At 39.3% G+C, this 72089-nt stretch overlaps 1 protein-coding gene across 1 annotated transcript; it reads left to right on the top strand.

Annotated features, from left to right (window-relative positions):
* The first annotated feature begins 17633 nt into the window (after window positions 1-17633).
* fbxw4 (F-box and WD repeat domain containing 4) lies at window positions 17634-69748 on the top strand. Its single transcript, XM_037123678.1, has 9 exons — window positions 17634-18018; window positions 22272-22367; window positions 23113-23298; window positions 23586-23718; window positions 23977-24062; window positions 55362-55427; window positions 63036-63176; window positions 69199-69340; window positions 69506-69748. The coding sequence occupies exons 1-9, from the start codon at window positions 17834-17836 to the stop codon at window positions 69638-69640; spliced, it is 1170 nt and encodes a 389-aa protein (XP_036979573.1). The 5' UTR covers window positions 17634-17833; the 3' UTR covers window positions 69641-69748.
* The last annotated feature ends 2341 nt before the right edge of the window (window positions 69749-72089 follow it).

The raw sequence follows: 72089 nt of genomic DNA, 5'->3' as shown, positions 1-72089 counted from the left end.
ATGACGTTGAGCATATTACAAGGAGTTTTTAACTGGTATGAAACAGACTCAGTTTAATATTGATGCCTTTATATGACCTACATAAGCAAACAAGACTATTTCTGTACAGTGAGTGTTAATGTCTGCTACCCGGACAACTTCCGAAAATTTTAACAATTTTTTATGGCAGTGTGCTGAGGATGAATTGAGGAGTCTCACAGAGGAAAGAAGCTGCTCTGTAGTTTGGTCATATGACAGCAGATATGTCTGTATTGTCAGGCAGCAGCAGAAAAACTGGGTAATAATGTAGCAATTTATGTTGCTTTTCTTACTCAAATACTGTGTATTTTGCGGTTGGCTTATTATTGTGAAGACATGACATTACTTAGGAATGTTGTTGTCAATAATTTGTAATTTTGTAATTGGTAACCTATGTATATGAAAGGTAAAATTTTACTAAAACAAAGTTTATGTTGTCTAACTAATTATAACATACCCCAGTTATTTATCTTACATAGCCATAGCAAGATACGTAACCTCTTTGCCATGCATCTTACAAACAGCTGTGTTTCTTTCTTTCATTTGCTTAAAAAAATAGCAAAAAATTAATAAATAAAAATTCTCAAAACAAATCAAACCAAAACTATCTCCATGGTGAGATATTACATAGGGGAAGTGTCTCCTAGAAGTTATGTTGATCAATACAACTAATCAATACAATTGGAAAGAAATATAATTCAAGGAAAAACTCAGTAGCCTCCACACCAAATTACTCAGTGATTTGTCGCATTTTGCCTCAAGAATCAGGAGATTTGTTGAGAAATAAACATGTCTTTTCTAGTGTTGGTGTTAACCTTGTTAATCCAGCACCTCTGAACAGAACAGAAAGGAAATGGTGTGGATTTGGTTTCTACCCACATGAAACCTGATCAGGGAAAGCTAACAGGGAGAGTATTCTTAGTCTGATCCCAGCAGGGATAACAAGGTCATTCGAAGTCATGAAGACCCCCTCCTTTTTTAGCAGATAGCAGCATGTCAGTGTCAGGGCTGTTGTAAGGATGATGCCACTGTGTTTGTTTTTAGGCTTTCTTCAGGTTCTGTAACTCTCAGTATCTCCACCATCATTCTTTCATCTCATGCCTTTTGATCTGATTGGAAGACTCAGCAGATGATATTGGCCTCTTATTGCTCCAGTTACTTACTTATTACTTTTCCTGAACTAAATAGTCAGTAAAACAAAATACCAGTTTTGTTCAGGCAACTTCAATTGTATCATTGTATGTAAGTCTGACTTGTCTATGGGTGGATTCTATGGGTGGATTTGTTTCTCTAGTTTCTAAGTGTTAGCTTGTGTTTGTTTGCCAGCAGGAGAGTAAATAGTTCCAACTCTGCTGTCTGAAAGATGGCTATAAATGCCCAATAAGAGCACATTTGTTGCAAATTGTTCTCTCACACTGTTAGACTAGATTCCAGTGCAGGGCTGGCAATTTATATTATGAATAACATAAACCTGTTCCACCAATTATTTGCAAACTTTTTGAAACCTTTTGAATCATAGAGTATAGGTCAGTGTAACAGTTTTATACTATAGTGAAATTGTTTTAGTCTAACGACGATGAAGGTTTACACAGAGCAAAGTCAACCGCTTCTCATTCCTTGGTTATTAAATACCAACGTTTTGTTACACCACCCCAGCATCTAGAACATACAGATGCACAAGGTACCCTTTAGATACTTTTGTCTGTATGAGATGAGAAAGCATTTCACGCAGTAGTTAGAGGCACCACTGTTCTTGCTGATCACTTAAAAAATGTGTTTAGGCATACTTGATGTGAGTGTTCCCAGGAGGCTGGTAGGAACATTGCTCCATGTGGTGAAGATGGCTTCATGAAGGGCATCTACAATGTGAAACTGATGTCTGATTTTGTAAACTTGCCATGACATCCTTTCCCAAATGTCCTCAAAGGGATTTAGATCAAGGGAACATGCAGGATTGTCCAAACATTTTTTCTCTTGTTTCTTCTTTTTGTATTTTGATGCTCTACTATTAAGTAATTGTAAACATTGATTAATTAATATACTAAGATATAACTAGTAGTAATCAATTCCTCCTCTGGTATAAATAATGTGATGTTCTTTGGGCAAAGTTACACTAAGGGTTGTGGTTATCCAGACCCAGTATTTCAACAATTTAACACAGGCTGGGAGAATAAGATGTGGGGGATAAAAGTCTTATTATTATAAAGGAGATTCTTTGCCTGTACTTAATTTAAAAAACTGGGTGTTTTTTTATTTTAATGTTGTTTTAGAAGAACCGAGAGTGTTTCATCAGTGTTATATGAAATTACAGTCTCAACAGGCACAGTATATGCATGCTAATCTTCATAGTGCATATGTTGTCATGGAAGTGAAACTTCATCTAACTTTTACCAAATGATGTTTGTCATGATAAAAACAATATTGTCACCCTGCACCCCTGTCCTGCTGAGAAGACAGAGCTGAAAAAAGAGCCACTTCCTTCACTTGTTAATCCTGACCTATGAACGGCTGTCTGACTTAAGCACTAAATTAAATGGTCATTGACAATACTTGACATTAATCTCCTTAACTCCTTCCACATTGGATTAACAGAGGGATCTTTCTTTTGGGACTTCCCATGTTAGCTTACAGACCCAAGATCAATGCATGATGATGATGATGATGTAACCTGATAACAATACAAACATACATAAAATGCAGTGTTGATGTTTTTAAATAAAGATCATGGCCTCCATTGGCGGTTCCACCAGTTTATGATGTTGCTTCTTAGTCCAGGATTTGTGGACCCTCTGGAAGGCCGGTAGACTTTGTGTTAATTGATTAAATTAGGGTTCTTGTCCTCTGTCTCCATTGCAGCTCCCATCACTCCAGTACCTATAAAGTCAGACCTCAGGGAAGAACAGGTTTGTGGGAAAAATCACACCTTTTGTGCCACCAATGCTGCTAAGCAAGTGTGGAGCAATTCCAGTGCAAAAAAAAGGGGGGGGGGGGGGGGGTGCTTTCATCCATTTTAGTGAGCTTCAACCATCATCCTTAACCCTGGATAAACAAACAGAGCTACCTTCTTCATTTGCTTAGGGAGCAATTTAACCGCTGTCTTGACCCCCCCTGTGGAGGCTGTATAGCAGGGGTGACCAGAGAACATGACCCTGCCTCCCTAAGCAGCCTTGAATGCCACAAGCTGACACAGAAACTGCCCTCATCAAAAAGCACTTGTATCTGTTCTAAAACATTTAGGAAAATTAGGAGTTTCCCGGGGAGCAAACAGCCAATGTTGACCCCTCATGGTGGTGGAGTCAGAGAGTAACATGAACCTCTCTTAGGACATTTGTCAGGAGTATAATTTGCCATCAGCTATGGAGATCTAGTCAAATGTTGCGCATTTGGAATAAATGTCTCTTTTTATGAAGTAATTACCTAAAAAATGATCAAAAGTTTTACAGGTTTTACATTAGGGTTTGACTTGATTTACCTTTGTATTTACCTAGACTAATGTCCTTTAGTTGACTAATGTAATGTGTTTTTATTTATAAAAACATTCAATCTAAACTAAATGAACTGTTTTTATTGGACTTTCTTAAGCTTATTTAGATTTGAGCTGAAAGAAATCTTCAAATGCTGGCGATTAGAGGGCTATCAAAGCAAAACTGGCTGTATCAAACCTAATCCAATTTCAAACAAAACACATTTGAATCTGCTAGACCAGGAATATTAATTGGATCTGAATCAAATTGTGTTTACTCATACCTAAACTCACCATAGGTTCTATCCAACACTTGGTGCAAAGCAGAACACAGCACAAGTGTCATTACAAGTTTGAGACCACCGTAGTTGTCATTTTCAAGCCCAGCACCCAAGTTATGTAAATAACTAATGTAGTTGTGCCCAAATGCACATGCCTGGGCGTGTTGGTCTTAAAATGAGGCGTGGTCAGGTGCACCAATTGTGGATTACTATCTTGGGGCAGCAGAAACCGACAGACCAACAAAAAGTTTGTCAAAAGTGCATTCTGCTTCCCTAAAGAGCCCATTAGAGGCGCTTCCACAGGAGGGTTCACAACATTCATAAGCTCTGATTTTATGATTTGAGAGACTGCTTTCAGTTATTTTAAACATTTGATCAGGATGACCCATCACACCTGATTTGAGATCTGCGCACACACAAAGGGACATAGCTCCGACTTCTCCTCCTCTTCTGTTAAATATCAGTTTATATGTTCATATGCAGTCAAACAGAGTTGTTGATGGGATCGGCGATTGTGAAATGGATGGTCCAGAGGGTCCAGCAGCCGAGGACCACATCCCTTTCCCTCAGCAAGGACAATTGCCACTGTTTAATGTGTCAGGTCCTGGCGCACCTGGCTCTTAAAGGGAATGGGAGACAACACTCAGACTGGTTTGATATGTGTTCTGCCCAAAACACAGCCATGACATATTCAGAGTCTCAATACCACATCTTTGCACTAAAATCATCCACCGTTTTACTAGCAAAATGAGACTTGGACACACCCTAAACACACTAGTGTTTCTCAACAGTACCTATACATTATTCCCTTAAAAATCAAGAACATTTGATAAATGCCCTGTTTCACTATGTATCAGAAAGTAATAAGAATTCTGGATCCATCCTTTTATCTTGATTTATGCCAGAAGTTAATGGGGTTTCTTCTGGGCAGAGACTTTTTCTTCAAGTTTCGTGGAAAGTTTTGTGTGTAATCATTGTGACAAACCAACAAATGGACATATTGAATACTTGAAGTAGAAATATCAGTTGGACTAGTTGATTTGTTTATTTGATTTATTTTCATTTGAATTTGTGGACCCTTAAATATGCATATCTGTTTTTTTTTAAATCATCATTTCACAGAGAGAAATTATTTTTTCTGTTTTTTGTTCCATTGCTTGCCTTTTTATTTGTACCTGTTACTTCACTTTAGAAATTAAGCTCTGATAAGTGACTCCTGTGCTATACTGTACTGAACTGCTAACTTGATGTAAAGACATAGTAAGATGGATGGATTCTCTGCAAAAATGACAGAATACCCATTACATCCAAGTCTCCATTCAACAGTATTAATAAAAAACACCAATCCAACCAGGGGGGATAATTGAAGTGCAAACAACTGATCAAAGTGAAGCTGCAGCTCAACATTGTTTATGTACAGGCCTTATGTGAGACCTGTTGACTTTTCCAATTGGAGTTGTAAACCTTTGTTTGTCCATGCATCTCCGAGACTGACTGTCAGTCTGATCTGGACAATTACCAGCTAAATGCGTTTGCCAGCTCAGGCAGATCCCCCTCTGTCTTTGCTGCCCTAAAAAGATCAAAAGGAAGACCCCTGCCCACCCCACCCCCACCACAGCCCCTTGAAACACCCCAACCAAAACCCCCCTATCATCTCCTCTACACCCCATATCCCTCCTCCCGACCTCTTCATTTCCTTTTAGCCATGACAGTTCAGCTGGAAAACCAACCATAAATGATTTTTTTCGACGGCCCAGTGTTTGGGACATGGCCTGTAGAGAGCACAGCTTTCATGAAGGGGGCATGTCTTTACGAAAGAAAGAAAGAAAAACGATCTGCATTTTTCAATTATGTGCGGTTGTGCTCAGCTGATCAAAGAGCTGCAAGGATGCCACTTCTTACTGAAGACGTAAGGCCCTCATGATGTGAGTGAGCCTAAATTGACACTACTGATGCTAAACGGTTAAGCACATCGCAAAATGCTGTAAGGTCAATCAACTTTTGGTATTGATTTGACAGTGACACAACTTTGGCAGTTTTTGGTGATTTAATAAGCCACAGGGCTGTGCTGGACTGGTTAACTCTTTCTTTCTGCTGCAAAGTGTAAAAATCACAATATGGGGTGAGAAAGAAAGCTGATGCTTATTTGTGCAAGTAAAGACATTTTGATCAAAGCCACAAAATCACAAAATGATACACTGAATTGTCATAAACTGTAAAATATCATATTAAGATGTGAAACGAACATTTTCAGAAACAGAACATTGAGAAATTTGTAAATGTAAAGGTCCCTATAAAGGTTAAATGCAAAAAATGCACTTTTGAACTTAAAACATTTTCAGATCTATTATCAAACTCAAAATGATGAGTTAATGTCCTGCTGAGTGCTCAGTGAACTCATAAAATGTTATGTATGTGGGTTAAAAAAATCTGGATTTTTTCTGACGAAGAAAATAACATGATGAAAATGTTCATATCTAAAACCTGTCAACATGTTTGTGTTCCGATCAATAATTAATGACTCTTCAGCTGGGTCACATATCACACCACCCCTCGGAACAGCTACCTGAAATTCTTGACTTGCCATTTCACAATCGTCGCATAGACTGCTCCACTGGCAGTATTCTGGGTTAGAGTAGTTTCCTGCATTCTACCTGTCTCAAATTTGCCTGGTTTACTGCACCATTGGATATCTCATCTCCTGAGTTTCCAGTCCTTTCTGGGTCGCCTCCAGAGTATTTGAGAGGTTTTCATCAAGTTTTGAGGATTGTCTTTGCCATCAGAAAGTCCCTTTGATTACCGAGTGCAATAGAGTTCCACAGCTCAGTGAATACCATAACTGCGGGACTCTATTGCACTCGGTAATCGACTCACAGGGCTTCCCCACAACAAGGAGGCTTCTCAGGTGGTGAGTTTTGTTTATCTTTTCCGACAAAGCCGACAATGGTATTAAATGTTTGATGCCTTGAAATATGTGCTGGGACCATGTTGTGGTCATTTCTGAGGATGCTAAAACTACGTAAGCTAGCAGTCCGCAAACTTTATCTCTCGGGGGGGGGGGGGGTCGTACTCAGTGTCAAGGTGTGTTAGAACATGGATTAAATTTACAAAGGAATATCCCTTTAAGGCTGAGTTCCATGTCGGACGATCTTCTTCATTGACTTCATCGTTTCTGTTGGCAGCATCCAAATGTACCCCAACAAGGTCAGAGCTGTCATCTAGTAGCTTACACCCAACAACTACTACAGCTGCAGTAGTTAACCGTAACTACAGCTCAGATGGTACCATGCTACATTCCCTTACCTCTTGTGGGTCCTCTTTTCAATAGTCTCTGCAAGCTGCACAGACTTTCCAGACTCTAATAAATCAAATAACAGTTTTTTTTAACAGTTTGTCACTGAAGTTGGCAATTCCAATAACTGTGTGTGTGTGTGTGTGTGTGTGTGCGTGTGCGTGTGTGTGTTCGAATCCCAGCTCTTGCAGCCACTGCAAGCAGATCACTTCGCAGTGTGAAAGATACTGAACCCAAAATTGCGCAAACCCTAAAATGAGCAGTTGGCACTTTGCAGGCTGCCTCTGTGTATCAATGTATGGGAGTGTTTGAGACAAAAGCGCTATAGAAATGCAAATCCATTTATATGTGTGACTTACTGATGTGTTTTTAAAAAACCATGGAGCTCTATGGCACAGAGGAAGAACATATATCAGACTTGACACACACACAAACACAATATTTAATACTTACTTTATTAATTAATCAATTGCTGATTTGGATCTTCATATGAGAATCTATTACAAGAAGAAAAAAATACAATATCACCACACATTTCAATTGAAGGTCGTGGACGTTGTTTATGATAAGCTATATGTATGAAAATGCTGGTTCTTAAGACTGCTATTGTAAGACACAACAGGACCATGAGAAGCTCTGTTTTCACACTCAACTTTCTTTTCTCTCACCACCACAGTCACTTTGTTGGGTCTACTTTGTTGGGTCTACTTTTACATCTACTTTGGCCTAAGCAAGAAGGGTCACCCACTGTTTTTTCCTCCTACCTCTTACTATGCACTCAGGCATCTGTACTTAACTATTTGCCATCCCAAAACTTGTTTCTTGGCCCTGGCTGTCAGTGCCACGTTCCAGATGTCTTGGATCTAGATTTTCTTCTGTCAGAAGATTCAGCCTCTCCTCATGACCCTCCTCTCCTCTCTTGTCAGGACACTATGCTTCCCTCTCCCTCTCCTTCTGCGTTTCTCTGGTATATTTCTCCTGCAGTGTGTAGCTAGCAACCTATGTTGGGTCACAAGAGACCAGGGAATGGGCCAGACAAACCTGGATATTTAGCAAAAACAACTTCCTCAGAGTCTACTTCAGTCAGAGAAAATGCTCATGGAAAATCACTTGACACGTGCAAAAAAGCTTATTGTGTTCTCCAAGACAGCAACACCAACAAACAGGTTCCCAGCCTACCAAATTGGAGCTCTCAGGGCCCCTGCTTTTATTCTCTTGGAGACCTCCTCCTATTTTCTAAAAAAAACACTCCTACTGAGACTCATCTCCTTTGATGTAATTTGTAGCCCTAGACTCTGCCGCCTCCCTCTGATCACGGCAACAACCCCGACAGCTCTTTCTGATCAGGGCCATAGGCCCAACAGCCTTTTCTAATGAGGGCAGTGGGCCCAGCAGCCTTTGTCTAACTAGGGCAGCTGATAGAAGATAGAGCAATGGGGCCCATGGAGAGAAGGAATGGAAAACAAATACATGATTAACAATACCTTCTCCTGCAGGGTCAGGGCAATATACAGAAGAGATATGGCAATAGAAGAGCAATGGAGCATTTATGGGTAACATTGCCTCTCCCCTTTCACCCAGTTAACATGAAGCATAAATGGTTTTCTTCACAAAGAGTATATGCCTCAATAAAAGTTTTTGCAAAATCCCATTCTAACTTAAAACAACCAAACAATCAAATCAAATGTATGCTGGCCTTGTAGGGATCAGGGAACTTGAAATTGTCCAGGACTTGATCAGTTGAGGTTACTTAAGCACCTTGCCAGGTTTATGTAGCTACATTATTCAGAGCGATGCAAATAGTAAAACACACTTCCTATCTGCTGCTAAATGCATATTGCCAGGCAGCAAGACGCTAGGCAATGAGCATCAAGACAATAACTTTCATGTTCAGGTTTAACAGCAAACATATATCTATCTATCTATCTATCTATCTATCTATCTATCTATCTATCTATCTATCTATCTATCTATCTATCTATATATATATCTATATATATATATATATCTATATATATATATATATATATATATATATATATATATATATATATATATGTTTGCTGTTACTCATTAATAAGGAAGTCCATTTTCTTGACGACCTTCTCCATTTGCCAAATGGTTTAACCTGAGACTGCCTGTGGAATTTTCATCTCTTCCAGTGACACAACATGTTTGACGAACTATTTTTATAATTTAGAATGCAAACATAAATTGTTGTTTGCTAAATTTGTACATACGATTTTTAAATTTACAAAGTTATATGTAACTATTTACATTTAATTGCAGGCAATGCCTCAGTCTCATGTCTTCCTCAGCTCCTTCCAGCTCAATGAAGAGCTGCACTGCCTCCACATTCAGCAGTCTCCTCATTGTTTTGACACACAAAAAAAACGACTACACTACACACTAAACACACTAACTAAACACTCCAAACACACTAACTGTCAAAAATCTTTCGATTCTCGAAGCTCACTAGCATTAAACCTGTCTCTATCACTGTCATGCTTTCTCGCCGTCCCTCCCACAACATCCTCCTCTTCCTAAGTGAACAAATCACATGCTTTGCCATATAAATTTGTGATTGGTTTATGTGGTGCCTTTTTCCACCAATAGAAAAGGGGGTGTTAAGTGTTCTTTTCCTTGCAAACTCTTCCTGCTTGTGGACACTTTTGTGAGAATGGCCAGTTTTTACTGATTCTTCCTGCACCAAACGTGATGACAACATTAGCGAAAAAGTATAGCATAAATCATTTATCGTAAGTCCGGTTTAACTTGGCCTATCAACACATTTTAAAGACTGGTATATAGTTTGGAGGCTGCACATTCACACAAGTTGAAACAAAGACTCGCTGAGCCTGTGCTTTGCTGATTCGTCATCTTGAATCTGTCATGTGATTTGGATGCATCGGCGTGTCTGTCGACCACAGAGGGTTAAAGCTTGAATGTAGTTCTCGACGAAAACTCCACCTGCTGAAATCGCTCCCTCCCCTGTTACCCTTATATTGTCTGGTTTCTTGTGTAACCTGCCTCTTTCTGTGGTGTCTCTGACTCCTGTAGGGCAGTAACGTGTTCCCCTTTTGGCCCCCTTCTTCCCCCCGATTGGTCATGGGCCGGGGAATGGGACCCCTAAAATGTTGCTGTTTGCATCAGTCGACCCATAAGCATTTCATGCAGGGTTAGATGTGTGGTTCTGTTAGCTTGTGATCTCATAGACATTAGTGCATTACTGCAGCATAGGGCATCCACCCAGTTTCTATTGTTCCAACTGTCTGTTACTATCTTTATTAGTTTAGATTTCAAGGTGCCATTGGCTCGCTGAACTTCTCCTAGTGACTGGGGATGAAAGACATACCCAAACATCTGCTTAATGCCTTATGTTTTTAATCATTGCCTGTATGATCTGTGACACAAAATGTCCCCCTTTGTCTGACATCAAGATCTCTCTGTACAGAAACTTTGCCACTGATTTAAAATTTTGGTGCTGTGTTGGTATTGGGGCTGGAGCATCCATCTACTAAACCTTCACTACATTACCAGAATATATATCATTTTCCTCACCCATGTCTCTGCTCCCATATCTACATAATTCATGAGATGTCTTAATGGGTCAACTGGTGGTTGAATGTGTGTTAGTGGGGCTGAAAAAACTTTTTCTGATGTTCCCTGCTCCTTGGTTGGTGGCACACTCTGGCCAACCCCAGCCACTGTTTCTCCATAAGCACCCGGCCAACACCATCCCAGCCTCTCAAGGGCTTCTGCTTCCAGAGGTCTCTGCTTTCGCTGCCAGCCTCCTACTTAGCTTCCAAAGGGCTCCCGTCCATGAAACATATCCTGGTATCAGAATATGTTTCATGTATCCTGGTCTCAGCCCAAATTGTGTCAAATGCAAATCTGCAGAAGCTTCTCTCATATATGAAACATGGGGGATCAAGGTAGAAGCGTTCCACCAATATTATTTGCGAATTCTTCCAAACACTTTGAAGCCAAGGCGAAAGACAAATGATGGCCAGAAGCCAAATAATTGGCAGTAGCCCATCAGCCCGGAACAGGAAGACATAGAAAGATCACATGAGAAACATGGAAGTGTCATGCTTGCAAAAAATGGGACAGTCATCGAATCAACATCAAAGATCGATGAAAACAACATTGAGATCCTAACTGCTGCGCTCAGAGGAATTACTATCACCTCTGTCAACAAACCACCTCCCACACCTTTCCTGATGCCAGAAATACCATCATCCAGGAAACCAAGGATAGTGATAGAAAGACTTCAGCAGCCACAGTTCAAAATGGATACGCCAAAAACAACGCTAATGGAGATGCAGTGGAAGCATGGGCCGAAACCAACAAGCTCTACCTGATCCATGATGCCAAACAACCAAAGTCCTTTAATAGTGGGCGATGGAAAGCCGGCTACAGCAATGATATTGTGTTGTCAGCCATCTCTAGATTGAGCAAGAAGCTGGTACTGGAGCCACTGCCAAAAACCACCGCCCCATTGGCCTTACAGTCAATGCTGCTGTTGCCCCAGCCACAGTTCCTTTCCAGAGAATAGTTAAATTTGGGGAAGCGAATTGGCCTGGCTTCCGAGAAGATTTTGAACGGAAGATCGCCCACCTCCTAGTGGACCCCAAAAACTATTAAATATTCACCAAGCTGGTGCACAAGGCATCCCGTAAGAACATCCCAAGGGGCTGCTGCACTCAATATATCCCCGGCCTTGATGCTCCAAGCAGCGAACTCTATGAGCAATACCAACAGCTCTATGAATCTGACCCCTTTGCTGAAAGCACCATCAAAGTAGGTGAGAGACTTATGACCTCCCTATCAGAATGCTGCCAGCGGAAATGGCAAACTCTACTGGAGACAACTGATATGGCAAAAAACTGCAAAAAGGCATGGAGCAAACAGAAAAAAGCCACTCAATCACTGGCTGCTTGAAGCCCACCAACATAAACAACCTGCACCTCCTCACTGGCATTGCCCCTGCTGATGTGAGATAGGGAGTCACCAGCCAAATAGAGATGACCAAGGCCACCAGTGATGAATGCCACCTCCTCTTTTGATGTGTACCTCCGGCCCAACGGCTGAAGTCCAGTAGAAGCTTTCTCAGCCATGTCCAGCCCCTAATAACATCACGGGAAGAAACCAGACTCCAACTATGAACAAAAAGGCTTGAGGACGACCCCCCTCCTATTGACTTGGGTATCCCTCCCTCTGAAGCCCTCCCTCCGGGCTCAGAAGCAACAAGACGCTCAACCGCCTGAGAACAGGAACAGGGCGATCAAAAGCTGCCATGGCCAGATGGGGCTATGAAACTGGCCAAACAACCTGTGAATGTGGAGAGGAGGATCATACAATGCAGCACTGCCTTGTCTGCTCCCTACTACCCAACCAGTGCAGCTCTAAGGATCTCACAGTGCTCAATAAAAACGCAAAGGTCTATGTAAAGAAATGGGAAACTGTCATATAACCAACCAGCTTCAAAGACACGAAAAGAAGAAGAAGAAGAAGATGAAACATCATTTTGCTTTTGAAATATGAGCCCTTTATACCGTTTTGAATTAAGCAATGACATGCACAGAAGGAGGTTGAAGTCCTCCTCCCATGCTGTTCTAAGCTTATCTGTGGAGATACGCCTAAGGTCCAACATCATGCTATAAAGGACCATAATTAGCTTTTATAAAAGTGGATTTAAGGAAAGGAATGTATCTCAGTGGTCAGGTCTGTTGGTATGGAAGGGCCAGACAGCTGAGAGAGAACAAAATGCCTTGCTTGATGATACCTGAAAAAGTTTGATTTAGGAAGTCAAATCTTTAAAGCATATAGTTCCCTTCCTGTGCCATTCTTTAAAGACAGAGTCCTGAGTGGATGGTATGTAAAGGCGGTTTAAAGCAATGGGGCTTAGGAGAGAGAATCTGTGGAATCCAAAATATTTTCTAAATTGGGCCAATATTCTGAGAGAATGTTTAACCACCAGATTTTTGATGGATTTGAGTGTGGGGAGTGGGCGTGAGGATCAAAGAAATGCAAGTGCTGACATATTATCGTCAGACTGTAGCTCCAATGCTATCTGTCAGGACTGTCAGGTTGGCCATAGCAGAAAGACCAGAACTTGTTGTTCTCTATTTTAAAAGGCAAATTGGTAAGGTCCAGAGCTTGTGTCTCATTATAGATAGGAAAGAGTTTGCTTTTGTTGAGATTTTATAATCTGAAATTTTACCAAACTGACTGAGCAGCAACAGAGCAGGGGGCAATGAGGCGGTTGCTAAGAAATGAAAAGCAAAAGGCCATCACCATAAAGTGAGACCCTGTGCTCAGTGTCAACCATCTTGATGCCAGATATATCCTTGCCAGTGCAGAGTGCTGTGGCAAGCGTCTCGATGGTCATATTGAAAAGCATGGGACTGAGGGGACATTGCTGGCGGGTTCTGCAATGTAAGCTGAGAGGTGTTGACCATTGTGTATTAGTACAAATTAAAGTTGTGGGGTGTGAATAGACTGGTCAAACAATACACTCAGGGACATCTTAAGAGGCAGAGTAGATAATGTCAAACAGTCGTCTTATGTTGAAATAGGATTGTCTGAAGAAGCCAGTTTGATCATTGGATGTGATTGTAGGATGGACATTCTCCAATCTGTGGGCCAGGACCTTTGCTAAAATGTTGGCATCCGTGTTTAAGAGGGAAATAGGCCTGTAGGAGGTGCATTCGGTCGGTTCTTTACCTTTTTTGGCAATAATGATGACACAGGCTTCAGTGAATGATGGAGGAAGGGAACCCTGCCTGTGAGATTCAGAGACAACTGAATATAACAACGGGGGGAGCAGCAGAGAAAATCTCTTTTAAAATTCTGCCGGGAAGTGGTTGGAGCCCAGACATTTCCCTGACTCATTGGGAAAATGGCTGAAGCAATTTCTGCCTGGGATAGAGGTTCCTCTAATCTCATCCTTAGATCTAATGAAATAATGAGAATATTGAGGCAACTTAGACAGTAAGAGATTGCCAAGGTGTATAGCTGGATGTAGAAGTCCCTGACAATTCATTAATTTGTAAGCTTTAAGGGCATCCCAAACAGTTAGACAGGAAATGTCTGGAGACATATTAGTTGTGAATTTGACAAAATTAGCATCCAACAAAACAAAGTTGAATTGAATTGCCATTGCATGTCCATTTGGGAGTCCAGAAAGGGACATGGTCAAGACAATGGGGACGGGGTCAGAAATTATAATACTTGAGAATAAATTGGTTATCGATAAAAAAAAGTGTGATGGACGTGTGAAAAAAAAGAGTATTCCTTGTAGGATGGATGCAAAGAGTGCCACACATCATGGACACCATAGTCAGAAAGAGAAGCTTGAATTCAACAGGCCGACTTGCTTGCAGTTACTGGAAGATCTGTCCCAAACTGGGTCTAGACAACAGTTTAAATAACTCTCAAGTATGAGAGAATATGTCTTAAGATCTGTAAGGACCATAACATTTACGAATACTACTACACTTATATCATTTACCCCATATCGACCAAACCTGTTGGATATCATATTATGCAGCTCAAAGGAAATATGATGAGGATTGAATCACCTCTGGCTTTGGCTTGAAATGAGGACTGAAACCCCTGACCCTACCATCATGACAGCAGATAGTTATTATCTGGGCTACAAATATGGGTTTCTTGTAGAAAGGCTATTTCTGTTTTCAGTTGTTTTAGATGCAAGAAGACCTTTCTTCTTTTAACAGGGGTGGTTTAGACCCTTGACATTCCAACTAAATAATCCCAGGTGTTTATTCATACTGCTTGACAGAGAAGATTAAGATGTGAGCACAGTGACCTGAGTGATACACTTAGAGAATGGGTGTGTGACTAGTGCCAAAACCAAATATGAGCTTTGAAACATGATCCCAGATAACATATAATTTATACAAATTCAGGTCCTTAATAATGTGAAGTTAAAGTTGTCGCTTTAAATTATTATGGAGGTGACAGTTAGGAAACTTATCACCCTGGCATTTAAGGGCTTGCAATAAATTAAATTAAATGCTATATTAATAACACTCTCAAAAAGACCAGGCAATACATGAAAACAGAACCAAAAGATAAAGATAAAAGGAAAAAAATCAGTATTACACTCAATAGTTTGTGCAAAGTGTCAAAACAACATGAGAATTGCTTGTAAACATTTATAAAACAATGGGAGCAGCACGAAAATTCTCACAAACAAACTTTGAACATGTTCACCTATGTAACCAAACCACACCGTGTCGGTGACCTTGCAGAAAGGCAGGAAGTGACGCCGAGATTGAAAATTGGCCAAAGGTATTTCAATTGCTGCTCAGCTGCATATATCAATGCAATGGTATGCCGCTGTTAATCTGCTGGTATTCTACCCACACATGGCGGTATGTGCAGCTTGAGACATACCGTTCAGCTCACAGCTTATAGTATATTTTGAATCCTTTATTCTCACAGCACTTTTATGATGTGTTACGATGTGTTACATGCATCAGAGAGTAGAGCTGCAAGGAGATTTATTGAGGTTTCACAGGGGTCACGCAGGTGAGAGGCTCTGGCTGGAGACTCCGTTGAAGAGGACAAGGGATGGAAGAGGTAACTCACGGTGGCACTGGTGGATAGAGTGGTGTGGGGGGCTAGCGAGAGCTCACATTAAAGCTGTTGGCTGCATAGGTGTTGAGAGCTGGGTCACTGGAAACAGAGCTGCTGGTAGGTGGATCACTGAAGGCAAAACAAAGCAAGGTTGGTTCTCTTGGAGATATGCACAAAGAACAGCGAGAGAAAACTCTCAAAGCGATGAGCACTAGCAGGAGCCATGTACCAAATAGTACTGATGAAATCATCTGGCGGCAGGTAGTATGAAGACCAGAGCTTATCAGCAGGCGCTGATTCCCAATCTGCTGCAGGTGTGTGTGTCAGCAGCTCCTGGTGAAGGGAAACCCTGCCCAGCCTCTCACCTTTGCAAGCACAGAAACCAAAACACCCAAAACACAAATCCAAGCATGACTGACTGTGACATCATGACTCTTTATACTCTTCAAATGCACATTCAAATATATTTATCCAGCAATTCAGTTTCATTATTCATATATTCATAGCCATTTCCAAAGTTTTTACAGCCAGCAATGCACAGTTGGTCACATCTTTTTAACAGCCAGCATTTTTCAACTGCAAGGTCTTCACACCTTGTCTTCTCTAGTTCGAGTATGATTTACTGTTGTAGTCCACCGCATGTGGTGAAGACTAGCAACAGCCACATCAACCGTGCAGTCTTCAGACATACACTACTAACAAAAGTTGATGGAAAATTTTCACTGGTTTGAAGCTAACCAAGACATCCAAGCCAATGTCCTTGCAGTTCAGCTCCCGGATACTCCTAAGAAACCTCCAACAAAAAAGTGTGACAGTGGAGAAAATGCTGAAATCCTGGAAGCAAAATTTCTACCATAAAAAAACACAACACAGTCCACTTCAAAACAGATGGAGAAACTATCCTCGACAGTCCAGCAGCTTACTCTAGATATCTCTAGAAACTGTGAAAAATGTAATAAATAAATCAGCAGCAAACAGGACTCTGAAGGCAGATATCTGAATGTCGTCAGTAGCAGGATCATTGATATCTGGAGGTCAACATCGTCCATCGCATCAGGCAACGCAACAAGATGGTTCAAACAGATCAACTGTCATCCTGTTTGCCATGACACGACATTGTGATATTGTCTGGAAAGAGAATAAAGGCTCAAAGTTTTTCTGGACATCTTAGGATCACCGAAGCTCTGTCTCTAGAGGAGAAAGCTGCAAGAGAGATGCTTTTGCCCATGGTGAAGAAAGCAAGATAAGAGGGGAAGAAGGCTTCCTTCTGTGGCCCATTTGTCATCATAAATGGGGAAAAAGATTGATGTTAAGAGGTAACTTAAGCTCTCTTGGTTATAACTCAGCTGAGTAAGGCTATACTTGCTGTAAACTGGTCTCTCAAAACAAAAAAGGTTGTTTTTAAAAGTGAAGCTTTAATAAGAATGTATCCGTCTCCACCCTGCTGTCACTTGTCACCACCAACGAACCATCACGTTACATTATTATTATTATTATTATTATTATTATTATTATTATTATTATTATTATTATTATCAGCTTGTGAGAGCCATTCAGGGTCTGTGTGCAGTGTGTCATAAAGTGTTGATAATATATATATATATATATATATATATATATATATATATATATATATATATATATATATATATATATATACGTATATATATACATATATATATACATATATATATATATATATATATATATATATATATATATATATATATATATATATATATATCATAAAGCCATATGAGTTCACACAACAGCACAAAAACTCAACATTCGTCACGTTCAGTGTCCTTGTTCTAAATAAACATAAGAAATGTATATGTTTTTCTCTCTTTCGTTCTTTTCTTTTTTCATTGACACTAACAGGGCTCTACTGAATGTCACAAAACTTGACGTGAAAACCACTTGCACCGAAACCTAACACCATACGTCATCACGTCAAAGCACGCTACGTGCGTGCCATCGTCATCCGCTGTCACGTCTTTCCTATGATGGCTTCCGGTTTGCAGTGGTCTGCTCCTCTCTGAAACATGGAATATTGTTTACTTCCTCCAACAACCGCCTTTACAACGTTTTTGTACCGGCCAACACACCGCTGAGAACCCGACATAGAGTGCACGAGAAGGAGCGAACAGCAGTGCTGTCAGAGCGCTCACCATGTTGTTTTCCCAGCTGCCAGAGGACGTTCTCTATCAAATCTTGTCTTACCTGGATTACAGATCTCTCAGTCGCCTCTCTCAAGTTTGTAAAACTATCTACCACTTTGTAAACCGGGACGCTGTGTGGAGGAAGATTGCCAAAGACTTTTTGAACACTGGAATTACTCGGAATGGGACGGACATGTAAGATAACAGTCACACACTGATGGGAAACCAGTGTACTATTAGTTTTGCGTTAGCGTTAGATTGACCCCATACACTTTGGGGTATTAGGAGCTAGTTAGTTTACGTCCCTGTGTATAGCCACAGGGTATCAGGGGAGAACAGCCTACAGCTGTGCTGCCTTCACTTGGACTACAACTATTAACGTTACCTCCCTGAATATTGACCAAGGCAGTTTGAAAGTGTTGTGGCTTGTGACATCAGGACCATCACAGAACTTAAGCCTTATTTTATAAGAACCAGTGAATATGTCTCTTTTTAATTTGAAAATGAATACGCTGACCATATAGACCAGAGTTTACCATTGTAAATGGAGTGACTTTGAATAGGTCTATAAAATAGAGTATTGTTTGAACATTAAGTTCTTTTAGCTCCTAAAATGACATTTCATATATTTTTTCTGGGAACATATTAGTGATACCATTTGACTGCCTCAGTTCCCAAGGGCATTCTTTTATCTACAGTGGTGTCAAAATCCAGTCACAACTTCTCACCGTATCATCCACCATACTGTTAGTGGTGCAAACTAACACAAGTGGTGGCTCTTTTAGTGTCTGAACAAGATATGTAGTTGATATTTATCTTTTTGTGGTACACATGTCCACATCTCATCCAGCAAAGTGCTGTAGTTGCCACAGTGTTCTTCTCCCATCTTCTACTTTACTGTGGTTTTGCACTGGCACACACAAAAAACAAAAAAAAATTAAATGCAGAATAACACTGCAATCTCAATGCTGATGACCTCTTCATCTGCACCTCGAGCAATGTGCTGATTGCCCCAAATAGTCCTATGTGTGTGTGACAGTTTTGTAGCACAGTTTATTAACTAATCAGTTAAAGACCAATTCTTGTTTATCATAACTTAAATCTAACATAGGTGGATTTGTCGATCATATTCACCAGGACATCAGGGCCCGTATTCACAAAGAATCTTAAGGCTAAAAGTAATCGGAATCAGAGATGGCTTATATGAAAGGCAAAGGCCTCTAGATTATACTTATTATGCCGAAATAAAGTTGCGTATCATTCAGAGTTTTATCATTTAATTGGGACAGTAAGGTCAGATTTTGCTTGGACAAAAGTCTTGTCATGTCTTTACACGATTCAACCAATCACAGATTAGAGCCCCACCTGTGACAAATACTGTAATTAACACATTCCCAGGTGTGTATACAAAAACCCCAGCACACCAGACCTTCATGCAAAGTGCAACCTGACCTCTGACAACATGCCAAAGATTCAACCACAGACCAAAGTGCTGATCATCAAGAGCCTGAAGACCAGGTTTGCTGCTGAGGTTGCAGACATCTTCAGTGTATCCAAACGTCAAGTGGAGAGGATAAAAAAATGATTTGAAGAAAATGATGATGTTCATGACAAGCCCAGGTCAGGCAGACCCGGTAAGACAACTGTGCGAGAGGACAGTTTGTTGCTTCGGTAGTCCAGGGCCAGCCCTTTTTCCCCCTTATTTGAGTCATTGCCAAGACGTATGGATGCAGTCCTCCATGCTCATGGGAGTCATACACGATATTAATTCTTTTTCCAAAGGCACCATGACTTTATGTTCTGATGTTATAGTAGCATGTTTGCGTATTCAAAATAAAGTATCATTTCTACCATACATTATTTTTGTATGTGACAAGATTTTTGTCCAAGCAAAATTTGACCTTACTGTCCTAATTAAATGATACAACTCAATGAATGATACACAACTTTATTTTGGTATAATAAGCATAATCTAGAGGCCTTTGCCTTTTATATAAGCCATTTCTGATTCCAATTGATCAACTACAAGTCTAGTTATTATTGGTTTTTCCTACAACTAGGATAAGCGACAAGACTTTTGTCAGGGACTGTAGTCTAGAGGACTCCTAACTCGCTAAAACCTTGTCACAGCCGAATGTTTTGGAGATGCTAAATGACAGGGAATTATTAAAACGATGTCAGATTGACTGCGAAGGGATTGAAGTTGTGGTTGAGTTGGTGAGGGACACCATAACTTCCCCAGCCAACCAAAACTATCCGGTATTTGGCTACGGAGAAAATGCAGCTCTTCGCACGGGACTAGTATTACCTTGGGACCTCAAGTGATCCCACCTTGTCTATGTTTCATGCGGTGCATTTGCACAGGATAAGCGAAGTCTGTGTTTTAACCCAAATTTACTGACATTATCCCTCGGGTCGATCACATCGGAGCCCTTGCTGAAGCAGCACAATGGTTAGATATGGATATTTTTAATATGATAACTGGTGAGCCTGTTGAAAGATGGATAAATGTTCCTTACTGCATGCTGCCATGCATGTAATCCATCTAATCATCTTTCAAGATTTCGCTCTTCTGATGAGCCACCTGAATTTGCACCCAAAATGCTGTCCAAACTTTAATTTATAATTCCCAATGCAGCCTCCATAAATCTCAACTGGGAGAAAGGCAGAAAAAAGGTGTGGAAAACACAAAAAACCTGAAGAAAAACAAAAAATGACCCCAAATCACAGAGATGCCGATTTGCACGGGACTAATATGACCCCTGTGTTTTGCGAAATATGGTAGGTAATTTGTGGTCAAAGTTTTACTTTACAAATTACGGACATGGCAGACTGGCACGGTATTAAGATCACAGACGACCTCCACAATTATTACAAATTACTGGAGGTCCCCAGGTAATACTAGTCCCGTGCGAATGGGGCTTTTGTCAATCAGAAAAAGTTGCATTCCATCAATACACAAATTGTCTTTGATGATTGCATGTTACAGTATACTGGACATTGTTGCGAAATGGCCCGGATCAAGACACGATTCCCGAATTTTAATGGAGAGTTGTTTGACGCAGCTTTTCGAGCAAATGCCGCTTTTATTTGCAATTCACGTTTTTCATCACAAACTTCTAATTTGTAATTTTTGTCCGACGCGTTATTTTTTGAGGGGGGGGGGGTGCACTTAATTATCCTCATAAATACATTTCTTTATCCAGTATCTTTTCATAGACTTTGTCATGGGCTTGTAGGCAACTTCCTTATTTTCACTTCATGCATTGCGTAGCCTAAATGACTTTTCAGTGGGCTGCCCTGTCACTCAACAACCAGTCACCGTTGTCACCTCTTCTAAGTGTGTCCATATAAAATGACATCATCCATAGCAACAGAGAGTTACCTCTAGTCTAGGAGTTCAATGTTTTCATAACTAAAAGTTGGTCTCAGCGGCTTTGTGAAGTACTTTTAAGAAATTACTCCTACATGATAACTTTTAGTCCGATTTAGGAGTACTCCTAACGTTAAGATAACAGTCTTTGTGAATACAGGCCCAGAGTCTCAGGAGATGAGAAACATAAGAAGCAATCCGACAATCAACCTCGAAGTTTAATCAAACTGATTTCGATATAGTAAGTGAAGGAGAGATGTACAATTATTATCCAAACTGTCCAATCTAATTTTTGATGAATGTTGGAAACATGGCTTGTTTGTCCTCCAAATAAAGAAGTTTGGATCATTTGGATAAATTGTTGTCTTTTTTCTTATTTATCTGATCATCTGATTTGTCTTCTGAGAAGACAAATCAATAGAGCAGGAACAAAAATACTTGAGTTAGATGGTTGAAACCAAGCTGTGTTTCATTTTCCTGTAAGTAACCATGTTTTGCATATAGGCTTCATTAATCTCAGATTTGAAAAGGTTGATTTTACAAGAGCCACTGACTACAGGTCTAAAAATGACTATGCATTTTTGGGTCTCCATCATTTTGTAAAAATAGATGCTAGTACTAGTCTCAGAATTTGGTGATATATCTGTTAAATAATCCATGTTTGTTCAAATACCAATAGCAGTATTGGTAATACTGTCTAAAATGTCAGATCCGGTATCAGCAATTACACAAGTCTATGCACTGTTCTGATACCACATCATTTATTTCTTAGGAACTGAATGCTGTTACATTATAGTGTTTTTACTTCACAAGTACCCAATATCCAGAAATGGCAAGCAACTTGTGTATCTCCATGCACATCCATAATATAACAACCATCCAGGCTTAGTAGCATTCAGTCATTAAAAATAATAAACAGTTTATCCCCTATCATTGAACCATTATAACTTTGACATGACGCCTGTCATGAACATGAAGTCTTTATGAAAGTGTATGACTGTTATAACAGATATTAAGCCTTCAATACCCACAGTGACCACAGTATAGTAATGTTAAACTGTCACTGTCACTGCAGATATCATCATATCCCACTGAAGGAGAGAGTCAAGATAGCTCAGAACTGGTGTGATGGGGTCTGCAACAGGGCTGTTCCTCTCAAATGGAAAATAAAGTGAGTGAGTCATTTACCTATACAGTGTTTAAAGGCTGAAACACTATGACCTTTTGTTTTTACTGTATACCAATGGCAACTGCCGTCTCCTGGTTAAAATCATATCTCACAAACAGACAACAGTTCATCCATATAGACAACTGCACCTCCTCCATCGCCCCCTCTGTCCCAAGGCACCCCCCAGTGTTTGGTGCTTGGTCCTTTTTATCCTATACATGCTTCCCCTTGGCAACATCCTACGCCGCCATGGCCATATCTTTTTAAATTATTTTTAATGTATAATTTGTCTCTTTTTATTTTTTTAATGTGTTGTTTCTATATTTCTGCTTTTTAACCTGTGAAGTGTCTTTGTGTACCCTGAAAAGCGCTATATAGAATTATTATTATTATTATTATTATTATTATTATTATTATTATTATTAAGACAGCAGGCAGTATAAGACACAAGAAATGGAATATGTTTAAAATTGGAGCATTTTTTTGTTTGTTTTGTTTTTTTTGCGTAAAGCTAGGCCAGTGATTTCCTGACACTTACTCTTTACAGCTAACTACCTACTTCACATGCAGACATGAGATTGATATCAATATTATTATCCTTCTCCATGAAAACGTATATCCCAAAATGTTGAAATATTTCTTGAAACATAATGTTTTCTTCATTATGGTGACATTTCTTTCACTTTACCTTTACTGATCATTTTTTACTCGCTTACATTTTTCTCCAATCACGTTATCTTCTCTTCAGACTTTTGCCATGGGTACAACTGGATAGAGACATGCTGTTTTTGTCCCAGGCTGCTGTCATTGGAGGGTACAGTCTTTGCCAAGACTCCGGGAGGCTCCATCGCAACCCATTTGAAATCTACTCTGGCCACAAGGGTGATGTCTGTCGCTTTGTTCTGACCGACACTCATTTGATCAGTGGTGGAAGGTAGCTCCTGCTCTTTATTTTTATTGTAACCTTACTTGGCATTGACACCATGTATTAGTCATTATATAATAATCAGAGGTACTACATAAACATAAGTCCTTGGAGAAGTAAGATTAGCTTTGGTGGGGGAAGAAGTACAAGAACAGGGCAGAAGAGAAATGTTTCAACATGCATACAGGAGAATGATAGTATACAGAGCCTTTTCTTGATAAAGTATTTTGTTTCCATATTTTGTTTAGCTAAGATATCAGGCTAGTCCTAAAATAAGGGCCCTTTGTCTGTGTCAGTGATGGCAAGATCCTAGTTCACCACAGAAGAAGAGGCGTGATGCTGGAGTTATCAGGTCACAACCAGGAAGTCAACTGCCTGGACTCTAAAAATGGACTCATCATCAGTGGATCCAGAGACCGAACAACCCGGGTCAGAACACCTGTACAATTCAGACTGAATAATGTTATGCTCACAACTGGGGTGTTTAGAGTCCACAATTTTTCACCAAGTATAATAGTGAACCTCGTTGCTTTTTCAGAACAAGAAAATGTTACATTTCAATTCAGATTCAATTCATGTCACTTCATTGATGTTTTAGCAGAATGTCATATATCATTTCCATGTCATAGAGAGTCTGTTAATGACTACATTAACAAACATGCTAACTGGGGGCTTTTGTTTTTCTAGATCTGGACTTTAACCTCAAGCAGCCCTAGAGACACAATTGCCATGCAAGACAGAGTGTGGTCTGTTGCTATTAGCCCAACACTGAGGTAAGTATTTACTCACCTTTTTTAGTCACCCACAAGATTTGATATTTAAATGAGAACTTTCAACAACAGTGTTGATGGGTTTTGCAAATAAACAATGGTGAACCATTCTCCATATTATCTGCACACAGAACCTCCCACTCTTTCACTGACATGTGTCATCTGGAGTATTTTAGGGCTGTTGTGTCAACTACAGACTGTAGTTGGTAGACTTGGTAATATATTAACTGGAAATAGCCATATTGTTTCTATAGTGTGAAAACAGAGACTGCAAAACTTAGATCAAACTGTAAAACAGTACAGTAATGATCAAATGTGAGTCACAATCCAGTTAATTTGCCTTATAATGTCTCCTTAGTTACTATTTAGTTGTAATACTACATTGTTGTATAATATTATGATATTGTTACTATGCACACTCGCAGTACATCACCAGTATATTTCAGGGCTGATAACGATAGTGGTTATTAGTAATCAAGGAGATCGATGACTGATATTTGGAGCCAGTATGAATTTATAGCAAAATTAAATTGTGTCCAATTGTTCTGGACAGTACAAATGTTTGATAAACTATAGTTTTATGCTTTGACAAGCGCTGCCTAAATAGAACTGAAAAAATACTTTGCTATGACAGGCAACCATGCACAACTGTATGTTTTTTAATCTCCATTGATCAACTTTCAATTGTTATAGAAATATATAATTCAAATAATCACATTGAAAAATAATATATTTCAAGCTTATACATATGCATGAAACAAACAGCACCTGTTGAACTGTTCTATGAGTTAAAATTGTTATTTTTCAGTGTTATCTTATAGAATTAGTTCACATAATCATGATCATAAACTAACTTAACAAATTTCTGCTTCAAGTGCTGTTCTGCATGTAGTTTGTAGGTATGTTGCCATATCTAGCTGTCAAAGATGGGTAGTGGACAGTGGATAGTCTATTCATACTCATAAACTAACTTGGAAAAATTACAACTTTTACTGCAGTTCTGTATTTGGTTTGTCCGTGTAGTTTTGCTACACCTTGCTGTCCAAAATTGCTGACATATTTGTGCATATACCACTTGTATTTGGCAGCCAATCACATCTGGTGGTAACACCCATCAGCAGAAGTGTTTGTTGGTCTGGGACAGCGCATTGCATTTTGGATGTTGGATGGATGGTTTTTACCCTTTGAACAAAGGGGAATACCATACCTTTTCTCTGTTTCCTCTAAACCTCCTCTAAAACATTGCAGACTTGCGTTTTGGTGTTTTGTGGTTGATTTTGACCATCTAAACTAATTTAATCTCAGTAGCAGGTGCATTTTTTTCCTGATCATGGCAGTTACACAACTTTGCCATGTACTTTGTATGTACAAACAATTGTTTGCACAATTGATCTTGGGAACTACTTAATGATAGCTTATTAAAAGTGACTTTCTCGACTTGTTCAAATCAATAATGCACTCTTTCAGATCAATGCTGAGCTCTTTAGACTTTCCAATTGTAGTATTTTTGGCTGAGTCTAGTTGGTGTATCAAACAAGTCCTGTTAAAATGGGTCCAGGCATTTGATTCACACAACTGTGTTATTGTTAAAGTGAAACTCTTGCCAAAATGCAACTTAGGCTCTTTTTGAGAATATATATGCAGGGTTCTCCCCAGATGGTGGAACAACGGCGCTGCGCCACTATACTGCTAGCACCACTATACTCATTGTCAATGTTAGCTGCTTTATAGCTGGTGTTTGTGGGTTGCCGTGGTCTATTTTTAAAACACTAAGAAGGCTTGACACTACATGAAACTTTGCTTGTAGTATCACCAGGGTCTCCACACATGAACACGAGCATTGAGAACATTGTTTGTGTACACAGAGTTTACTAAAAAGAAAGTTGTTTTTTTTTTGTTTTTTTTTTTACAACTCACCTTAGTAGTAGCCTGTTCCGCTCCCAGCCGTCATGGCAGCCAAGATGTATCAATCTCAGACTGCGACGTAACCTGGAGGACACTTAAGGTGGAATGGTACTGTCTTCTGGCAACAATGCAACACGAGCAGAGGAAACATTTGCTAATGTGAGTTGTCCAAAAACTTTCTTTTTAGTAAACTCTCTGTACACAAACAATGATTTCAATGCACATGTTCATGCGTAGAGACCCTGGTGATACTACTAGCAAAGTTTCATGCTGTGCCAAGCCTTCTTAGTGTTTTGAAAATAGCCATTTTGATGCTATCGTAAAAGTGCCCCCACTGAGAAAGTAAGCTTGACCCGAAAACAAAAATACGGTAAATCTTAAAAGTGCCTCTTTCGTTGTAATTATGCTTTTACACAAAGGTTTGATTCACATACATTAAAAAAAAAGCCTAAGTTAGTTTTTGGCGAGAGTTTTACTTTAACAAAGTAACTGTTGTATGTATATTTTTCAACCAACAGATTTTATCACATTTTCAAAAGATCTATAATGAATTCATCATTGAACCAAACTTAATGAATGCTTTTTGTGATAAAGTAGGATCCATTCCACACTTTCCATCACAGAAAACATGAGAGTTGTAGAAATCATTGGAACTCAAGACTGGCATGATGTACAGTTCATGTTCTTCACAAGTGTATATAAACTCTTGACCAATATTCTCAAGTAGGTTTGAGACTGTCTGCTTGACTAAACTTGCACTTGCAAATCCAACACAATGGATTTTTTGGTAAAAGAGTATGAATTATTAGAATAGTAACTTTGCACTTCTTTGAAATCGGTTGGAGTGTGTGTGGCATGACACTGCACTACTAGAGTACTGCTGTAGAGAGAGCAGAAACACATTTCTTGTAGTGGTGATTTAGAGGTGCCTTTGATTTCTCAGCCATGTTTACAACAAGGTGCTTAATAGCACACAGTTACACACACTCACTCACAGCATTGCTGACATGCAGAGGTGCAGAGCATTGTAACACTATCCGGACTATATCACCTGCTACTCCAGCAGAGAGACAACATCACAGGTTCGGGGATTCCCATCTCTTTGAATAATGGCCTGCTCTGTATACAGCTTGAGGATTGAGTACAGTCATTAATGCTCCTGTGGTTTCAGCATAGCAGGACACTGACTTAGTTTTATACATGTATTTTTACCAGTTTAGCAGCAGGGGTACTGTTGACTAAAGTACATGACAAGACAAAACACAGATATTTCAAAATAATTCATGTTCAAGAAAAAGAAGAAAGCATATATTATTAATCCCTTCAGGAAAATGTTTTTATTCTATTGTTGTTTAACATACACAGGCACAAAATACACACATGCATAAACATGATCTAAACACATGCATCAATGTATATAGAGATTTTTTTTTTTTTAACTCCTTGCTATACTAAGGACTTCCAACATTGGCATCGAATGTTAATTGTGTGAGACAAAGTTGTCCAATATGAAAGGAATTGCTACTGCTCTGTGCTGGTTTGGAACAGGTCAACATTACTACTAATGCACACTCATACAAAAGATTTTAAAGACTTTTCCCAGCATCTATTCCAGAGTGCCAGAAATTTTAATTGCTTGACTCTAAATCAGATTTTAATCCATGAAAACCTTTCTTAGTCCAGTCATAGCCCACAAGTCCTGTAAATAAATGGAGAGCAAATTCCCAGATCTTTAAAACTTGACTGGATACACAAGAAAATAAGAAATCCAGTATACCAGCATGTGCTTGGGGGCTTGTCTGTCTGATCCAACCCTCTCCAGCATCTCTGAGATCTAAGAGAAACAGAAAGATTATCTACATCATTAATTCTCCAATTTGCTGGCTGAAATAGCAAATCATGCCTCAGTCCGCTGCGCTTTTATAATGGAAACCCATCTCCCTATTTCTCACTGACCAACGGCCTGGTTAATTAAAACTCCTCTGGAAACCAGGTGTCAACTCACTGATAAACCTATTAAACACATTTCTGCGCCACACACCAAGTAACTAAACCTCCAGCTGGTTCATGAATGGTAAAATAGACCATTTCAACTCAGTTGTTGAAGCTTAGGCCAAGCTTAAAATCACGAAAGATATAAAAGAATAAACCATAAAAAATCAATTGAGAAAATACAGAATAGGCAGATGTGAAATCTCTGACCAATTCTGCAACTGATAATTAAGTCTGGATTAAAACAGTGCAGTTTTATAATGTAATGTTATTTTAGACTTGTTTTTAGATAATCATCCACTGAATATAGATATAGTTTTGATTCTTACCTTGCACTCAAATATAGTTGGTTCTAGTATGCCTGAATGGTTTCCAGTCAGGAGGCTGATTCTCTTCTCAGGTGTATGACCCAAATAGTTGTAATAATTCATTTTTTTAACAAAGTGGCATTTATTTGTGCTGTGTGCCACTTAGACTTTTTTAAAATGTTTAAAGGTTAGTTCTGAGTTAATGAGGTGAATAGTGGCTGCCTCCATAGCTTGCCTTCAATCACAGAACAGAAGAAAGAGGGGGAGAGCAGCTTGTGTTTCACACTCAAAACATCCCTGTGATCACTTACAGAGAATAATGTCTTTTTTATTATTTTTTTATTTTTATTTTTTATGCTTACACTCATACCAAATGCATCCTGTTCTATTTAAGTTTAACCAAGCATCTGCAAGTTCTACACCACAAATCCTTTATTAGGTAAAAACAATAAACAAATTGAGTTGTCATACAACGTAATAGACTGCCCATTATTAAGTATGTTAGTATTAGGTTCATGAAAAACCAGACAAGGTACCTTTTAAGATATTATTTTTAATCGTAATTGGTTACCCTGCAAGAAACATTGACGTTCTTCTCTTTGGCTTCAGACATGCCTGTCTGTCCCCTGGACTTTGTGGATTGTGGGTCATATTATAGAAGATGACTGGATTTGTCAATGAAGATAAAATCAATTGGTGCACATTTGCTCAACAGTTTCTCTCTGGTTCACCGTCATACTGACCAAAAGTTGAAATAAATGTTCGAGAAAGTGCTCAGACCTATTCAGTCACACGGCCATGGCTCTATAAAAATCTAGCAGATTACAACGCTGTCTCGTATCTCTCCTACTCTGTCCGTGTCATTAGCTGCAGGTCTGTGTGTCCGTTTGACCAAGAGCAGTGCTGAGCAAAGGGTAAACAGGATCAAGCTTTCGCTTCAGCTGAATTCACACAAAATCCACCACTGTGGCACCCTGTCTGGAGGATGCATTTGTTTGTAATTTTGATCGCAACCACTGTGAAACAAAAGTAGAAAAAAACCTTTAGTTTCTCTCATTCACTGCTTTGTACCCAGTAACACAGCTCCCTCTCTTCGTTAAGTAATCTTTAATAACACGTGCTGAAAAACAGGATAATTCCAAGAAACAAGAGTGACCGGTACAAACCAGAAAAAAAACAAGAGGAATAAGGAACCAGGAGCCAGACACACACGTTGGGAACATGGGAAGACACAGGAACACAAGAGCAAAAAACGAACAGATGTAATGACCAAGAGCGAGAGGAAGACGAGGACTTACACAAGGTGTGAAAACTAGATAGATATAGATAAATAGAACACAAGTGAGGAGCAAAAAGAGCAGGAAAAAACAGAAACAGGGAGGAAATCGAAAAGCAAAACATGAGACATGAGGACAGAAAATAAACAGAAATTCAAAAACTCCAACTATAACAGTACACCCCGGAGAACCAGGGGCAGATGTTGCCAGAGCCGCTGACTGGGGACCAGGGACTGCAATCCTAGGACTTTTAGAGGCATAGGTCAGTTTGTAGTGGGTTTGGCTGAAGGCTGAGACTTGGGTTGTTGAGTAAGTCTGTGAAAAGAGAAGGTACAGAGTTTCTTATCCAGGGTTTTGAGAACATCTTTTTGTGTGCAACCTCTTTCTGCTACTGATGGAATGCTGCCTCCAAATGCCCTTTATGCATATTAAGTCGTCAGTAAATCCAATCACTGATACACAAGCAGGCAGTAACCTAAATAAAAAGTGAGCTTTAATAACAAAAGCTAAAAATCTAAAATGGTGCAACTACAAGCAGATAATAAAACAATGGAATTCCAAGAAACAAAGCGAGACAAGTACTGCAGTTAGGAAAAAATTGGGAACCAAAAACCAGACACACTCGATGGGAAGATAGGACAGGGGGACATAGGAACAAAAGGGCAAGACAAGGACTTAAATACAGAGGGGGTGATAATTTATAGAATACAGGTGAGGACCAACAGGGTCAGGAAAAATGGACAAATGGAGGAAATGAAAAGCAAAACATGAGAACCAGATGACAAACGGAACTTCAGAATAAAACAGGAAATAACAGTTAAAAACTTAAACTATGACAAGGACTCAAATTCTCTGCGAATGTGCACATTTGAAAACTTGAAATTTAAATTGGTTTATTGAAATGAATATTCCAGTGATGTAGTCTTCTACTTCCCTAAGGTTGGGGGACTTGCAAGAGACAGGTCCTCTTTTAGTCCCTTACATGGTTGAAGCTCCAAAAACACTGGGACAGATTGGGAATATTTCCTCGTAGTGTCTTTGGTTAAGTTCCTGTCGTCATGTTTTAAACTCTGCATCCTCAGTTTGCAATGTAGGCATTACCGATGTTTTTGTTATTCCACTAGATATCATCTCAAGGTTTGTTACTGAGGACAATTGTGGCTGCAATGAAATACCAAGGCTTGCATAGGATGGCTGCCCTTGTCCACGTTCCCTGCCTTGGAAAAGATAGGGATTCCATCAGTAGCCATAATGAGTGCTCACAGTCTCTTATAAAGGCACAGTGAAATATGATGAGGCACAACAGCAGGTTGCTGAGGTAAATAGGATTAGATACATTTTTCTCACATTGTTCTGTCTTTGTTTGTGTTTTTCAGTTAGAAATAATTGAAAAACCGTGGGTCAAAGAATGAAATCTTAAATTACAAAACTATTGTTACAAATATCTTTTTTAGGTTTGGTTGAAGAACCCGACTTTATTGTAGCCCCCCCAACCAATCCTGCAATTTTGATTTGAGTCTGTTATTGAAATTGCATTGTTGGTCTTTTGTGACTTCGACTGTAGAAAGAGCAGACAAACTGAAATGGTCGTCAGTTTTTACACATTGATCTATTCCATGCTGTATAATGAACATTTCCACAGCACCAATTTTACTAATTGTTTCCAATCACTTCCACTTCATCAGTTTTTGGGTAAACATCTGCTGCTGCTTCTGGACACATCCTCAGGGATGTTCCTTGAATCATCTGATGTTTTAGGACTTTGAACGTGTTACGTCATCCTGAAAGGTGAGCCAACTGTGGGCAGCTAAGACCTAAGCTTGTGTCCAGATGGCTACCTATACATGCCCTATGGGTCTCCTCTATTGCACCACAGTCAAATTGACAGTCTATCTGCTCTATCTCTGTTGTGGTGTGTTTCTCCCTCAATGCTGTAGAAAGGTACTGTAGACTCTGGCCATGGATCACTCCTCAAGTCCCTGCATACAACTTAAAACGAGAAATACTTTGCCCCGAAGGCACCATGACTGCTTGTATCGGCTCCTAGTACTTGGACACTTCCTCTGATAGGCCTTATCCAAGCGATCTTTTCAGGGTCAATGATCTCAAGCATATTGATCTTACCTAAAGCATCTGGTACCAGTTCTGAAACGATATCTAGTGGTGGTGGTGAATCCTTGGCAAGGGTCAAGTTTCCAAGCCGGGGGTCACGGCAGCACCCAATTCTGAGGAAGGTGAGGGCCTGTTTTGAGTGGTGGAACTGCTTGCTATGGTCACAGTGGTGCTTAAATGACTCCATAATGGATCTTTTATTGTGAAGAAGTTATAGTAAATGAAACATGTTTGTAACTTAATTAGCGGAGCTACAGTGCCTTGCAAAGATATTCACCCCCCTTGAACTTTTCCACAATTTGTCACGTTTTAACCACAAATGTTAATGTATTTTATTGGGTTTTTATGTGATAGACCAACACAAAATGGTGCAGAATTGTGAAGTGGAAGGAAAATGATACATGGTTTTAATTATTTTTTACATACTTTCTGTTTCTCTTAGATCTCAGCCTGCCAGGCTGGCAGATGTAATGGTCTAAGAATCTGGAAAATATACCAGACCCACTCCTACCAGCTTTCTTTGGTGCAGCAGAATGCCATGGTGGTAGAGCCATGCTTTAAGCTAATGATGAGTTATTGTTGAGTCTTGTGCTTGTATATGAAGTTGGGAAGATGGTTAGCTAGTAGTTGACTTAGTGGTTTCCTGTAGACCTTTCTCTGATTCAAACAAGACCCAACAGGTTAAAGTATGGGCTGGGCAACCGCAGATGTGTGGTGACATGTGGTTCTTTGAGTCATGGCTGGCTTCTTGCACAATGATGTGCATGTCCAGCTCGTACTTATGTTCTGAGGACATGAGGTTTCGGTTTGAATTGTGATATTTCCCAATACCTTTTCTTCCAGATTACCCTGTGCCCCAATGGTGTTGCTAACTGCTGCTGAGTATGACAGTAGATTTTTGTGATTTTCTTGAATTATTTTTTTTACAATTGCAGTCCAGTCAAATAAGAAAAGGTGCAGTCCTTCTCAGCACAAAGACATAGGCATTTGCATGTTAAAGTTGCTTTGACGTTCCCTTATGCCAAGTAGCAAACAGCCAGCAATGGGTGTGTGAATATGAACATTAGTATTCCAGTTTTGAGGCTTACCCTGGATTTGATAGTATTCAGGATATGGTGTTTACTTGGAACATATAGAGAACTAGATATTAATATCTTAGTGTCTGATCATATCCATAGCCAGGTTTCATTTCATTCAAATTCTGGGTTAAAAGAACCAGGTAAAACATAGTGAGTGCTGTGATTTTTCTCTTACATTGACAAAGAATCTTCATCAACTTTTTCACTTCCATCAACATTCAGCTGGGGATGAATGTTGCATTTTTTAGAACTTAGTTTTTATTTTAATTTCAGCAACTTTTACAGTCATAACCACATTGCTGTTTCACATTTTGCTTAACAATGCAGCTTCAGTCAGATGAAATTAAACTAAAAAATAAAAATAAATAAATAAAAGTTAAAGAAAAGAGAGTAAATAAATAAAAATCACTTTGGTCTGTTGCATTGATTGAAATGTTTGGAATACACTCTCCCAAACTGAGGGCATGCCCAAAATATATGGGTGTGGTTACTAGTTTGTGTCACATAGTTTCTCCAGCATTTATCTTACTGTGTAGGCCCCATTTTAGACATAATTTCTGATGATTACCTTCCATCTGAATTTTCTTTACCCGCAAAGCAGAGCTACACAGGATAGAAGACAAAGATTTTGTCAATTACGATATCTTATCATACCCCTGGGTTATAGGGAACTGGTCACGATATTGATTTAGTTACTAGATGTGCTTCATTGCATATCTCTTCCCACATGTCCTGCTGTATGTCTGTATTAATTTCATTTTCCCCTCTATCTTTTATCTGTAGTGTATCATTTAGATTCATACCTAAAAATATTTATTCCTGTTATCTGTTTTTATTTTGACTAAGAACTCTTCAATGGGGGTGGGTTCCAGGAATTTATACCACAACCACAATTATACCACCACTTAATTGTAAGTACCTGAAGGTGTCTGTATTAGGAAGTGTAAATTCCTCTCTTAACTTTTCAAATGATTTGAGGCTGCCACCCTTAATGCATTGATGTAGATTGGTGAAGCCATGCTGAAATTATAAATCCAATATTTGTTAGTGCAGAAATTGCTTTAGATCAGGGGTTCTCAAACTTTTTCCCCTTACAGGGGAGAACATTTTCCAAGACCCCCTTATAATCCTCATGCCAATTAAGCATATGCTTACTGACATATGTACTCCTTGATGCCATAGGAATTATTTATATTTTGAACTTTTCAACCTAAATACTTTAGACGAGTTTCATAGAGATTAACTTAAACAAATTAAATATGAATAAATAAATGTTAATACCATTTTTATACTTTTAAACACAGGGTTATTTTTATTCAGATTATGTTTTGACCTCACAGCATTTCTAATCTTCAAGATCTTAAAGCTTTCAGAAAATGAACAGTAACAAGACTGGAAAAATGGTAATGAACACAAATTTCAAGGCTAAAAATGCTTTGAGCGATTATATAAAACCAACAGTTGAAACACAACACATTCTCGAGGTAAGGAACAAATATTTACATTGTCGGGCCATTCGAGCCTTATATGGATGACATATTTTCAAATGACTATAAATACGGACATTGCAAACCTTTAGTACTGGTTGTCTCTATTGACATCAACCTGAAAAATCAACAGTTTATGGTAGCTTCTGTCCATCTATCACAAAAGAATGTAATACACTGAAAAGGGAATGTCAACATAAAGATACTGTTTATGACTACCTTTAGATCTGTGGTGCTCTTACCAGACATGTTTTTCTCTACCTGTGTAAGCTTGACTGTGTAAGACAAAGTCCTAATGAACCCAGTTAATTTTAAAATCAGTGAAAAGCTTACATAATTGGTTTAACCATAACATAATGAACTTATTGCCCCTATTGAAATTATTGGCAGAAAACTGAACAACATCATAACAGTTACAAAACTGTTCAATGTCGGGTTTTTCCTTTCTCATAAACTCTGCCAATTCTCTGCGCAACTCAAACACCCGCTGCAAAACTTTACCACGAGCGAGCCATCGCACCTCATTGTCCAACATCCATATACCGGCAAAGTTGTCCAAACAAACATGGTTACAGTGCCCATGACTGCAGTCACAGCTGTGTTCAAAACAGAGTGAAGATCTGGTTCCATGTCTTTGGAAGCGAGAGCTTGCCAGTGATGCATACAGTGAGTTGCTATAATCCTTGAATTGACAGACTTTATCCACGCAGTTACTCCACTCTTTCAGCTGGTCATCGCCGCTGCGCCATTCGTACAAATGGCCACACATTTTTCCAACTTTCACTTCAGCATCCAGAAATCTATCTCAATATCCATCCGGTCCAGGGCTCTTTTTTCAATTTAGAGATTGCCTGTTGTATTTCTCATTCCTTAAAGGATAGCTTCGGTCAATTTCAACATGCAGCTTTATCGCTCAAGCTAACCTTGACTTGCCAGTACCGAAGACGCGAACACTTTTGGTGCAACCCTTACAGGGCTCCTTGAACGGAGAGTTAGTGCTGACAGCTAAAAGCATGTGGTCAGAACTTTACACTGTGTTTTAAGCATCTTAACATGCTCCAAATCTCAACCCAAAGGTTATGCAACATCAGCAGACACCTCACAACACAGCACTGCAACAAGTTGGAAAAAACTTGAACTCAACCAACATTAGTGTCCGATCAGTCTTTTGGGACAAGGTCCCTGGCTGCAAGGTCAGAACATGCAGTGGTGCAAACAGTTTTTGAGAGTGCTCGTCTTTGCTTGACTATAAAACCAAGCAGAACAACTATCATTAGTTAGCCACTCAGGCTCCTACAGAACCTCACTGTAAGCATTACAAAAAAACAACATCTATACCGTATCATCTCAGTAACCATGATAATTGCATAACTTTATGAAGTAAATGTGTATACTCAAATAAATGAAATCGAGATATGCAAATGGGCTTATAGAGAGAAGAGAAGATATGAACATCTTATGCCCAGATGAGGTCCAGCCCTGCCTTTATTCTCTCGTCCTGACACAGAGTGTACAGAGCAGCAAATATAAATAGGCTTGTGGTCTATGAAGAAATTAGCATTAAGCCAAACTCATTTGGCATATAACAGTCAATACCTCTCAGGTGGGATAAGGGTGCATTCAGTCAGTTGAGGGATGACTGTTTCTTGCCGTATCCAAAAACTCCTTTTCTTCATTCTTGTGGGAGATGTGGAGTCTAGCGGGGAAAAGTATTCCAAAACGGACACACCATCTCCCTCGAAGCATCTTCCTGACGTCCGTGAAAGCCGCCCATGCCTTGGCGATATTGGCTGTGTGGTCCAGGAATATGGCGATTGGGTTACTGTTGTAGTGGAGCCATCCGCTACGGTCCGGAGTTTTCCTCAGGATGTCCATGGTGTCTCTCTCATTGTGTAATTTGGCGATGATTGTGTGCGCCTTGTCTCCTGGTTTTCTTTGCATCAGGCCACGATGTGAGCGCTCGACCACAATGACTTTGTCCATCTGTAAAACTCCTTGAGAAGTTTTGAAACTGCTGTGGGTGAGCTTGATCCCGGCTGCTCCGCAACTCCTGTGATCCGAATATTGCCTTTCCTCATTCTCCCCTCAAAGTCTTCACACTTTTCTTGTAAAAGTGTCTGTCTGTCACTATGTTGTATGTTGATACCATCTCATCAGACAACGTTGATAGTCTCTCTTCGACAGCTTTTACATTGGCTCTAACATGGACGATCTCCACGCAGACCACCGTTGTGTTGTCAGTAATTTCAGTTTTCACTCCCGTTATTTCCCTCTTTAGTAACTCAAAATCTTCTGCCAGGGCATTCTTCAGCTCTTCTCTTATTACAGAGGATATGTCTTCTCTTAAGGAGAGGATATCAGTTTTAACTGATGCGATATCCATGTTCATCCTCTCCGCTGGTGTATGTGAGGCCTAGACAGCGTCTCCTGAACTCTTTGCCGAGGAGGTGTTGAGCCTTGGTTGGTCGAGCCATCATATTTGTATTTTCATAGATTGAATGCCATTAACTTAGATTTTACCTACTTTGACAGTTCTTTCATTTGTTAAGGGTGGTTTTTGAGTGTTTGCTGCTCTCTCTCTTGGAGCTGTTAATGATATAAGGTAATAGGAAATTACATTTACACTATTTTTGCCATAATCCCTCAAGTTACAGAATACTTTACAATGATATGTAATGGAGGCAAAATGTTTTGCAGTGTAACAATAGACTTTATTGTCTAAAATGACATCAGTGCAGTAAACTTGCTATAACAGTTAGCTTGAGTTCTTTTACCAGTGACTGCTTGTTTCTTATATTCTGTTTAACTTTTTTTAGTATCTTTGCCTCTTTCTGCTCTTTTAACTGTTTGGTTGATCCACTGTAGTGGTCTTTTTTCTTCTTTTTTTTCCATGTTTAAAACACTCCTTTTTCCATCTTCTGGTAAAGAAGACTTTTTACAACCTAAAAGCCTGAAATGTTGTTTAAAGATAGTGGTCATCTCAGATGTCTGACTGTACTGAACTGAACTTTTGTGGCAGAAGATTCCAAAAGTTTCAGTGGTACGGTGTCAGAATGATAAGGAGCCTTCACTTTAACAGATACAGTCCAAGCCAAGGTTTACTGACAATTGTAAAGAACATGTACTGTATATCATGGCAGTCTTGAGGTCCAATGATTTCTGCTGCTGTTGTTTTTCTATGATGGAATTAATACACATACATATGTTAGTTATAAAAAACTACTCACAAAAAAACATTAATGAAGTATGTTTCAATAATGACTTTATTATGGGTCTTCTGAAAATGTGACCGAATCTGCTGGGTCAATTTTGAACAGTAATTTTAATATTGCGTAAAATGTCCCCCGGCCGTTTTCACCTGAAGTAAATTGCATCCACAAGCTTCTGGTAGTCCTCTGATAGAATTTTTAACAACTCTTCTTGCCAGTCGGTGAAGTTCAACTAAATCTGTCGGCTTCCTGAAACAGACTTGTTTCTGTGTGTCTGGGATCATTGCCCTGTTGAAACACAAAACTACGACCCAGACCCAATCTTCTAGCTGATGATTTTAGGTATAAATGTGGAGACAATCCTCCCTCCTCATTATTCTATTTATTCTCCTAAGAGCACCAGATCCACTGGCAACAAAACAGTCCCACAGGATAATACTGTCACCAACATGCTTGTAGGTAGATGTTGGATATAAAGGCGTTAAAACATATTGCTGGTCATCGTGGCCAAATAACTAAATTTCTGTTTCATCTGACCACAGAGTTTTCCTCAAGGAGGTTTTTCTTTGTCCATGTGATCAACAGCAAACGAATGTCGAACTTTAAGGTGCTGAGTCTGGAGCAAGGGCTTCTTTGGGGCCGCTATTGCCCCACCCCTCGACCTCTAGCCTCCGACCTACGAACCCCGCAACATCTCACAACAACAACAAACAATGGCGGCGGACAACATGCTTGTGCTCGTAGGGTAGCAGATATTGAGCCTATTAGGGTTACTAGGGCAAAATATTATGCTCCTCTGCCTCGGTCTCCTTGTACACGCCATTGTTGTCTTCTTCTTGTTATGTTTGGTTTCTCCTCTACTGTCTGTTTGTATACAGAGCGAAAGCTTTCTGCGCATGCTCTGTGTCTTCTTGTGCGTTTTTGGTGAATGTCAAGAGCCACCACCTGGATTGTGAACTACATCGTTTTCGGTTGTTTTCAGTGGAGCCGTGTGGACGCAAATATTCTTTAAACGATGACGAGGAAGACGGAGACAAAAAAGATTGTTTTCGCCCGTGTGGACGGGGCCTTTATTTCACGGCAGCCTCTCAGCCCATTGCGTTGCAAAAGACGCTTGACTGTGAATACTGAGAACATTCTTCCAGCAGCCTCTAATTCATTGTAGACTTTGGTGGTTTTTGGTTGACTCTTGATTATCCTGACCAATTTTGTCTCAGCAGCAGGTGATAGATTGCGTTTTCTTCCTGATCATGGCAGTGACCAAAATTGATTTTTCAAGATCAGTGTATATTTTTGACCCAGCAATTTTGGTCATATTTTCAGAAGACATTCATTATTAAAGCAAACTTCATGAATGTTTTGTGTGACAAAGTAGTATGTGTTCCACTCTTTAGACCACAACTGTCGATGAAGCTAGACGTGTTACAGACTGAGCACATGATTATACAAGTTTGTTCATATCAATGAATTAACAAATAAAGCCCTGTGAAAAAAGAAACATTGAAATCCTTCTCACAATAAGAAAGCAGGGATTTGGCTGTTAATTGGCTTTTGATGGCCACTTTTTCCAAGCACCATAAACCAGTAATGTCTACACATTGCCTTGTGCCAATTTCCAGACTAGGTGGGTATCCTGACTTGGAGCAGGGGTGGAGTTTTGTAAAGGGGGTACGCTACACTGACCACTAGTGTAGAGAAGGGGGGCTGGCAGAAGCCATTGAAGGGAGAAGCTACCCTGAAGAGAGGTGAGAACAGGGAGGGGGTTTCAAGTTGTTTTGTCTAGAATTCCTCAAGCACAACTACAAAGATGTTGCAGGGGCCAAAAAACGCTTTTGAAAGTTTCCAAAAGGAGAAATATATTGTTGGATAAACCGTCCCCAATTCCGTGCTTTCTCACCACCGCCGGGGGAGGATAACCTTTGACCTTCAGTATCAAAGTACAGGGTGACGCCACAGCAGCCACCCAGCCACCCAGCCAGCCAGAGCTATCCCTCTCCGATTGGACCCTCACCACCACCACCACCCAACCACACACACTCCAATTTCACCCCCACTGCTCTGCCCCACTCAACCGCAAGATAAAGCCTGAAATTCGCGTCTTTTTCTTTGGTCTCTCCCGAGCTGTCCCTGTGGCTCAAGAGTCAAGAATTCAATTAGTTAAAAAAAGAGAAGAAAAGAGCGAGGCTGCAACAATGCAGCAATAAGGGGGCAGAATGTGCGTTCCCACACGCTAAATACAGGGCGCTTTCCCTGGGGCCCACAGAGCCAGAGGACCCACACCGCAGGAGGCGAGAATAATCACAGCTCCCTCTGAACCCCCTCATTACACACACACTCACACATACATACACACACACACCATAGCTTCATGCAGACAGGCATTACAGGCAGACATTCTCTTGAAGAGAGACACACCTTGCAGACGCCCCACACTTATTACACACATAAACACACACTGAGAGAAACTTCTCCAACATAGACACACACACACACACACACACACACACACACACACACACACACACACACAGAGCACATAAAGCCCTCTCATTATATTCTGCTTCATACAGGTGTTCTCAGGTCTTGGTTTACAAGGGTGTATATATATATATATATATATATATATATATATATATATATATATATATATATATATATATATATATATATATATATATATATATATATATATATATATATATATATATATATATATATATATATATATATATATATATATATCTATATATATATGAACACATACATATATACATATACAACAGGTCATACAAAACTGTAAGGATAAAAAAAGGACTAAACATACTGCACAGAGGTTAAATCCCAAAAGAGGACAAATGTTATTTTTCTGTTCATTAAAGCTAGATTACTTACTTTTTGTATGATAATGTTCCCTAGTATTTCTTATTCAACACAGAATGAATACATTTCTTATTTATTCTTTCTATTCTATAAAATAAGGTTGGATGATATGGTCAAAACCATAACGCTATTACAGTTAAACAAGACATTTTAATTTGAGAAAGTGTTCAACAATTTTCATCATTTAATCATTTAAGTAGTTTATCAATTTTTAGTTTATCAATTATTGATGCTTGTTTGTACTACATTATTTATTGATTTATCATAATATAGCAGATTAAGTATCAGAATATCTGAGAGAGAATACAATCATTGTCTGCAGCCCTTGTCCCAATATTAATGACGATTAAAGCTGAAGATATTGATCACTTCCATATAGATCGATATTACTGTATGTATTGTTATGTTATGTGCCATTATGAACCTTTTTACTAACAGAACATAATGAAGAAAAAGATGCTTGGAATAATTTTTTATAACTTAAATCTCTTCCATTTGTTTAATATATATATTTAGTTTTGTATTGATCCAGGCACCGTGGAGGCCAAACAACGTGGGAGTTTTTGATGTGAACTGGTGGCAGTGTTATTCATACAGCACATTATCCTAATGAGCGTCACTCCCACCACATTTTGAGCAGGACAAAGCTCTGTGATCACTGAAGCTCTGCTTCTAGTGCTTCCCAATTTAAAACTTGTCAGTCGCGCTCCTCACTGACCCCTACTATACAAACCCTTATTACAGAGACCTCCTTTCACTGACTCAAACCAGAAATGTCACCAAATCATTCTGGATTGTAGCTTTAACTTGTTTTGGCTTAAAAGGCTGTTTTCTCATTTGCTTCAAAGGGTCTATGATTTTTCAGCCTCTTTTCTAAAGCACCCACTAATTGAACTGCTTGTTCAAAAATGTCCAAATTGTTTTTCTCTTTGCTCTGGTCTTAAAAAATAGAGATAGAAATAGAAATAGAAATAGTTTAGTGCGGTGAAGTGTATTAGTTCCTGAAAAAATCCTTAGGTGATTTATAATCATCCATCATTCAGTATATATTAATCCATCAATCAGTGAAACCATCATATAGTTAAAGAAATGGAATGCAGAATTTCTGCATTAAAATGTCCAAAAACGACTTTGTTATGTATAGTTTGTTGAGTTGTGTATACACATCGTACCTTATGTTTCCAGCCATGTTAAAACCCAGAAAAATCTGTAAATCTATTACAGATTTCAGTGTAATGGTTTCATTGGAATTCATGTGAAAATCAGAGAGGAAGGAAGTTAGCAAACAAGACCAAACATTACCAGTCTAAACTAAAACATTACCTCGTCTGTGAACATAAATGGCTATTGTGTCAGATAGATTTTCATTGGCAATGATGATATGATAATGATAATGATGATGATAAAGCCAACAACTCCCATGAGCCCACCTTTCTTCACAACATCATGAAACCACGTCTATGGTAGGGGTGTGAATCTTTGCAATCTCCAGATTCAAAATTGATTTTCAGTTCAAAACTATTCTTAGTTCAAAATTGATGAAAATTGTTTGAATGAATAGAAAAAAGCGAACTATTTTCAGTCTTTTGCTCAAGTTTATTGTGTGCTAAACCATTAATGCGTGTCCTTATTCTGCTGAAAATTGTTTTGAATGAGAGACCCCATAGCAGCAGAACATTATATGCTGCGTGTTTAATGATGTAGTTTTGACGATTTATTTTTACAGCTCTGTATCCGAGAATAAACACATATAGTTAGGCTGACCGAAAATTCACTAAAATAGTGATGAGATTGTGTTGTGCTGCTCTTCCAGTCAATCAAATATGTCAGCAACTTGTCATCTAAGCAGGAATAAAAGTGTTTTAGCTTTACAAGAACACTACGCTTCAACTTGCAGGACTATTTTCTGATATTTTTTAAGTTTTCTGTATGTTTGATGAAATGTGCGTGACAGCCAGCAGTACTGGATTGCCAGGAATCTCTCAAGACACTTGTATTTATGTTGTTGTTATACAACAACGGAAGGCTGTGATCAAAGAAAAATAAAATAATATTGAAGTTCTGGAACAGTACACAAGAATGGATGACTCAGTGATATCTGGACCGGAGACAACCCACCAAGCCTATGAACAGATCACAGCAGGCGACAAGGAGGATGAGGATGCACCAGGAGGTGAATTGCAGTCACATGAGCAGCAACTTTTTCAACAGCAAGTCATTCCTTTAGACAGTAAAAAATATAGCTCCTTGTCGCACCATACCCCAAAAAGAAAACAACAAGCCAAACATCATTCGATTTGTGAGCAGGAACCTAACTATTGAGGTGCTAAAGCTTGCAATAAGGATGAAGGGCACAGGGTATATGTAAATGAGCATCTTCCAAAGAGAAATGCTGAAATTGCACAACAAGCGAGAATCCTGATGAAGGAAAGAGTGAATGGTCCACCAGAAGAGGCTAAAGTAAAAGCCATCAGAGACATTCCAGATCAGTATAATTCAACTGATGAATATGATGGTGGAGAGGTGGAATAGTGGGAATTGTCATGCTACTTTTTTTGTTTTGTTGTGAGGTACGAGGCTAAATATTCTTTGTGAGCAATTAAGAGAATGTGTGAATATACAGATTTTAAGTCTTTTGATTTTCCAGAACGCAAACATTAGAAGTTAGAAAATTAAAGTGATCCTGACACACTTCAACCAGAATATTAACATGATTTGTGAATATTATTTTGCAAACAAGTTCAGTTCCAACATTAAGGTCTTTTTGCTGTGATTCACTCTTAATTATCTTGCAACAGTTTCAGCAAAGATTTAGGGTAACAGCCATTTCAGAGACTTGGCTGATTGTTGATAAAGTACTGCAGGTTGGATTAGAGGTGCTATTAAATTAAGGCTTAGATATCCCAAACCATATTAATTAGTTTTTTCAACATTTAACATTTCCGAGTTATATAAAAACATAATGATAAGGTGATTTTAGTTTGCAGTGTGTCAACAATCATTTGCTGAAATCTAATGAAATATTATAACTAAAAAATTTGTATATACTATGTTTAGTTTGAGTTTCTTTCATTTATTCATTTATTTTTTTATATAACTGATGGGAAGATACAATTTGGACTATTAGTGACTGATCATTGTGATCATTGTCAAGTAATCATCTACCTGTTATGAACCGTGAAGAATGAATATTCAGGCGCATAATTTGTTTAGAATAAGATCACCGGAAGCAAAATATGGCTCCTAAAGTAAAACTTATAAATCATGACGAGACTAACAACTGATATGATGCATTTTTAAATACATTTAAATGATATTTGTGTTATGTCTAATATATCGAAATTTGTAATAGCAAATGGTATAAATGTATTTTGTGCAGGTGAGGACAGGAAAGAGTTATTAAAAAACAGCAGGAAGGGAATTGATCATGCTATTGCTGTTCTTTATCAAACAAGGGAGTTATTTGAATAACAAATGTCAAACAAATACAGACCCTTTAATTAAACTTCAGAAAATAGTACATCTAGGTGGTTATCATGGATCCACTCATCAATTTTTTTTGTAGGATCCTACTAGTTAAAAACATTGAAAATACTTTGAGTTGTGAACAAACTTCGTCCTGTCTGTATTTACAAAACTTTCAAATTAAAGTTGTTTATTTTTGAAACATATATAATGTGAGAACCAATTGAAATACAGGTGATCTCATAATGAATTGTTTGCATTTTGCTGAAGTGTGTCATTCAGGAGCACTAAATGCATTCTTACTTCAAATATGGAGTTTAATACCAGAGCTGGTGTTTGACAACATTTTGCTGAATCTTAATCAGTTACAATTTTGGAATTCCTTGCAGAATGTATTAAAACATGGCGAGGTTGGATCAGGTGGACAGTCAGTCTGAATCCATAGATTGAACTGAATCCATAATGGAGCGAGCTATCAGGCACCAGTCCTGCTCAATACACTGGTTTGCCAGCCTGTAACTTTAGCACGTTGTTGTGTCTGCTGTGTGTGTCCAGTGTGGAAGGTTGTGTTGGTCCCGGTCTGTTCCAGCTGGATGAACATAGCTGAGGGGCCGTTTGAGGAATGTCCTGGTGACCCAACACACAGGAGACACAAACAGAAGCCAAAAGGACCCCAGGGGGGTGGGGATGGGACAACAGAGTCTGGGTGTGTGTGCGTGTGTGCATGCGTGCGTGTGTGCGTGCATGTATGTGTGTGTCCAAGCATAACTTTGTGAGAGAGAAAGTGCATGTTTATGTGCATGCTTATTTTTGTCCATGCTTCATTGATAGAAAGGGCAGGAGGGAACAAGGGAAAGGAGGCTGTCAGGAGAGAGAGCGAGAGCCAGACAGAGAGAGAGAGTCAGCAAGGGTTAGCACTTGCACCCTTTGACCATTAGCCCATTTCAGACAGAAAATTTGCAATAGCACCACATCAAAGGCTTACTTCTACGCCACCTTTGTTTGTTGACACTGAACTAAGCAGTGCCAGCATAAAGCTGCTCCAGTGTGTAATTTTACACAACATGCTGCCGTTGCAGAACTAAAATAAGCAAGACGCTTCACATCATAACTTTGAGACTGTGGGGCTAAAAATGTCTCGGCAAGCTCTTTGATATGGATATTATTTATATATTGTTATTGAGATCCTGGCCCACCATGAGTCATGGAAAGCGACAACAGTTGCCCTAAATTACCTCCCATAATCGCCACCAGTAAATAGCGGACCCTGTCTGGCTCTCACTTGCGGAGGAGGATGCCGTTTCCAACGAGAAGTTCACTGAAGGCTGACGGCCACAGTGACATTTAGTCAAGTTAGGTAGGTTGACAGTACCTACAATAATACAATAGTGTAAGGCAACAAAGACATTATGAGTTTACATTTTTGTGCAAAATCACTTCACATAATCACTGCAAGTCAACAGTGGGAGCTTCCTGGCTATTGCTGCTGGGGCCAGATGCTGTTTTCCATGAGGAAGTGTGACGAAGCGTCAATAGGACCGCACAGACAGGGTGACAGTGCCTTTTCACACATAAATTTGGCATTTTTTTCCCAAAGATCTTACCTGCTACTGTATTACTGTTGTTTGGTCTTCTCAAGAAAATATAGCGAACACATCAGGTCTGTTAAACTTCAGTGATATCAATCTGTCCATTTAGGGGCACTCGTGACTGAGTCAATTTCACCTGCTCTGGTAGAAATGAAAGTAACAGGTGCAATGGGGAGGCAGAAGCAAAACAATCCCCCAAAAGGGCATGGTTTTGCAAGTGGTGGCCACAGACAATTACGCTCTTCTTATCTTTCCTGGCTGAACCTACTCTAGTTTTGTGTTCTGCTAGTGTCCTTGTCACTACTGGTAGCATGTACATCAGTAAAGATTTTCAACTTGAATAATTTGTTCATCAAGATCTGATGTGTGTTTGAAGTGTTCCTTTAATTTTTCTGAGAAGGTACAAAGCCTGGGGTCAAGCAAACAAATTAACAACGCTCTCTCTTACAGGAGGTGGGGGTGGTGGTGACTGGGCAAATCTAAACCGCCCCTGGAGTCCAGAGGCAAACGCTTCCACATTCCCAGAGCGGGGCTGCTCTCTTGCATTCATTTGTAATTGGTCCTCAGGGCAGAGACTGAGATAAATAGCCACTTATTTTTTGTGTTTGTATTATTTCCTGTTAATGAAAACTTGTTTGGAATTCAAACAAAATTCAAGTAAGACATTAATCAGAGAGAGAGAGAGAGATAGGGAGAAATATATCGACATATTGGCTGATATACGGACTTCTTTTTACAATGATCCCTCAAATGTGTCAAAGAAAGTGACAGATGCAAGATACTTTACAGTTTAAATGGTAAACTTTATCGTCCAAATTGACATCAGTAAACTGAACCAGTAAACTAACTGGAAATGCATTAACTCTAAAATATCCCACACAGTTTTTCTGCATTAAAATATAAAACAAAAAGATATATAAGATATAAATGAATAAGAACAGATATGTTATATCAGAGTGTATCAAACAGCATACATGCAAATACCAGTATGTTTGTGATAGACCAATATGGGCCAGTAATATCAGCCAACCAATATATTGGTCATACTCTAATGGATAATATTGTATTTCCAGTAGTTCTACGCAAAATGTATAGATGAAAATGCATCATTAATAATGTATGAAAATGTTATAGAAACCAAATTACACATACACATATGGGTACATATTTTGAGGGGTCCCTGGCTTGTAGAAGATGGTATTTTTGTGAACTGAGTTGGGATCAGAGAGTAGCTACACTCTGGACAGCAGCAGTGAGTTTGTGGTGGTCTTGGGAAAGCTTGCTCCTTGTGCGGTCAGCATGTTAGAGCTAACAATGTTGGTACTGTTGGACTCAACCCCCAGCAGGGGCTCCCACACTTTGTATGAGCGTATACGTATGTTTGTGTGTGTGTGTGTGTGTGTGTGTGTGTGTGTGTGTGTGTGTGTGTGTGTGTGTTACTGCTTAGCCTGAGTTTGTGGTTTCACAAATGAGAGTGTGTGTGTGTGTGCGTGTGCGTGTGTGTGTGTGTGTGTGTGTGTGTGTGTGTGTGCGTGTGTGCGTGCGTGTGTGTGTAGATAACACAGCCAGCTGATGAGGTTATCCAAACGGCAGCAGAGGCCCAGCATGTTGCTAATGATGAGAGGAGAGGAGGAGAGAGAGGGGAGACACAGATTGGGTAGAGGAGGGTGACTCAGTTTGGTCAGCGATATGACCGTTTGTGTTTGTGTGTGTGTGTGTGTCTGTGTCTGTGTGTGTGTGTGTCTCTGTCTGTCTGTCTGCCTGTCTGTCTGTCTATGTGTGAACACTTGCCCCACATTAGGCGAGAGAGGCTCTGACCTTATCAGCTATAATATCAGTGCAAGCTCTGACCCCAGATCAGGCCTGTTGGTGCTTCAGAAAGGTTGAGAGAGCTAAGGGAGATTGAGGGGTGTGGGGGTTTCATTGTATAGTCTGTGTCCCCTGCCCTGCCTCTGCCAGCACCGTGGCCCAGTGAGGGGTGAGTAATGTGAGTAATGGAGAGTAATAGGGTCCAGATAGTGAGTGTGACCGTAACCCTATTGTATCCTGTGTCAGCGGGGTCAGAGGTCACCGACCGTGCATACTGGTCCTGGCCCTGCCCGACCCATTTGGACCATAAATGAGTTTACCCAACACTAATTACCGGGTGGCCTGGCAATGGGCCGCGCTGCCTAATGGGTCTGACAGCTGCCTGTCAGGCCCATTAAGCTGCCCCCTCCTCTCCTGCCCTGCCCTGTCTTGCTACCACTTTAAACCCATCCCCCACCCCAAACACACCTCACCCCTGTGTTTTGATGCCCACAGCATCCCTCAGTCACGGCTCCGTTTGGTGCTGTCTGGTTTGCTGCAAAGCCTTTGTCTATCAATATTTTACCAAGGATGATATTGGAGTATTACATAATAATAATTACACTTTGAATAGAACATATATATAAATACAGTCTACATCTCCAACCACTTTGGTCCAAGGCAGGCATGTTTCATATGTGCTGGGAAGTTATATAGTGGCTCTAGCACTTAAAGGTTCAGGGTGATGAATATGTAATTATACAACACAGGGTTGTATAATGAAATTAAAGTTTGAAAACGTCTCTGTGCTACTCAAACACAGAACATTTATAGAACATGTACACCAAGAATATAATTCTGGAGTGCATTTTTTTGGTTTTCCGTCAGTGTAAAGGTAAACAGAAGCAATAAGATGGTGATGATAGTGTGCTTGCCATCTTCATATTAAAAGTTTGAAATCAGGTGAACACTGTCCAACTGAAACTGAGGACAAGCATGAATTATATAAACACAGAGTGCACCTGTCCACGTCCTGCTACCCTCTATCGGGTCATCTCAGAAAATGTCGTTATGAGTTGCAGTTACCCTTAACTGAATTGAAACAGATGGGTTTTTTTGATTGAACAAATGCTCTATGCAATACCATAGATAGACAGATCTCTGTTAAACTGTTGGCACAACAGTCTCTGATTTCCCGTAGTTTAGCCAGCCATTTGTCTGATATTGTCTCATATTGTGAATGACTGAAAGATGCTATAAGCAGTGATCACCTCAAAGTCTGCTGTTCTCAATCCAAAATCTGTGCTTTATTCTCTGAAGTAGCGAAGGAGCTAATCAGCAGCCACATCTATATGCACAGCCATTGCCATGGTATTTATTTATCTATCTATTTATTTATTTAATTAGTTAGATAAACAACACACTTTCATGAAATTGGTTACTGTGTCGGTCGTCTTAGGACATAGTTCTTTATGGCGCTTACCATTAACTGAAGCATCTCTGTTTTATGTCTGGCCTTGCAGCCACTACTGTCCACTGTTTGATAAAGGTATAGGATAACAAATAAAACATGTACCTTCCTATTAAAATGGTGTTCCAATAAAATGTTATTGTAAATGCTATGATAACTGCTGTATGATAAAATGTGTAATTAAAATGTTATTTAGTTTTAGTTATAGAGACCTTTAGAGATAATGCTACAAAGAGAACTCAATTTGCTTGATCGGTTAACTAGATATACAGTTTAAAAGATTTAATTCAGTATTTTCATTCCTTAGTAGTGTCAGCAAATCTCTCTTGTAAGGCAACCACTATGTAGCCAAACTCGGCACAAATCATAATTACAATAATAATCTTGTTTTCAAAAACAAAGTAAGTAAAACATATAGAATATACTTTGTTAATGGTTACTGATTTTGAAAAGATTCCTTCCAAAGACAAGAGAATATTTTTTGCACCATCCTCTGAGATTAATTTCAAAGATTAGCAGAGCTACTTCAAGACAACAGTCTTTTAGTGAACTTTTAGCACAGACTGCCAGTATGGACAGGAGGAACAATTACTAAGACCAGTGAAGCCTTCGTCACTCTAGATTATTTTTAAAGTCATCAGATCATACTCCAAAACTTTACATTTCACAATCAGGAGTCTTGTTACCTTTGTGATTTGGCCATTACATAAATGATCAGCGAAAAGGGGTCTCACAATAATAATTACATAGGCGAGATGAGGAAAAAGTAAGACGCAGTCTCAGTTCTTTGTGCTTTGATTTGCAGTGAAAAGGAGTTTATTTTCGCTGCAAATCAGTACTGTCCGCTTTGACTGAATGTAGGTTGTTAATGGCCATCCATCCCATCCCCAATATGACGAGGTATTTAACTTGTTAGATATCTAGTGGAAATCTACAAGCTTTTAGATCATGGCTTTTGTACAGTTTGTACGTAGGGATTGTAATTCATGAGACCGAACCAGTTTGCCTCTGAACCCGGGCTGCTGTGTTGGCAAGTGAAAAAATCAGGGCTGAAATCCTTTGGTGCAAACTAAGGGTGTATATTACCAGTTTCATCATGATACAACTTGATTGGTTCTTTGGACATCTCCACACTGTTTTCTGATATCAAATAGTCTGCCATGATACGATTTCGATTCAGTCCACTTCGGGGGCCTGAGATTGCTATGAGACAATATCAACTGCCTAGTTAAACCATCAATTACAGAATAAACTGTAACACTTTCTTTTATGCTTAGGCTACAACACATAAATAATAATTCAACCAAATCAGCCAAATGCAGTCAAGTTTACTACAACCGGACTTCTCTATAAAACATGGCTCAACAACAAGAACTTTTAGTATAATATATGGCTCATTAATAACTCAATAATAACAAATATTTTTTGCTATAATCCATTATTAGCTTAAGCCTATGGTATTTTACATGGTATAGATTAGCCTAGCAGTTAGCAGACCTTTCTTCTATGAATAGCTTCACAATTAACACATATTTATTCATAATTTTTCGTACTCACCAGTGGAAATCACTGCTGCATTGCTGAAAAAGATTAGCTGATGATCCTGTAGTGAAAGCCACAAGTTAGCGGACTACTGAGTGAGATGCTCAGTTTTATCTTTTCCACACTGTTGATGGTATTGAAAATGAACCAATGAATGAACCATCACTAGTCGACCAGCTATACCCACTGAGCTACAGCCGCCCCCTCATTTATCCTTTTAAGTACTTTATCAGAAAAAAATACCAAACATTTGCCTCATCCTGTCAAAAAAAAACAATTTGTTCCTGTTCTGCGATTTTAGGTTTGGGTTTCAAGTGCTAATAATTGATGATTTGATTATTTATGATGTTTTAGATGTTCCTTAATTTATCTACAGAATAATTGGTAGATTTCAGGTTTATTCAAAATATTTTTATGGTTTTATTAAAAATGTTTGTATATTGAGTTCCACGGCCTTTTCATGCATTTTAATTTTTGTCTCAGTTAGCTTTAGTATCCCGTTTTTAGAGGATGTTTGATACTATATTTTGAGGGACAGTGCAGATACTGATACACAGGAGAAAAATTCAAATATCTATATATTGGACAATTTTACACATCTTTGCAGTGATCCCTACAAATGTGGTTTCAAACACTTGTGACAAAGATATGTAACAGAGACAGGCTTGTTAACAGGTAAGTAAACTTATTTTTTAAAATTACATCAGCTCACTGCAACATTAAACTTCAATTGTCGTGAGCATCTTTATCTACTTTATAATCTTTTCTTTCATATCAAGGCATATAGGACAACATACACTGAAACTGATATTACATATCTGTGATATGCCAATCAGTCGATAATATTGGTCAACAGATCTTTCAGTCTGACTCTATCCTTTTGCATATGTCATGGGGCCTCTAGTTATACACCACTCCTTTTGGCTTACCAACCCATTTATCTGTTCATCTTAAAAAATGAATATCTGTCAAGCAGTGTTGCTCATGATGGAAATTACAACCAAGTTTCAGAGGTCTTAGTGTATAAAGCGTGCCACCAGGGCTGCACAACCACCTGAAGAATTCCGCAGGTATGACTTCAAGTGAAGATAATGTGAAATGAATGAACCAATAAATCTAGGTATTCATCTGGATCAATGTTACTGTTCATATGGACATCCATCTCCATCCTTTCAGTTTTGAAATCTGCAATTGCTTATTCCTGGTGATGCCTAATTTATCAAATGCCACCCCAAGCTATCATGCCACCCCCAGCTATCATGATGGATTAAGTGTGTCATTGCTGGGCCTACCCACAAATTAATGTATGCTGCTGTTAATTGAGCTACATTTTAAATTCTGATGAGGTACATTTTTAAAACTCTTTTAAAATTGATTGTCAGTGGTTTAGCTTGGCACAGTTTAACACACATAGAGGATGTGTATGACTGTTGAGCGAAGAAAAGCTATAGTGTGACAATAGGACAGCAGTGGTTATCATGTTTGAGTAGTTAAATGAAAGTACAGACCTGCGTCACATTCTGACAGTGTTCCTGACCTATGCACCACCACAGCTGGAGTTAATAGCTTCCTTCCCTTCACTGTGGTTTACAGGCGTGGAGTTAACCTTGGGTTCAACATAAATGTGGTTCTGCTTTGAATTTACATACAGTCAGTCCCTGAAACAGTCACCAGAATTGTCTTGCCCATAAAGCTACAAAAGACCATCTGGTTTATCTGCAGCCTGCAATGACTTGTAACAATGTTGTCAATCTGTCTGTTATAGTCTGAAGATCAAGATTAAAATCATGAATGTGTAGCAGTTCAGGGCCTTCAACAGCATGGGGATCAGGCATGAACAGCCCTTTTCAAGTCCAGACGCAAATATTCTATTGGATTGAGGTCTAGGACTTGATTCAACCACTCCATTCACCTTATTGTCATTAAGCCATTTCTGTGTAACTTTTGCTATTGCTTCAGGTCATTGTCTTGCTCGAAATTAAATCTTTTCCCAACTTGTAATTCTCTTCCAGACTGAATCTAATTGTCCTCCAGGATTTCACTATGTTTTGCTCGATTCACTTTACCCTTTACCTTTACAAGCCTTTCAGGGCCTGCTGCTGAGAAGCATGCCCACAGCATGATGTTGCTACCACTGTGCTTCATGGTTGGAATGGTGTGTTTGTGGTGATGTGCAGTGTTTGGTGTCAACATAGTGTTTTGTCTGATGGCCAAAAAATTCAATTTTGGCCTCGTCAGACCAAAGAACTTTCTTCCAGTTGACCCTTGGAGTGTCTCACATGCCTCTGGCTGAACTGTAGTTCAGATATGATGAGCTTTCTTGAAATATGGTTTTCTCTTTGCCATTCTCCCATAAAGCTTTTACTGTTGAAGAACCCTTGTAACAGTTGTTGTATGCCGAGTCTCTCCAATCTCAGTGGCGGAAGCTTTTAACTACTTCAGAGTAGTCATAGGTGTCTTGCTGGCCTCCCTCACTAGTCTCCTTCTTTCAAATTCTATTAGTATGTGAGCATTCGCAGTTTTTCTTCCATTTCTTAATGATGGATTTAACTGAACTCTGGTGGATATTCAGTGATTTTGAAATATTCTTGTATCCATCCCTTGACCTTAATTTTTCAATAACCTTTTCACAGAGTTGCTTGGAGTGTTCTTTTGTCTTCATGGTGTAATTGTAGCCAGGAATACTGACCAGTTATTGGACCTTCACACCCAGGTGTGTATACTACAATCACTTGAGGTATCAACACAGTTGTGAAATTGAACAAATATAACATCCATGGTTTACAGATTTGTATACAGAATGTTGTGTATTAGTGCTGAAGTTCTGTTAGTTCACAAAGATTCAAATTCATATAATCTTAAATCTGATCATTTATCCTCTCATCTCATTTTCTTCCGCTTATCCGTGAGGGTCGGGGGGATGTTACCGCTTTTCAAGGGGGTCACAGTGATCTCTATGGGTGAAGGCAGGGTACACCCTTGATGAGTCACCAGCTCATCGCAGGGCCCTTATCACCACACCAGGGGCCAGCTGCACGTCAGTATCTTGCTTTGTATCCATACTTCGACATGTAGCCCATTTCGCCCCAGGGGAGCCTGGATTCGAACCATTGACCTTCCAATTACTAGTCGACCAGCTATACCCACTGAGCCGCCCCCTCACTTATCCTTTTAAGTACTTTATCAGAAAAAAATACCAAACATTTGCCTCATCCTGTCAAAAAAAAAACAATTTGTTCCTGTTCTGCGATTATAGGTTTGGTTTTTTGGCCAGCCCTTATGAAGACCTTACAACATGCCTTTGGTTTCAAGTGTTAATAATTGATGATTTGATTATTAATGATGTTTTAGATGTTCCTTAATTTATCTACAGAATAATTGGTAGATTTCAGGTCTATTCAAAATATTTTTATGGTTTTATTAAAAATGTTTGTATATTGAGTTCCACGGCCTTTTCATGCATTTTAATTTTTGTCTCAGTTAGCTTTAGTATCCCGTTTTTAGAGGATGTTTGATACTATATTTTGAGGGACAGTGCAGATACTGATACACAGGAGAAAAATTCAAATATCTATATATTGGACAATTTTACACATCTTTGCAGTGATCCCTACAAATGTGGTTTCAAACACTTGTGACGAAGATATGTAACAGAGACAGGCTTGTTAACAGGTAAGTAAACTTATTTTTTAAAATTACATCAGCTCACTGCAACATTAAACTTCAATTCTCATGAGCATCGTTATCTACTTTATAATCTCTTCTTTCATATCAAGGCATATAGGACAACATACACTGAAACTGATATTACATATCTGTGATATGCCAATCAGTCGATAATATTGGTCAACAGATCTTTCAGTCTGACTCTATCCTTTTGCATATGTCATGGGGCCTCTAGTTATACACCACTCCTTTTGGCTTACCAACCCATTTATCTGTTCATCTTAAAAAATGAATATCTGTCAAGCAGTGTTGCTCATGATGGAAATTACAACCAAGTTTCAGAGGTCTTAGTGTATAAAGTGTGCCACCAGGGCTGCACAACCACCTGAAGAATTCCGCAGGTATGACTTCAAGTGAAGATAATGTGAAATGTTTTTAAAACACTGAATATCAGGACACTTTCTATCCACTTATAATTAAACAGAAATGGGACTGAGTGTTGGTCATTCTGCCTTTGTCTCTGTATCGCCATCTACAGTATTCTTCCCTAGCCCTCAGTATTTGTCAGTAACTATCTGTCTGTTTGAGAAAGTCAGGGTCCTCCCCCCTGTCCGTCAACCCTGTAGGAGGGCACTAAGCCCTGACACTCTGGCCCGGCCCAACAGAAGCCCCCCTACCACCGGCACCCCTGGGCACCACCACACCCACTACATAGCTTCTAACACCCAAACACACCTCGTCAGCCCACTCCCACAGCGCTCCTCCCCTCTCCTTTCACAGCTCCCCCACCACTCCACATGCATGGCATTCACTCTGCATACCTAGGCTGCTAATTCCAACCTGCCACTCCAGTCAAAGGATCAAAACTGTTGTAGTTTTCTTCTCTTTTCTTCTGCTGGGAAACAATGTGTGGTGGATGGAGGCAGGGACAGGGATGTGGGATCGTTGAGAGGTTGGACAACAACAGATGTGACAACATTTTTGGCAAGTTGTCCTCTAGAAAAGAAACTTCAACAATGATGCAAAGATCATCTAATTTCCCACTGTATGATGTTAACTATTTTTTAATTAAGTAAATTAATCAATATTGAGAATAATGCAACTAGTCCTGGCACAAGATACCTCTCACAAACTCTGATAAGAAGATATTGTGTTAAAAGTTGTCCAAGAGGGTATAATATCCTCAGCCAGTTCACCTGATATAGTTAGTTTTTGGTGATGGGTTAATCAGTGCTAAATGAGGCTGTGTGGAAGCTGGCACCTGTGTCTTGTATACTTTTATACACACTGTTTTGCCAGTATGAATATATCATATCGGATTTAGGTTGTGGCACACTGTGAGTTTTAATGCCGGTATACTAACAACTTGTTAATATGTTAACTCATACGTTTGCCAGCCAACACAATTCAGTCAGTATGAGAAGCTTGAGATATGAATGTTAAGGTCTAGATGATAACATATTTATTCTGCTGTTGGTACAATCATTAACACTTTAATTTCTCTCTGTCTCCCCTTCTCCCTCTGTGTACAGCTCTTTTGTAACAGGCACTGCATGCTGTGAGAACTTCTCCCCTCTTAGCATCTGGGATGTTGAACGGTAAGTCAGAATGCTACACTGATTTACTGCAACATTAACCACATTTTCAAGTCCAACTTTTAGTTTCAGGAACTACCTCTCAAGGAACAGAGATTATAAAGATCCTTGAAGATTAGGTAAAAGAGTCTGCTGATGTCTGAAAAAGCAATGGCTGATTTTACACTGTATTGTAACACATAAATAGCATTTTGTTTACTGTCCATTGGATATTTTGTCATCCCACATACTTCTGTGAGCATGCACAGCATCACCTGCCCGCCCCCTTTTGGGTGAAAGCAATTCTACTTGAATGTCAGTCAATGAAAATTCTAAAAGTCTCTGCTAAATTAACAGCATAAAATAAGAAAATTCTATATCCTTTTAGTTATAAGGGGCTGAAATACTCTGGCCATTCAGGCAAACGATTACATCATGTTGTTCGTTGATCAGGGTTGTTACCTCGAGAAGAAAATAAAAATAGTTGATGATGAGTGTCCTTTCAGTCATAATCTCCATCAAAGTGGGGAAACCTTATGAAATGTTCATGACATTTTTCTGTCATTTATCATTAGGGGTGCAACAATACCATTTTTTTTTTTCAAACCAAGAATGAATACGAGCATTTTCATTTGTGTGCTTGCTGATACTGAGTACCGATGCCGATATTTCTACCACAAAAATACGTAACTATTAGGTTGCAGATATACTGAATTGGAAGACAGGATTTATTTTCTTCTCTGCTTGTTACAACAAATGAAAATACATTTGATAAAAATGAATATAGATAATCATCATTTCCTGTGTCAACAAAAGGTCTCCACATTGGCACTGTCTTCACATTTGACAAAATGAAACTTGACAAAATATCAATGAAATTTGACAAATTAAATAACGGAACGAATTACACAGTTAACACAGTCAACTTAATATATCAAATATCAAAAATAACTATTGTATAGTTTCAGTATCACATCTGCATGTGATCAAGAACTAACTGTCAAATCAAATAAAGAAATAACATTTCAAAAAATATTTCGACAATATTTATTGTCACTTGTAAGGGCTGCAAAATAGCTTTTTAAAAATTGTGCATCTTAAGTACTTACGTTTTGAAAAATTAAATTTCTGTTTCTGTTTACCCTCAAGTCAGGTTAGAGTTACTGCACTTATGCCCTCCTTGAAAACCCCTCCATCGGTCATTGGCTTTTTTTATTGACCGAAAAAGTGACTCTGGGGGAACATTCATTAGTTCATAGAGAGGCCATTTGGAGTTATTTTTCTCTGTCTCCGGCTCTCCGTCTTTCTTCTGTCACTCATTTTTCACCTCTTTCATGTGTCTTTCATAGGTCCAGGTCCATATAGGACGTGTCTGGGTCCAGACTCTGACCCAGTCCACCTCTTAGTGACCTATGTCCTAGACACTAAATGACAACAAGAAATGACAAGCTGCCCTCTGATCTCTGTCTTCAGTTTCATGCAACGTAAGGCCTAATGCAATGAAGTGGTATCGGTGTGTTGTATCAGTTAATTTTTGCGATTATGAGTATATGAGTGCAGTATCAACCTGATGCCAGTATTGGTATTGGTGCATCCCTATCTGTCATCTTTTCTGTCATTAAGACTCTTTATGTTGGCATTTTATATGCTGACCAAAGTGGCTTTATTGTAAACAAAAAACATCACTGTGGTGAAGCAGAACCGCCATCTCTGTTTTGACAGCGGTGCTTAATTACATGACTCTATTATGCCAAACTGAGAGTAGGTGAACACAGGTTGGTTTAGCTCCACTTCCAATGTTATTTTATGCTCTTTCTTTTTCTGTGTATTACTAACATTAAAACATCCTTTGCTCTTGGCGATCTGTTGGGTGGACAGACCGGTAAATCAAACTCAATTCTAATAGCAGGTGTTTTATAGTGGGGCCTTACTTTTTCACCATGAAAACTGTAGTTACAACTTAATTTTTGATTCACTTCAATCTACAGACACAATCAGCACACATGTCATTCACTCAGTATTGTTAGTTAATCTGTGATGAAGTGTTTGACACAGGCCGTCACGTATTGACTGGCTGGGTCTCATGGTTTGCAATTTTCATGCTCTCTGTGGATGACTTGAAGCCTTGTATCTCTTCTTCACCTGCTTTGCTTTGGGATTTCTTATTGCTTGATGTGAAAAATGCAATACAGTGGCTTTTAGGCATGTCACTACCAGCAGTTTCATTAATTGCATGAGATGGGAGTTGATGATATGGGTGGGAATACATTTATATGGCAGGAAATTGCATTCAGAATTATCCTGGTTATGTCTAATGCAATCAGGTAAGACATAGCGTGTGTGCAACTGTATTTGTGTGCACCAAGATATAGCAGATAGTCTTTTAAGTCTTTTGAGATGTTGCTTAATTGTATATAATTGTAATATCAACAACTCCACAGTTCACAGAGTAAAATTGGTGTCATTGAAAGGATAAGTGATACACACTTGCCAGCATCTTTTTTAAAGAGACCCATTATCATTGAAATATGTAAAATACTGTTTATAACATCTCAACAGTAGAGTGTCTTTAGGGCTCAGAGAAATCCTCTGTGATATAGACTCCCAGGTACTTGAAGATGCTCATTCTCAACAAGTGAGATGTCAATTACCTTTGCTGCTTTCTCGCAAATTGGAAAACTAGCTCCTTTGTTTTGCTGATGTTCAGTAAGAGCTTTTTGGACTTTGGCCCTTGTATCTAGATACACTTAGAGATACACTACTACTACTACTACTACACATTCACAGGAGGACATTTGCATTAATTTCATTTCCTTTTACACATATTTACGTTTGTACACATCTATCCAGCAACAATATTGGCCCAATACACAGCTAATCAGCTAAACTAGTCAAAATAACACTGAAGTTGTGTATCTTATTTTACACAGTGTCACAGGTAAGGCAACTTATTGAACTTATTAAAGTTCTGTATTGTATTGAATAAAAAAACAGCAAGTGAAGCAAAGGTTTGAAAACACCATGGAGCGCCCTTGTTTTGAACAGAGCAGTTCAGAATGATGGGGCTCAGAAAATTCCTGTTTCTGAAAAGAGAGGTTTTTCCAGTATTTTCCAGCTTTACCTGTGCCAATTGAAACAGGATGACATGACACAACACAGGGTCGCAAATAAAAAGCTGCTCCCTGCTCCAAAATGATTGGGAAATCATTGGGAAGGATCTATTTGAGAGCAAAAGTTTGATGTGTCAAATGTAGTATGATGTATCAAATTCAGGGCTGAGATCAAACAGGATTAAAACTGTGCAAAGTCCAACATCAGCGGCAAGCAGTAAATCACTGCTAGTAACTTAATAAAAGCATTTTTTTTAATGTGTCGGGTGCAGAAACCTGATTAATATTTCTTGAAAATATGATTGTTATACATGTGAGTGATTGAGAGGCAGCAGACTTTAACACAATTTTCATTAAAATGGTCTGTTAGAAATTGGTATAAAATTGTTCAATATCAGAGGGTCAAGTCCATGTTTCTTCTAGAGGAGTCGCACCGCTGCATTTTCAAAATCAGATAGGACAAATCCAATAGGCCGAGAGCAGGTTATAATTGATAACATTTGTGGGCCTGCAGTCTGGGATACCTTTTTTAGACATTTTGTTGATCTCAATGATTTCTAGTTGACAGGTGGAGGAGTTAAGATAACTCAGCTGGGTGAAGGTTTAACTACACTGTTTATTTCCTACGATTGTTTTAACTGTTAGTAATTAGATTTGGGAAATAAGTAAACCTGGTTCTTCAACTGCATTTTGATAGGCAAACATGAAGAGAAACCTTGCATACCTTTGTTTTGTTTGTTTTTTTCATCTCTCCTACACTGCCTCTTTAAATCCCCTGTGTGGTCACTAAGCAAGGGGAGAGGATCTCATTTTATTTTGAAAGGGGCAATTTCGTCTACAATATCCTTCCTGAATTAAATTATGTAATCACTGTCCTAGACTTTATAAATGTTATCTGATTGAATGGATCAAATTCCTTCATTTTGTATGGCTTGTGATGCTCAAAAACATTTATCCACCGTTTTATGACAAACCCTTGAACAATGTAAGCTTATGTGGAAAAAAGACGTTGGTCAGTGCACACCACTATGTCAACTTTGCCTACATTTAACTGTTAATTTTTTTTTCAATTTGTATCACAGTCACAATATTGTTCAGGAAAAATTCAATTACATATTTTTCTTGAATATTCAGTGCTATTTGAGGCTTTTCATGACTGTTTTGCTCTTGTACCTTAATTTTCTTCTGGTTGGCACCAATATGCAAACTGCAGGTTGTAAAATGTGCATGGTAATACTTAAAAAGGACGGGGCTCCCACTGAAGCGCAGGCTCCCATGGAGCTCTTGTGGCTTTGATTTTAATTACATTGAACATGTTCTCTTTTTCCCTCCATTGCAATTATTTCTGTCTTTTTTTGTTCATCTCGGCTGTACAAAGAGATCTTATGATCAGCCATATAGTGGGGGATCCAGCACAAGTGGCACCATTGGAGCAGCACCCAAAGTTTTCACAGTGTCTTCGCTCATGGCTAAACGGGGAAAAAAGCATCAAAGAGATGGGACCTAACCATCACTCCCAACTCCAAAGATTCCCCTCTGTTCCTTTAGGAAGGGAGCCCTCCTTTTTTTTAGAATCAAATGGCAGTGGTATTTTTGATGGTTCCCAGCAGTCAGCACCCTCCACCCCTCCTCTCCACTGTCTCTCACCTTCAGGGTAGGGTGCAGGGTAAACTGGGTGATCGTGCAGCAGGTTGCATGGCTCCCCTCTGTTTGTTTTAGGTTTAGTAAAAACCTCAGCAGGGCTTCTTTTCTCTACCTGTCTGATGGCTTTTGACAAGACAGCGTGTTCCCAGTGCATCCTCAGGCTCTTTTTTTAAGGCTCAGACAAGAGCCTCCAACCATCTCTGTCACAAACACACACACACACACACACACACACACACACACACACACACACACACACACTACTTTTTCCAACAATGTCATTAATTAATGATTCCTTTCACAACTTGCAGTGTGTGTGTGTGTGTGTGTGTGTGTGTGTGTGTGTGTGTGTGTGTGTGTGTGTGTGTGTGTGTGTGTGTGTGGTCCTGTTAAGCCAACCTAACCCCTGCAGTGACACCAGACAGGACTTAGACCTTGTGTGTCACACAGCCAGTAGCCCCTCATAACAATCCCAAAGCCTGTGCCCCCCAGAGTCAATAAGTTTAATATTTTCATACCCCCCACCAAGACTCAAGACTGGTTCTGGCTTACAATCATAGCTATCAATTTGCATATGGACAGCTGGGACATGTCTCAAACAATGTAAAGGCAATGTCGAATTGTCCCTAATATGTTTCTCGAATGAGTAATTTTAAGGCTCAATCTCATTTTCTATATTTACCACTACTCCTCATTCTTGAGGGCTACCTCAAAACAGAGTTACGATGGGTAACTCCTCCGCCCCTCCCGAAATGACACAACCCTTTAAGACCCTCATACATCATCAGTTGTTGTAGATTGTGATGACGTGAGCAGACAGGACCAGACATTTCCCATTTGTAGTCTTTAGCTGTGGTGATTTCTCTTGCATTACTGTGACAATCCTGATATTAACACGATGAAATTTTGTCATTTATCTAATGACCAAAATGTGGAATATCTGCAATAACAACGTAGCATTAGCAAGCTGACTAGTTAGCTTCTGAGACATCAAACTGGTAGAGATTGAAATATTAGACATATTGATATCAGTGCAGTGTTTCTAAGGGCAAATGAGTCCCAATTAAATGTATGCATTTTTCAACATACATAACAAAGATTTATTTTTACTTATAAACTACATATAACATGTTCCACATGCCACACATTACTAAATGTCCACTAATTTTAGTGATGACGTATCTGACACAAGATTATTATGACTCAGCGAGTCAGCTATGTTTTAGAGCCATGCCTTACTTTATAGTCAGGCATACTTGAAGCCAGACTCAGTTATTCCACATTATGGACCCAGACAAGCCATAGAAAAGATGGTCAGAACATTGTACTCACTAACAGACACAGTCATTTTGACAGATTACATGCTTATGCCTACATCTTGTAATCACATGCTGCCAGTGACCTACCAATTTGAGTATCCCTGCTGTTTTGCACCGTGTACCAGCTCAATATGGTCCTATTACTGACTTTAAGATCCATGTACAGATGTCAGATTAAGTCAATGGAAACCTAGTTTTTATTTTCCTTTTGTTTTATTGTTATCTCAGATCAGCATGATATTATACTACTGTACTATCTCCTTTGAAACTGGCAGAGTTATGAATTGATGATCTCTTTTTAGTTAGAGTTAGTACTGAGATGGAGACATTATTTTGTTATGAATGAACAGACTCATACCCCGTCAGCTTGAATGAGTTTCTTTTTGTGTGGCATGTGCTAAGCTACTTGGTTTTAGTGGTGAGGGGGAAACGAGGGGTCACTACCCCACACAGACACAAACTCAGCCTCATCACAGACTCCCCATTGGCTCAGACTTAGTCATGAGACTCTGGCAATGAGAAAGCTCTCACCCAATAAGGCAACCTGTGGGGAAAGCCCTGGTCCAATAAGAAGGCCCCCTGGGGTAAGGCTGGGGGATTACCAAACCGAGCCTGCAGACTGAGCTCCAGGGCGAGGGAGGGGGGCACGAGTCGAAGCACAGGGCTGCTTGGTCGCCAAGGCCAGCGGCCTCCCTTAAATGGTTGCTATGGGGCAGGTATCAAACATTCAAGAGTTGCACACAGTCACGGTTATGGAGGGTATTAAATGGCAACAAAGAGACAGTTATTCTGCAATAATCCGCCCTGCTGACTGCAAGTTATTCTTCAATAATCAAGAGGCGAGGAGCAAGCGGGACAGCACTGTGATCACAAGAGCATGGTGCTACATGGAGTTTGACATGCACACACACTGACACACACACATGCACACACACACACACAGGTAAAATCACATCAGCCAAGAAACACAAAGTTGATTTACCACGTGTGCATACACACAACTAATGTGTGTCCCACATTCAGGGCACATAATGTTCACTCATCGAGGGTTAATGATAGACAACACCCCGAGTCCAAAAAACCACATTTTCTTTGAAGTTGGAAAATGTGTCTTGAAATGTTGTAATAAAGACACTAAAAACTGGTGTGATTTTATGTGAATTTATTGGCGAAATGTACAAACTAACAGCTGTTTGCAATAAACAAATAGTAGTCTTTGCTGTCGTTTTGTATCCTTTTCCTTGTTTGTTTGTTTGCTTGAGACCACACCTGATTTGCACTTGTGTGCTCTTGTGAGGAATTATATTCAGGGGCTTGAATATTTGTGAGACTGCAGTAGTCATTGAAAGTAGGATTTAGTGTTGAATTTGGATAAAAATCCTTGCACTATTAGTTTTATTTAATTTTTTAAACTTTTCCTGTGTCATTTGTTTATTGCAAACACCTGAAAATGATTACATTTTGCCAATGAACCTAAAATGCAATGGGGGTTGAGTAATTCTGTTTGCAACTGTATATATCTTTTCATTTCATCCTCTTCTATCCCTGTCCTCAACCAGATTGGAGTGTGTGTGCATTCTGGGCTCACAGTTTCGTCGTGGTGCTGGTGTGTTGGATATGGTGTTTGAGTCTCCATTCCAGCTCTTCACCTGCGGCTATGATACATTCATCCGACTGTGGGACCTCCGACTTAGCCCAAGGTATGTCTTGACACCAACAAATCACATTACATCCTGAGAATATGCAGTAAACCTCTTTTTAAACCAATGGTCCTCATGTATTCCTCGCTGTAGTGTATGTCAGTGAATATGGGATCTGTTAAATAGGGACACCTATTGTGCATCTACTGTATAGTGCTTGGATCTTAATCACAATATACCATTTAGAACAACCTCCTCTGTAGAGAAAGCAACAGGATTGTGACACAATGCATTATGGTATTTTAGAACAAGGAAGCTACAGTAGGGCCAAGTAACAGTAATTGCGGAGGTAAATGTTACAGTTGTATCTTATCCAACTTAAAAACCTGGTGTAATGGTGACGGCTGTATTATTAAGAGACATATTGGTTCTCAATACTGAATGAGTGCAATTTTTCAGCTTCTCAAGATAATCTTCTTCAAGATTATTTATGTGGACTGAGCAGGAGAAAACAAGCATCCAAAGATGCATGAAGACAGTAAGAATCTGATCTGTACACTTGCAGATAAATGATTGGTTAACAATTAAAACAACCAAGGCTTTGAGATGGCTACTGTGTGCAATTTAGGTTGTCCTTCCAAACAGAGCCCACTTTCACACATCTGAAAGTGCTGTGTGGAGTAGTTTGTTGAGATTGCCTGACCACTTTGCAAGGTCTGTCAATTACCTTAACTTTATTGAAGTAGCACATTCTTGCCCAGCTTCTCTTATGATATTATTATCTCTTCTAAGGAATCTTGCACTTGATCTTTGTCCAATTCCAATGATGTGTTTTATCCTGTTGATTTCTGTTTGTTGCCACAGTGTGTTCATGGCTGTTGTAAGCAAAATAAATGTAACTCAAATTAGGTGTATCTTAAATTATGGACACCAATACCCAGAATGCAATGTACCATTACATATTTGTCTTTTTTCTATGTCTTCTGGGAGTTTATGTTCCTTACATTCCAAACTTAGACATGATGTTTTTAATGTATTAATTTATGGTTGAATACAATATTTTGTATTCAGTATGTGAGATTAAACTTCTTTTAGCCAACAAAATGAACGAATTTAACAGAAAAAGATGTGGGATTTTTTGGGGAAGAAAAAGAGGAAATCTTTCTGGGGAGCAGCAGCTATGGCGGCCCATGGAGGCTAATAATGATTATGTAGATCCTAATGACAGTAATGATTTTCAGATTTTATTATGAACCAAAAAACGTATTAAAACAACAAAATTAAAGAGTTGTATTTATTGTTGCTTTACTAAAATGCAGCCTGTTTTATACAACAAAAAAATCTCCTTCAGAAAAAGGAATGACAAATAACTTCTTTATTTTTTTTAAATGCTCCTTTGCTCGATATTCAGTGATATTAACTAACTAATAGCTTATGCAGTGAATTTCTGTTTTATGCCAGATCCTGCAAATAAATTGAAATGCCAGAAAAGAAAGGAAAAGAAAAAGAGGCTGCTAGCAAGAGCCAAATAATAATGTGATGGTGAAATGTTTTCAGTCAGCTCAGAAAGCTGCTCTCAGCCAGGCTGAAGAGGTTCATTTTACAGCTAGCTTCCAACTTCCAACAGCTTACTATCCAAGAAATAGCTTGTCATAGTAGTGTCAGTGATAAGGAGAGCAAAGGCATGCATTGATTTGAGTAAAGAACATTTTGGGAGGATCCATTCATACAACACTGTAAGCAGGTTTAAATGTTTTAAAATATTTCTTTTTCTTGTTCTCACAATGACTATGAGGTGTTGTTTGGGATTGCAGTTTAAGCACACAAAGCAGCTGCGGGATAACTGGCTAGCCACACTGGATGCTTGTGTGGTGCATGGTGGCTGCGCTGCTGATGCTCACTTGCGTGTTCGGTCCACATAAGCAGCCTTGCTTTGCTCTTGTCTTCCCCATATTATCTGTCATGATTCTATCGTCTCAGTTGATTAGCCCAGCCCTGTTACCTGGTTTCTCCCCGTGCTCTCTGCTTTATTCTACCTGTACTGTATCTCCCTCAGTAGCCCTTTGCCTCCAGTCTTTTATTCAAGTCATTGTCGAGTCATTTGCTGCGTTTCGAGATTCTGCTGGTCCCGTTTTTGTGAGTTAGCTTCTGGTATCCTCCTCATCTGTTTCCCCAATATTCCCATGTTTGCTTGTTCTTGATATTACCACGATCCGATTACACCTCATCGACTGCATTCAGTGGGTAGAGCTGGTGGACTGGTGATCCGAAGGTAGCTAGTTCGAATCCCGGCTCCCCTGGGGCGGGACTGAGCTACATGTCGAAGTATCTTTGAGCAAGATACTGAACCCCAAAGTTGCTCCTGATGTGCAGTTGGCACCTTGTGTGGCAGCCACTGCCATCAGTAAGGGTCCTGCATTGAGCTGGCGACCTGTCCAGGGTGTACCCTGGCCTACGCCCACTGAGTGAACTGGATTTGGCCCCAGTAAGCCCTCACGGATAAGCGAAAAGACAACTGAACGGACTGCATTCCTTCCACCCATCTCACACGTTTTCATCAATTTTTTAAGGGCTTTGCCACACAGAGTGCAGAGAGAGAGGTGAAAGGTCTTCAAGAAAATTAAACTTCGATAACCTTCATCAACATGTCTAAATCACAACATCATCACAACAGATAAAGCATTACAAAGCAAAAGCAGTCTATCTAAAATGATGTCTACAGCATGGCCTTTGACCACTATACAAGTTAACCTTAACTTCAAACACTTGATCTTATCATTGTGATATAGAAATAACATTGAGATCTCTGTGTAAAAATCATTCCAGGCCTTCTGTTTTATTTTCGGCAGTATGAGCACATGTCACTATCCCTCAGCCCACTGTGGCTTCCATATTAATGCAGCTTCAGTATAAGCCAGCAGGGTCCATGACATGGTTAAAAAGGGCAGCATTTATTTTGGAGTTCACGCTTTATTTCTGGAGGACCAGTCAAGTATGACAAATCAGATCTGATTGTCAGATCACTCTGGGGACTTTGAAAGGGGCTTGGTTGGGGTGAACGCTGGCAGAGGGGGTCCCTCTTTAGATATCAATAATTCATATGATCAAATCTCACCAGCATCAAATGGCTCCAAGAGTCATCCAGAGTGTTGTCTGGAAGTTAGGTCTCAGCACCAAAGAGAAATGAACTGTGATGAACAGAAAACAAATGCGTATTGTTTACAGTCCGATTGTGAATTTTAATCCTTCATCTCTTCCATAGGAACGATGGTCAGATAAAAATATCTATTACCACATGTCATTTTATATTGTGATATCAATGTATTCTCAGTTGTGACAGTTGATTTTTGAAAATTCAACTGAAAAAACTGTTATGTAGATAAACTAACCAGACATGAATGGCTGTCCTTGAAAAACAGTGCAAACTGAATACATGATAGTGTATATTCAGTCATACTAAAGAAAATCAACAATATTAATTGCAATAGATAACCCTAACCCTAACCCATATTTGCAAAATTGGTCTGATCTAATTGGATATATTAAAGGGACAGTTATACTATAAACAGTATTTCTGTCACGCTTTTTTTTTTATGTGACAATTAAAGGTACAGTGTGTAATATGTAGTGGCATCTAGCAGAGCAGATTTGGCAGAAATTGAATATAATATTCATGGGTGTTAGGGTTAGTATGTTTAAACTGGAATATAATGACCCGAAAATAAGAGTCGGTCAGCTGTGGAGCACAAGAGCTGTTAAAATGTAGAATGTGTCAGGTGAAAGGATTTCGGAAAAAATTTCTTACATGCCTGTCCCGATATTAAACGTAAACATACTGACTCCTTTTTACCTCAACCATGTTAACTAACTGATGTATCTGTTGTAGAAATAGATAAGTGGCTGATGCATGTGTGCAGATTTCCAAGTTGATTTGGGATTTATAAAAGCAAATTGCGCATTGTTGGGCATACGCCAGTTTTTATAGGTCTGAATTTTTTTGGCGTACATTCTTTTGTACGTACGCAAACATTCAGTGTGGATGCTCCGCAAAGTTTTATAAAACATCTGTTTTGACTGCATTATCCCAGCTAAAACTATACACCTATTTAAATAACAAGCCATAGGTAACAAAAGACATTAAGACCATCCTGAATGCTAAAAATATATTTTTTTAGAGCTGGTACAGGAGGAAGCTATACTGGAAACTTTAGCAGAATAACACGAGAGCTCTGGAGAAGCTTGAGGAACATCACTGGTTTTAGATCGACTGGCAACAGAGGAGCTGCAGATGTGGACAGGGCCAACAGACATAATCTGGTTTTTTTTTTGTGAATTTGACACTGCAGCCCCCGACTCATAGGTTGTCTGCTCCCAGTCAGCATCTACTCTACTGCCCACCTCTCTCCCAGCAATTCAGGAAGGACCTCAACAGATGAAGAGTGCTGTGGTGTTTACTGGGTCACAATAACAATAGGTCAAAATCCGTGACTAAGCACCAGAAGAGAAGCCGGAAAATGTGAAGCCTCCCAGCAGACCAATCACAGTCATCGCAGCAAGATATTTTCTTCCTCCGGCAGCCATACTAATTGTTGCAGCTGCAAACTAGGGAATGAGGGGAAGTATAAAGAGTGAAAAGGCCATATAGGATAACATAATTTACAGATGTAATGTAGGTACATTAGTAATGGAAGTTACAGAAGTAATGTAGTGATTTTAACCATAATCATTATTTTTCCTAAACCTAACCAAGTAGTTGCCCTGTCTAAACCTGAGCACACTGCTACTGCACAATGACTGTCTCAATCATTTTGGGTGACTCATACAATCAGGAATGTGCGTGCGTGTGTGTCTGTGCAAAATTGACGTTTGTGTTTGTCACTATCAGGGCGCAATGTCAATGAATGACCTCCCCAATAAAGGTTTGCAAGAATTAGAGTGTGCATGCGTGCATATGTATGTGTGTATATGTGTGTGTGTTAGAGAAGAGAGAAAGAAAGACCTACAGACATCTCTGCTGCCCCACTGTCTGCCCCTGGTGTCTCTTTATTACTTATTGATGAGGCTGCACTATTGGAGGATCTATGTCTATTGGCAGAAAATACTTATCCCCAAAATACTTCCCGTCTCCTAACCACTGAAACGCCGCTGTTCACACAGTCTGCTGCCTTCGCGCACGCACACACGCACACATGCTCACACACACACAAACAAACACACACACTTAGCTCCTTGGTAACTACAGTTTAGGTGTTCCTGTTAACAAAAGATTAAGTTTCAGCTTTGTATCCATATGCTTCGCAACATTCACACAGAGATGTAATCTCACCTGTACTGTCGCGGTTCAACTTTTATTTTTCAGTACTTTCTGTTAGTTTTACTTTTTCACTGATTTTGGATTTCAGCACATCTTAATACCTAAAAAATGAATAGGTCAATGAGGAAGACCTCAAAGTTCCCAAAACGACATTTATCACCGCTCCCATAACAACATGGCTGTTACAGAGATGCATACCTTACCTGGAGGTTTGTAATATTTGGCAACAAAACTATTTGGTTACGTTTAACGTCATTCAATAAAATACCATGGTTTTGTTTCGAATCACTGTGTTATTAAACCAAAGTAATTTACATTATATTATGTTGTTGACATTAATTCACTATGTTCTTCAGGTCAAATAACCGTTGACTTTTGGTCTGACACCAAGTCCTGTCCATCTTCCACCATCCCGGATACATCACTATTTGTTACCAAAAAAACATAAATATGGGTCAAAATGAGCTGCTTTAATTTTCAACCTATATTGTTGTTTCTCTGATGAGGACAGGCTCAACTTTTTTAATGTATACATTTTTGGAAATTGCACTATTTCACCCCAAACACTCAGATTCAGATTTGAGGCATTTCTTATGGGTTGGAATCAAGTCACTTTCATGATTTAAAATATCAAATATTATGACTTTATTTGAATTTGATTTAATTTGTCAAATGCATTTTGAAACTTTATTTCCAGGAAATCTGCAAATAAGAAGCATCTCCTGTCCATGTCAACACGTGTGTAAACCTTCCCATCTGTTTCCACAGGAAGTGTGCGATGGAGTGGGAAGAGCCTCACGACAGCGCTCTGTACTGCATCCAGACTGATGGAAATCACATGATAGCCAGCGGTTCTTCATACTATGGTGTTGTACGACTCTGGGACAAACGGCAAACCAAATGTCTGCAGGTGTGTGCAATCTGTCCTCAAAATGACATTGACAGTGGTAAATCCAGTGTGATTAAGTTACGGTAACTCAGATTCTGTTAAATTAATTTTCATGAGCTGATCAAAATGTGAGACAATAAATGTAATGTTGTTGTAATGTGATTTCATGTCATGTTTGTTTTGCAGTTCTTCCAGCTGAGCTCACAGCCAGCGAGCAGCCCGGTGTACTGCCTGAGGTTCAGCAGCTCTCACCTCTACGCAGCCCTGGCCACCGCCCTGCACTCACTGGACTTTAGCCAGAGCCCCATCTACATCAGATGACACACACACACACACACACACACACACACACACACACACACACACACACACCGAGTTCATAAACATCTGATCTGCTCAATAAAGCTGTATATTTTCACATTTTCAAAAGAATTGCTTATTCTGAGTTAGCAGTCAGTTTGGTGCACTGCTTTTGGTTGTAGAAGAACTGAGCATTCCTACATGTTAATGACATTCCAGTAATATACTTCAGGTAAGTAGTCCATTTGTCACGACGGAGCTTCATTCAGTGCAGAGTTCCACCAAAGAGCATGCAATCGAAGGTTATGATGTGTCAGTGTTTCCCCTACATGCATTATGATGCTGAATTTTCAGCGCCGCCGCCGCAAAAAAAACAGAAAAGAAAGAAAAGATTTGATTTTTGTCGGTTTAATATCACGGGGAATCAATAGCGAATTGAAGTTGCAGACAGTGGAAGCACTACACCTTAGATCGATTATTATTGTCATTACTGCTATTTGTATAATTTCTACAAGTCATCGTTGAAGGTAAGTGACTGAAATCCTCGTCATCCTATTTAAAGGCTGCAACAGGCGACTCATCGAACCGGGGCGAAGTTAGTTGTAGGTTGGATATTCGGCAACTACTCACTCGGGTCCAGTCGAAACTTTAGCGAGGTTCACTGCAGGAGGACGGTTAGCTCACCTCCCCGAGCCGAGCGCTGAACTGGTGGAAATTAATTTAGGGACCGTCATTAAATTACTTAGTATAAATATATAAATACAAAATAATTGCAGGGTTTTTTTTCGATATCATCCATGTCATGTGACCCAGTGACTCCAAACCAGCAGCAGATTGTATTAGTCAATTGGACGAATGAGACACAGCTCTTTCTATTGTATTTTAGTGCTTTCTCTATTTTATATGAATATTAATAGCTTCCATGTCATCTGGCCCACTGACTTCTGAAACAGATTATGTTTCCATAAGAAATATATAATACTAAAGAAAATAAGGGTGAAAAAATTCTCTAATGCTTAAGAGGTTAACATTTTTTCCAGCAGCAATGTCAGCTTCTACACTATTTTGTCTCATGTCTTAGATTCTAATTCTGAAATTCTGAAAATGAATCTTTTAGTCGCCATGTAGTGTAACGTAGTCACCATTTAAAGGGTTATTTTTCAATGTTTTTTGTTCAGCCAATGGACAAATAGCACAGAACATGGAAGTAAAAAGTGCAATTACGTGGAAGCTTAAGTGAAAGATTTGCTTTATGCTCACTCAGACTGCAGAAAAGAAAGGGTTTTTTTCTTATTTTAGGAATGAAGTGAGGATGTCACAACAAAGAATTGCCAAACTCTTGTTAAAAGAACAGATAACAGAAATTGTGAGAATACAAATCCTATATGACTTATGAAAACGCTCTCCTGTGTTTACAAAAGGTGTTTACAACTCCATAAGGTAATATTGACTAGAATCATCATTTCCATTTATCTGATTTGTCTGAAGTGAAGTGAAACAATTTACTAGCCAATTAAAGATAAATGAGAATCTCCAGAATGATAACCATTTGAGAAACCTATTTTAACAGCAATTAATTTGTTAGCTTTTAAAAATGTAAGCTTTTGTTTGGAACATCTGCAAATCTGTGATGAAAATAACAGTGGAAAGAAAGAAAGTGTTACACTGAGAGCTAGCCTGAAAGAACTAATTTGTTGGACATGAGAAGCATGCAGGAGCCTGCCTGTAAAGGGCTAATCTGTTAGCTGGAGGCACTGGGACCACAAATGCTTGACACATACAAATCATGTGCACACACTGTCTGTTGAGCCAGTGAGTAAGCCCCAGTGAGGAAAACACAGGCCTTTCCTCTCTGAATTGCTGCCTGAAGCCTTTGAGGGGCTTAGGGCACATTAGCCTCATGACAAACCCATCTTATCACTGTGGAAACGCTGTTTGAGTTTACATACATTTGACCCCTGCACCGGAGACAACGCAGCAGATGGGTTTGGAGTGTTTGACCACCCATATCCAGGGTGTACAATGTAAGGATCCATTTGATGGACATAGATCAATTCTACATAATCATACCTCTGGATTATCAAACCACACATACACCTGGTGTCACACACAGGCATGGAACAGATAGAGTTCATGTCCTAGTATGGAGTGAGTGTGTGTGTGGGTGAAGAGAATCAAACTGGTGAACAGCAGTTACTGTGATTACAGTTGTTTTGTTCTGTTAATGTAAAAAATTACTCATTAATAACTTGATTTACATAGCAAAGTATAACTCAAAGGGATATTCCGGTGTAAGTTTAATCCATGTTCTAACACATATTGACACAGAGTACAACCCCCCCTTGAGAGATAAAGTTTGCGTACCGCTAGTTTACGTAGTTTTAGCATCCTCAGAAACGACCGCACAACAACAATACACGGCAGTAAATGGGTCCAAGTATAAATCGCCATCAAAAAGCCACAAATAATG

Source organism: Acanthopagrus latus, chromosome 15 (assembly GCF_904848185.1).
Source record: "Acanthopagrus latus isolate v.2019 chromosome 15, fAcaLat1.1, whole genome shotgun sequence".
Taxonomy (NCBI): Eukaryota; Metazoa; Chordata; class Actinopteri; order Spariformes; family Sparidae; genus Acanthopagrus; species Acanthopagrus latus.
The sequence above is the reverse complement of the archived record's forward strand: the minus strand, read 5'-3'. Positions and strand labels throughout refer to the sequence as shown.

Bases quoted from the DNA above. Each gene is read 5' to 3' on its own strand.
- fbxw4 (XM_037123678.1), top strand. From the start codon at position 17,834: ATGTTGTTTTCCCAGCTGCCAGAGGACGTTCTCTATCAAATCTTGTCT. The intron at 24,063-55,361 runs GTAAGTATTTAC...CTCTGTGTACAG, and splicing joins GCTATTAGCCCAACACTGAG to CTCTTTTGTAACAGGCACTG. The intron at 69,341-69,505 runs GTGTGTGCAATC...TTTGTTTTGCAG, and splicing joins GGCAAACCAAATGTCTGCAG to TTCTTCCAGCTGAGCTCACA.